We start from the raw sequence: 65,688 nt of genomic DNA, 5'->3' as shown, positions 1-65,688 counted from the left end.
ATAGTTCTACATGTAGTATGAAATAACACATCATTCTTCCCTGCTGGTTAATAATTTTGTCTGCACTCAGTTGTTGATCAGTGTTCATGTCTGTGGTATTTTGGCAGTGTGCACTTGAGCACAGTGTGACCATGAGTCCCAGCAGTAAAGGTCTGATGTGGACACACACACACACACACACCACACACACACACACACACAGACATTTCCTTCCCCAACCAAAGCCATGGATAAATCAAATTTCTAGTCACAATGATACTACTGATCATGAGTAACTTATTCTCTCTGAGCTGACTCACTTCTACAGTAACTCGGTCTAAAGAAATGAAAGTTTAAAAAATATATCTAATCTGGTTAAAATATTAATGCATTTTTGTTTTATCACTTTTATCACATTAGAATTTACACTCACACACTGCATTGGATACTTTATATGATTTAACACCAAATGTAGGAGTTAAATCTTACATTTTACGGTCAGGACGTGTCTGCTCATAACGCATGAAATGACCAGCAGTACACAAGGTGTGAAAGGTGTTTAAGCCAATGGATAACCACTTGCCAAATAAAAGCCTTTCCAATAGGACACTTTTCATTCAGACTGAAGTGTATGTCCATTCAGTTAAAATGATGATTGAGGTTCAGATGAATAAAGGTTAAGGTATTAGATCACTCACTCACTCATTTTCTACCGCTTATCCGAACTACCTCGGGTCACGGGGAGCCTGTGCCTATCTCAGGCGTCATCGGGCATCAAGGCAGGATACACCCTGGACAGAGTGCCAACCCATCGCAGGGCACACACACACACTCTCATAATCACACACTACGGACAATTTTCCAGAGATGCCAATCAACCTACCATGCATGTCTTTGGACCGGGGGAGGAAACCCCCGAGGCAAGGGGAGAACATGCAAACTCCACACACAAGGCAGAGGCGAGATTCGAACCCCCAACCCTGGAGGTGTGAGGCGAACGTGCTAACCACTAAGCCACCGTGCTCCTGGTATTAGATCAGTGTATATTTATCAGAATGGGAAAAAGTCTGATCTCATTGACTTGGAGTTTTGATGCCAGCTGATTTGAGTGTTTCACAGATGGTCTCCTGGGATTTTCACACACTACTGTCGCTAGATTGTACCAAATTGTGTGAATAATGAACAACATTAAGAATTCATTGCTGTTGAACAAAGTATAGGAGAATACTCCTGAATTCCTTTAGTTTTTTTTTTTAGAATAGTTTTGAGTTGAAATGAAGGCTACAGTCCCACCATCTCTCAGGGAAAGAGGGAGGTATACATCAAGACTCTTTTCTGTTCTGACACCTAGATAATTGAACAGCTGAGTTACTGACTATTTTTCATTGACAGGTGAAGACCTACCTCTTCCTGAAACTCTTAAACTAGTGCTTAGTTTTCTTGTTTGTTTTTATGTATCAATGTATTCATTGATGGAGACTTCAAAGCACCACTGTACATCGTAGCGGATAAAGGCGTCTGCCGAATGCTGTGAATGAACATGTAAATGTACAGTAACACAAATAAACACTGTTTACAATGATGATAAGCAGAAAAGAAGCTCAACGTATAAAAGCTTGAGGTGAATGGACTACAAGAGCAGACGACCACATCAACTTTTGCTCCTGTCAGCCAAGAACAAGAATCTGAGGCTACATTGGACTCATGTATCATTGGAGATTGTAATAAGTCCAGGCAATGTTTTTTTTTTTTTTTGTGTTGTTGTTGTTGTAGATTTTATTTCATTAGTATTCAAGTTAGGTGAAACAGGACAAAGCAGCAAGCTGGTTGAATCCAGCCACTATAAATCTGTCCTCCTTCACAATGGGATTTCACCAAACAAAATATTTTTAAACCAACCATTAGGGTTTAATCAAGCAAAAGCTGATAAACAGGAAGCCAGGAATAAAAATAGTCAACTCATGTAACAGGTAGAGTTATACAAGACTCTTATCCCATAAACACCACACCAACACAGCGCAGTCTCAAATCAGTCAAATCCTGAAACATTGAACTAAAAATATTCAAAGTGAGATTATGTAAGTATTCACCTACGTATATAATGTGAAAGCTCTAAATTAGTTTTGGAGAAATCTGTTGCCAGGAAAAGTCACATAATTAGAATGGAGTGTGAAGCGTCCACTTTAGTATGCAAACAGTGTCACATGATCATGATCTCACTGTTAATCTCCCTGTCTCCAAAAGGCCTTGGAGAAACTAACAAACAGGGCAGGGAAAAATGTTCTATAAATAATATTCCACAAGTACAATTCTGCGCAGAGGAGCCTGTCCACAAAAAATGGTGAGTGTTTGTCAGAGTAGCAACTCTGAACATGATGCTACCATCACCATGCTTCACTCTTATGATAGTCTTGTCCAAGTGATGAACACTGTTTAAACGGTGTGGATACATCTGGAACACATGGTATTGTTTTATCATTTACTTGTATTTTTATCTACTCAAAAACTATTGCTTAATAAGACAGTCAACAAGCTTAATCACCTCTGTCTTGTCGAGGCATTCCCTGAATCTGACAAAACTCTTTTTCTATATTATGTATATGGAAGAAGCCAATTAATGAAAATGGGGCATAGAAGTCTTTATTATAACGACGTTTACATTACAACACAGTGGAATTCTTTTCTTAGCATATCCCAACTGAAGAGGTTGGGGTAGGAGTGCTGGGGCAGCTATGATACAGTGCCCCTGGTGCAGGGAGGGTTAAGCTTGGCATGAACTCTAACCTTCCGGTCAACAACCCAGAGCCTTCACCACTTGAGCCACCATGTTAAGAAGCCAGTCTTCTCTGAATATTAAACGTTATAGCAGTTACCAGAAAAGCCAGAAATAATATAATTCCCCCTGGATATGTGCACAGAGTCATTAGCAATTTCCTGATTATCCATAGCATTGTGTTGTCCAGCTCCATTGGTTTATGCAAATAATATGTTAATGTGTCTGTCACGGCACATCCAAAAGCATGCACGTTTATGTTTGTGGTAATGCTTATGTTTATGCTCATGAGTTCATGGTTCCAGGATTTGATCTTTATTTAACACATTCCCTGTTTCATGCAGACATACTGTACATGGTAATAGATTTATAATAGGATCTTTGTTTACATGAGAACCTTGTATTTAAACGCTGTAAATGTTTCCCTGTGTTGCAGGTGCAATAAAATTACGTATGTTTTATGCCATGACAAGAATGTAAATATGTGTTCTGGGTTAGACATTAGACATAAACATAAGTGCATCTAATTACATCTAATTTACTCTCCATTAATTTACCAATTTACTGTTTAGTATTTCCTGTCCATTCTGGTTCCTCTCAAGATTTCTTCCTCATATCATCTCAGGCAGTTTTTCCTCACCACCGTCACCTCAGTCTTGCTCATTGGAAAATGTAAACTTTACATGTTTTATATATTTGTTTCTATGTGTCTATGAAACTGCTTTGGGAAAATTTCAATTGTTAAAAGTGATAAAAACAGTTTTAGAGCATTTGATGGATAAATGTATTTTGCCTGAAGCTTGCTGCTGGTGGATTTTCAATGTGGCTTAGTCTTTGTCTTGTGCTGATGGCTGCTGCTGTCAGAGGACAACCCTGCTGTGTGTGAAGGTTAGATGGTCATCACTGTGTGTGTGTGTGTGTGTGTGTGTGTGTGTGTATATATTATTGTCAATCTGAAGGCCTGGAAACACAAAAATGGCCTTGTATCAAGACAATCTGCTCACCCTTAGCAAGAACGTGTCAAGAACTGGAAAGCAATAAAGCTCTCAGCGCCATCACACACACATGCACATGTGCGCGCACACACACACACACACACACACACACACACACACACAAACATCCCCACCATCCCAAGCTGAGCACCCAGTCAGCAATTCTGTGGCAGCAGTGTAGTGAAAAATCAATAGTGTAATAAATAGTGTGTGTAGATGTGAGTGTATGTGCATTTCATCTCGCTGCCTTTGAGTTAAAGGCAGCATCTCTTTTGAGAGCTGATTCTGGGCTGGTAAATAATTCAGGAAAATACACCTGATAAAATGTCTCACTGTCATAGTTCATATACTTCATCCTTGTTATATTACTTCCCTTGACATTATCATGTTATTTATTTATACCTCTTTGCTGTTTAATTCTTCATTCTGATTGGTCCAAATGCCTTGATTCTCTCTTATGTTTATCGACAGCAATAGTTCTATGTAATGTTATCAATCTAGAGTAACAATGTCTGTGACTTGTATGCTAGATGCTTGACATAAATCTGAAAACATTAAAAATAAATGCCAATGAGATGTTGTTTAATAAACATGTATGTAAGGAGTCTCCACAGTCAGATGGAAAGCAATAATTTTTAGTGTCTTCAGGCCGAGTACTTTCTTAGAACCATATTACATGATAAATTTGAAGTGAGAGAGGCTGGTGAGGGAATGACTGTTAGTAGCAGTTCTAAGTGAAAATAAATTAACATGCTTTATGGATGTTCCACAATGTTTACAAAATAAATAAATAAATAAATAAATAAATAAATAAATAAATAACAATAATAAAAATTAATTATTATTATTATTATTGTTATTTATTTATTTATTTATTTATTTATTTATTCTTCTTCTTCTTGTTATTATTTTTTCAAATTGCTTAGTATTGGTGGAATAAACAAAGGTGCTTAAAAACATCCACATATAGTGTTATATAGAGTACATAGAGTGTTGCATTTTGCCACATCACACCACTCAGTCACTGATTTTTTCCCCAATACCATCATCTCAATTTTCACAGCATGTGTTTTATTCCTAAATAGAACCAATTTATGTTTTCTATAATGACTAAAAACAATGACATTTAACAACTTAAGAGCAGCCTGAGACAAAAAAGAAGGGAAGAATTGAAACAAAATAAAATGCCATAATGACAGATATGCTGATGCCGTATGAATGAAAGCTGAATTAATCTTTTGGACATTCAATACAAACCTTAGTCCCAGGCTGCTTGAGTCAGAATGTTTTAAACAGCTTATGCTGAAGTAAAGCAATTACAGCAGAAGGGTTCCTCTGGGACAGGAGGCCGACTTGATCGATAGCCAATAACATCACTGTGATGCCCCATGCAATATCTACTAAGATATCACAGGGTATTTGCAGCAGTGGCAGCAAATTTAGAATAAAAACAAAAAGCTGCTATTGGCAGGGAGATTCCCCAAGGCTGCTATGTAACACAAACACTGCAGTAATGGACTGGTGTAAAAACATTCTCAGCTAAGCTTTAAAATTCCAAATAAAAAGGAAAATTACTGGATATGTTATGATATTCTCAGCTTCTATAAGTTCTACCTTCACTCAGAAGTGCCATGCTATGGCAAGGATGCCTTCAGGACTAAAAAAAAATAACCCTAATTATACTACCTTGGAGTCTATTAGTCTATTAGTTCTTATTATTATTTAACATACAAATGAAACACGGTACAAAGATTTCTCATTTGTTTTGGAATACGGATGTACGGAAGTTGGATGTACTGCTTGATGGTATCGTTGTATATCGTTGTGACTTTTGATCCTGAACCCACGTTACTGTGGTTTAAGTTCAACATGTTCATCATGTGTCCATCTTTGTTTCCTTATAGCTCTCCAGTTTTATCCAATTTTCAAAAAACATGGCTATACGTGGATTAGAATCCTACTATATTATATCATAACCCTCATATCCTCCCCTTCCCACCTGTTCTTTTTCAGAAATCCATTAAAATGTTTTAAGTAACAGTTCTAGATTTATGTTATTTGTTAGATTTTTGTGTAAGCTTTCCCCCCCAGAAACCTCCTTTAGGTAAAGACATTGATTTGTCCTCTGCACTACATCACACATCTGGTAAGAAGCTTTTGAATAATTCACACTAACACTTTCTCTGGGCTCAGAAGAACCAGGTCTGCATTCAAGCAAGCTTCAGCATGCCATTATCACACTTCACTGAGCTAAAAGCACCTCAATTTACTCCAGTCTACATAGCCACCCTCCATTTTCTTTCTCTAAGAGAGATAGAGAGAGAGAGAGAGGTTCAAAAATACAAAGATTAAGATACCACAAGATCTAGCTACATCCTGTCTAATAACCCAATCTTTAGATGTGTAGTGGTATCTATCTATCTATCTATCTATCTATCTATCTATCTATCTATCTGTCTATCTGTCTATCTATATGATTTATTGTCATGTTATCTTTAATATGGGATGAAAGGTTGAAACAAAATTCATCATCTGAAGTCATTGAGATCCACACAAAATAATCTCATCAATCTGTATAAGGAATACAGCAACCTTTCAAAAAAGCTACACTGTGGCATCAGTCTGTGAACAAAAATAATAAAAAAAAAAATTTCCAGGATCATATCAAGAGCAAAGCATACAACTCTACATAGTCATATCCTATAGTTGCTGTACATACAATTAAACCTTAAGGCTAATGAACGCAATTGTAAAATTTTCTAAAGCTACTAATGCTACTAGGAAAGTTTGAGCAAGTTGATGGCTGAATGACATATGATATGTGGAAGGTGTTATATATATGCAAACAGATACAGTAGGAGACAAAAATTGTGACTGAATGATGCTTCAAGAGTCATAATGTAAATGTAACTAGTAGCCATAGCGACAGGAGATCAATAGCAAAATGATGGCAGCAGAATGTAAGTAATTAAGTATAGAGCTGTCGTAGTATTGCACTAGTTCTGTATCATTAACCTGTAACTGTTCCTAAAAATAAAGAAGTACTGTATATGTAGCCTAAAGGTATACTGTAATAAGGTGCCACTTCGCAGGGTTCAACACCGGGTCTGCTTTAACAATTCTTCTAGAAGTTTCTATTGTTTTATTGCTTTTCTTTCCTTCATTGAACATTGTTTGTAATGTTCTTCCTCAGTGTTTTGCTTTCTGTGAGCCACACATTATTAATAATTGAGTTTTGCTACAGATTTTGGACTGAGCTGCATTTTTATACCTAATGAAGTTTTTTTTAAAAAAAAAAAAAAAGACTACAGAGTGCAAGATGTTTTCAGAAAATCTCCCAAATATTTGATTGTATCAGTATACAAGCTGCGTAATGAAATCATTCATCGAAAGGATTAAACTTGTATAATAAAAGCTACAGCTTTAATGTTTTTGTGTTAATGTGATGAACGTCTACACTGGCTGAACTTCTCAAACATAATGCGCTTGCAACATGATGCAGTGAGGAAGAAGAGTGTGAGTCATTAATAAGGTAGGATTTATGGATGCATGGCTAAAATTGGCTCATCGTTCACCCGTTTTAATTTTAAAATGTAGGCTCAAAGTTTATGCTCATGTAAGCTGTCTTTTTAAATGTTTATTTATAGTAAAAAAATAAAAATGTAATCAGATTTAAAATACTCATTTCCCATGTGTTAGGTCAAAGATATGATTGCATTTGATGAGCTAATAAAAATCAATAAAATCAGCTCATACATTTATAATATCTTTCAGACCTGCTTTTTGCCCTTCTTTATTATTTAATGTCTGTCATCGCATCCCTTTGTTGATCTATACATTTATTTTAATTGATAGATGGATTAATTGTTCAGGTGAGTTTTTGCAGTTAGAATCTGAGCCTCAAGCAAAACAACAATTATGCAGTGTGTCGGTTCTGTCGGAGGAAATCCCTTGTCAATGAGAGAGGAAAAAGAAGAATGGTCAGACTGGTTCCAGCTGACAGGAAGACCACGGTAGGTCATATAAACACTCTACAACCGTGGTGAGCAGAAAAGCATCATAGAATGCCTGACATTTTGAGACAGATCCAACCCTGAGATAGATGGGCTACAGAAACAGAAAACCTTCTTCTCTTGTCAAAGAGTTTACTCTATTCCTCCTCTGAAGTACAGGTCTATCTTTCTTTGTCAATTGCCAACACACTCTGCTCTGTTAATCCCTGCCACCTTTACAATTTATTCGCAAATGAGAGATTTCATTTGATCCACTTTGTGGTAATTAAGTCAAGACAAGCCACGAAGCTTTAATTGTAATTTCAATCATATATAGCTGACGCAGTGCATGGTTTCTCCAGGACCATGGTGTTACATAGAACAAAGAGAGAGCTACATGGAACATAGACAGAGCTAAGGACTTAAGTAAGTTAGTCCTAGCCACATAAAGTGCATCTGTGCAAGACAAAAGACATTGCAAACAAACAAGACATTACAGAAAAGACAATACACGAAAGCACCGCCGACCAGTGTACATACTGTGTATTTTATAGTACATGTGCAAAAATACCGGAACAAACACTTAATGTAATAGCAGCAGTTGTATGAGGTATTGTAATGAACTGTGCAGGCAACATGGATGTGCATCATGCCGTATAAAACATGTTGTATATATCACTGAAGATAAGCTATGTAATAACTACTCGAAGGAGGAATACCTATGGCAATTATGCAAGACATAATATAACATAAAAAATATTATATACTGTATTATATACTGTATTTAATACAAACAGTATTAAAAGCATAAAGGTGTCAAAGGTTTGGTACAGACATGGAGAGCAGTAACGACTCGAATTCATTCACAGCCTGTGCTTGTGATGAAGATGAAGCTGTGTGAATTAATCAGGCTCTGCTGAAAATAACACACCCAAGAAAAAGGGGATGAGAAGAGGAGAGAGGAGAATAAAGCAGATCACAGCTGTACGGAAGAGCCAACACCCACCTTGCATCAACACACTGCAGTACAGTTAAACACTCATAAAGATACCCTGAGGGTGTAAAAAGTCTCACAATGACGGTCTTATGGACTGGCTTCAAGTCTTCGCTTCAACTGAAGACTTGAAGACTTAATATCTCCAGCTGCATGCTATTGTGTCAGTGGCTACACAAAGGCATTCATTTTTCATGCCTGACAATTAAATGTGCTGTCCTGGAATAAAAGAAATGTAAGTTTAGTTTATTTGAAATAAGAAGGTTACATATCATTAATGAACAAGACCTTTCTGATTCTGATTCTGATTGAGGTTGGGGACGCAAGGATTTTGGACCTTTTAAAATAATATCAAAATAGAATGTAATGATGAGTCAGGGACATTAATATCCATATGCAGGATCTAGTTTGGAAACGCAGTCCATGGTCAATACCACAGCAAGACAAGATGTTACATGATATTATATTTTGATTCTGTTTCTATACTTACATAAAGCTGCTTCGAGACAAAGTGTATCGTTAAAAAGGCTATACAAATAAATTGAATTGAATTAAATTGAATTGAAAAGTATGCATTTGCCTGAACACTTACGAAGGACCCTGTATGTGTTCCTTTCCCAAAACATTATTGTATAGCAGGTCTTTATATTCTGTAGAAATGTAATTTCTCTAAATTTCTGATTTATGATAAAGTGTTCAAATGTTACAACAGTCCTTATTTATAAATCTTTAAATTCTAAAGTTTAGTGATCTCTGTACTAGCCATGCCCTAGATGTTATTCTCTTGAAACTTGAAAGCTTTTTAAAGTAGAGGATATACTAAAACACAGCGGAAGCACTTCGAATGTCAAATGATTTGGATGTTGGAATGGTTTGTGGAAAAGATCACGCTATATGAGTTGTAATTGTGAGTATGGTTATGTATATCATATTAGTATAGTCTTACATTAATGCTAAAACTATTTAAACACCTACATTAAACCTTGTAATAAGGTTGAATTCCAGAAGATGACACAAACATCTTTGGAAAGGCTTTTTTTCTTTGGGAATTATGAAGAGGAACATTTTGAATTTCTTTATCTTTTAAATAAATTGCATTATACAGATCATTTGTTAGTTTGTTATAAAGCAGCATCCATCTGTCATATTCTGAACTATGAATATTCTAATCTCTCTCTCTCTGTCTCTCTCTCTCTCTCTCTCTCTCTCTCTCTCTCTCTCTCTCTCTCTCTCTCTCTCTCGAATTACAGGCATCAGGTTTAATTTTACACCTTCTCTTTTGTTAAAGAAATAAAGAAATGAATCCCAGACAATGTGTCAAACTTTAGTTTTATGATTATTTGTTTAATGATCATGACCAGTATCCTGTTACAATTTTTCTAATTCAAAATAACAAAGAAAAAAAACATATTCGTACAATAAAACACGTGACCAATAATGTTTTAGAATATTCCCTATAGAGCAATGTTTTGTTAAGGGACGAGCAATGAGTGCCATCTACAGGTCCGAAATTGTATTACAGCATTTCAGATGGAATTTAAACAGCAAAAGATGCAAAGAATTAGTAAAGGAGTAAAGAGGAAGAAAAGAAGAAGTTCAACCTTAGTTTATGGTGAGAGGTACAAAGGGACAAGAAAATATACGAGTAATATTTAATCTTGCTCATTTCTGACAGATTTAGCATGGCAGACTTTTGTGATGTTTAACAGACCTCTATTACACCAGATATTTATCTAAAATCTAAGAAAATCTTGGTTTAAATGGATTAATCTAAAAACTACTGCCATTATTTTTTTAGCATTACGTGTCTGTGTGTGTATATATATATAGATTAATGGAAACCATCTACATTATTTAAATAAGATGTACGATAGAATTGTAAAACTGTTGCAAAGAATGTTTCGCTTGTTCATTTCTAACAGTAAAAAGCAACAAAGCCGCCACGAGAATGCTGCAAGGTAAATTGTGTTCATAAACGATACATGAATTCTGATATATTGAGCACAGAGCAAAACCAATCTCGTAAATGTACTCAGTGCTTCAGGGACGATCAAGTCCTCAAACATTGGCAGGAATCTTTGCTTTTATGTTAACCTTGTCCACCTGAGAGGAAAAAGAAAACATCTCTTTTACTTTTCTGTTATGCAAGAAAACTGTTTGCAAAAAAAAAAAGTACAATATAAGTGTAATACAAAACTCAACATTAGACAGTCTGGCATGTTCTTAATGTGGAATGTTACACAACATCATATAAAAATGACTTACGTCAATGATCGAGAAGTTGTTCATGAAGACATCTGCATTGATCTCAATGAAATTCACATTCTCTACTGGCATACGGTGGGCGAATGTAGAGAATGGCAAGCCATTGATAATTATCTGAAGAAACAAAATGTAAACTTTATTAATCCATTTCTATAAAGTCTTAAGTTTAGTTATTTTTCCACATAATATCTCACCTCATATCCTGTTGAATTAATGAAGAACAAGATATCAAAGGCTGATCCTTTGACAAATGGGCTTCCTTTAATTTGTATTGCGTTTTCCCAATTCCCACTCCTGCAGCTGTTATAGATCATTCCGATCGATTGAGCTAGGAATTGAAAAGCAATGTCGCTCCCCACCAGGAAATTTATTGCAAAGCTGAAAGAAATTTTTTTTTTTTTTTATTGGTCGGTTACTCTGATGTCCATAAACATACCGATACAGTCTCAAGTATACAATAAAAAACAATTAAAAATGGACGATGAGGTGAAAAAGATAGCACATTCAGGCAAATAACAGGAAGAAATTGTTTAAATATGTAAATGACTGCACCAGATATGACTGAGACATTTTAAACTTATCTATTTCATATTGGTTTTCATTCAAAGTGTCATGAAGTGGACATAGATTCGCATACCATTTGAAATCTGAAGGAACAACCCCTTGGAAGAAGAAAACCAGACCAGGCTTCACAGCTACTGGGAGTTTGCCATTATAGTTTTTTTGCTGTTGGAATAATAAACATTGGTTTGTTCCATGATAAATCTCTGTTATTACATATTTCATATGAAACTTTCTTTAATTATAAGTTACTCACAGGGTTGCTGACTGGATACTGCACATCAGACTGGATGTTAGAAAGCACTGTGCGTGAAATGCCAGGAGCTAGCTCCTTACCAAAAGTAGAATTGCCCCAGTTCTGAAGACAGCAAACACAACAAATAGTGTTATTTTTGCTTATTGTATGAATGAAAGTTTCATTATGAAACTTATAAAAGTGAAAATGAAAATGAAAATGAAAATGAAACTTATAAAAGGTCACACACAGTGAAGAGCTTTAGAATACTGTTTAACTTACTGAAACAGTACCCATGGTGTTCATGACGATGTCTCCAAAAATGCCTAGTGTAGTCGCTTTTTCCACTGGCAGGCGATGCTTGAACAGATAAACTTTCTGCCCATTTATATTTACCTGGAAAATACAGATGTGTGGTTCTTATACACAGAATCAAATTATTCTTTATATTGTGTGGATTCGCTTATGATTTTAATCTGCATACCTCCCAGCCTTCTTGTTTGACCACAAAAAACATATCAAAAGCTGATCCTTTGGTAATGGGACATGATGATACGTTTTCTGATGCTTCCCAATTCGGACCCCTTCGGGTGTTGAAGGCCATTGACTCACCCAATTTAAAATATGCGAAAAAAGTGTAATCGCCGCTTGACCATGACCCGGCTCTAACATTCATTTCAAAGCTGTGTGAAGATTTAATTTTTTTTATTGAATTACAAACTGAAATCATTACTGAAAACTGAAAATTCTGTGGTCAATAAGATGAGCACATACGATGTTCCTGTTTTAAGAGCAGTGCCTTGGAAATACAAGGCTGTTCCGATTTTCATGCCTCCAGGAATTTCACCATCGTAAGAAAGGTTCTGTTAGTATAAGCACATAACATACATCAAATGGTGATATAATGTTTCAGTTCAAATAAAAAATTCATATTTAAAATTTGCAGTCCACCTGGTCCACTTTTAGCATACACGTGCAATTATTTACTGATAACCTTTTTATTCAGTATGTTTAGGGAGATTTGAAGATTTAATTTTGAACTGTTGCTACTCACAGGATTGTTGATAATATTTGAAACCTCTGACTTGATAGTAGAGGAAGACCATCGAGAGAAGCCCATATTGGTCATTATTTTAGTCCTTATATGATTAATCAGAGAAGGCATGGAGAGGTTCTGTGGGGAAAAATAATCATGTACTTTTTCATGTACATTTAAAATAAATGAAAATTAAATAGAAAATATAGATTTACATATTGCTGACATGCAACATTATAGAACATTTGATTGATTCTTATTTCTTTAAAGAAATTTAGGTGAAAATAAACATTCTATTAATTTACCGGTACAGGCTACTTTTTCCCCAAATTCATTGTACAGTAATAATTAGAAATGTATTATAATCTTTACTGACCCATTGGCTCATTGTGAAATCGAGCATCCCAGAAAAACTGAATTGAAGATAGTCACTGGGTTCACTCACTCCCAAAGTGCCAACAGCTCTGTATCGGACCCAGTATTGTTGTAATGGGTTAAGATCACTAAATGCAAAGCTGGTATTTGCATCTGGAGTCATGATGACTTTCCACATGGCGAGATCACTTGCTGAATCAGTTGGCTGAGTATTCCTGTACTCAATTATGAACTGTCGAGTCTCTCCGGTTGGAGATTTTGAAAGCGTTACAAGGGGTTTCCCATCACTGGTCCCCACCACAGGTGCAGCAGGCTTGGATACAGGCTGGAACTTAGGATCTTTCAAAGTGCTGCTCTGATAAAGTCGGATGGAGGTTCCTGGATTGCTGGGGTCAGATATGGAAGCAACGACAAACTTGATTCTGCTATTATTTATATTGGTCTTGAAAAAACTTGTAAAGAGAGTAAGATTCTGCCTCATCCTTGATGAAATATCAAGAGATGTGAACCAAGGCTGTGTTGTTGGGTATGAGAAAGCTTTAGTAATTGGTTGTCCAAAATTGGCCAATGCATCAGAGTATACAAAGCTTCGTACACCCACAAGATAGGGGTCCTCACTCTTTAGAGATGTAAATGTCAAGCTAACCACTGAATCAACATTAGGATCATAGAGAATGGAATTAAATAATCTTTCAGATGACACAAATGTGACATCCTTCAGTGCACTGGTATACGAAGTCAGCACATTTAATTGAGTTGTAATGTCATCTAACCATTTGTTCATGTTGGTAGCAGTGAAGGGCGTCATGCCATGGTTGGTCAGGATATCTCCCAGTGCCTTGTTCTCCAGTGCTCCACTCCGAATATTTGGCAAAATGCTGACCAGTGACTTTTGTAATGCAATCTTATAAAAACTGTGTAATTCCCTAAACTGTTCCAAGCTTTTGTTTAGCTCAGGGAAACTGGCTGTAATTGGGTTTCTGAGTAAATCATTGCATTTTCTTTCTGCGTCAGCGAGATCCTCCAACACACTTTCTGTTTTAGACACCAGGCTCAAACTGATTTCTCTCACCAGCTTAGCAGCCCTAGAATCCAAAAGTGTGAGAGGATACAGCCACACAGTCACTGGTACACCTTTACTGTTTCTATCCTTCAACAGACCGGGCAACTTCTTGCATGCTCTCAGAGCCTCTGTGTAGGTGGTGGGGTTTTCATCAAGCTCATAGTCACCATAAAATGTGACGTTTATATTTTCAGCTAGTTTCTTTTCTTCGGAGGACAACTTCAGAGATGCTTGCCCCTCAATTGAAATAGTAGGGATCTTCTTGACCACTGCTTGAAGGCTTCCTTCAATTTCCTGCTTGTTCTCACTTTCTGAACTTGAATAATCAAACAGCATGAAAGCAGAAGCTCCATACAGTACAGCTGTAACTACATGAGTGGCTGTTTTCTGTTCAAATACTTTTGGATAGGCGATATTACCGAGCTCCTTCATAGTGAGCTGTTCAAATTTTGTTGTCTGGCTGTACTGCATAGTAACTCTGCACTGACGTGCTGAGGATTTGGTATCTTGCAGGTACTTAGCAGATCCTCCAACCTCCACCAATCCACCTAAGAAACTAGCTTTTAGGGAAGCGCTCACATTTAAAAGGTTGGCCTTATCGCTGACACTGTCAGAGGCAGCAAGCTTGACAAATGTTTTAGTCTGATCAAGCACGTCAATATCATCACGCAATGCATTCTTGTCCCATAAAGTGATACCTGAACAAAAGAGCAATGAAAAATGACAGTAGTATCACAAATAATATTACAATTCATTGTCAAAAATCCCACTTACCAAAATATATATGAAATAAAGACAAATTATTGGTAGGTTCATGCCTCTTGACCCATCAGTGACCCTTCTGCAGAATTTCAAATGTTACCTCAGAGACAAAGAATGTCATATATGTGTTTTATGGATTAAATATATCAACATTACTTCAAAGCCCTGGAAAGATAACTAATAGGTCAATCTATTCTTAGTGTTAGATGTCATGTTATTATATAATGTCACTATGCATCATACTTCAAATGTCAAATAGATCAATAAGTATTGTTTATGTATATTTATTTATCTACACTAGCTCAATATGCACATTGTATCTATGTGTCTAGGTCTCAACGGAGAGCCAATGCAATTCACATGTATGCTAACAGTAGCACAGTTCTCAAATATCTTCTCGATCTCATTCTCTGCATCTACACAAAAGTAGGATATTTAAACAGGAAATTCTATCTTAGTTCATACTTCCCTAAAATGTTGATAATGAAAAAGGGTTTCATTTATTATCAGTCTTTTTCCCAATTCACCAATAATGACAACTATACATTTTTGTTATTTTAACTTAATTCACATAGCCAACTTCTATTAACAATATGTAATAAATACACTTGAAAATGATATTGAGTAGAACTCTAACAAGAATTCACTTTCAGTTTTACCTGATTGGTTGACATTAATCTAGGAACAAAATTATTCGATGTGCAGCTTAATATAATGGATCTATTGTCAATATGACAGATGCAAAAACGTCGCCAATGTCCAATGGCTAAATTAATGTTCTGCACTCACTGAAAATATTATACATCTAGATTATGGCACTAATATGCAGAAATCTTATAATATTATGAAACGCAAGAAGCTTCTCGCTTAAGCCTTTTTACGTGTATCTACTTCTAATTTGAAATAGAGCACACTCATCATAAACCCTCACACATTTCAGACACACTTTCACAGTTTAAATGTAGATTGAAAACTCATCTCTTTAGTCAGGCGTACACATAATACATCCCATAAATATTGTGCACTATCACACTAGACTTGCACATTCTTATGAACAGCAGATATGTTAATCCCTATGCACTGCTCTTCTCTTCTCTTTTTCTACCCATGCTGAGACACCCATGCTAAGATCGTCTTCCGTGCATTGAAATTTCTGGACCTCCACTGAGACAAGGCTGACTCTGTGAGAACCCTGAGACATCTACAGATCTACCGGCTCCAGTTGGACTCTGTGATACTTGTATATATGTAACCACACCATCTAGTGTCACCCATATGAGGATGGGTTCCCCTTGAGTCTGGTTCCTCTCAAGGTTTCTTCCTTTACCAATCTAAGGGAGTTTTTCCTTGCCACTGTTGCCTGAGCCCTCAGACTTGCTCATTGGGGACAAATACACATACACACATACATACATACATACACACTGTGAACTGTATATATCTTGAATTTTTATTATATTAATTCTTTATACTTCTCCTTATGTTTATCTTTTGTTTTATGTTTATGTTCTGTAAAGCTGCTTTGTGACCATGTCCATTGTAAAAAGCGCTATACAAATAAACTTGAATTGAATTGAATTGAACATTTATAGAAAAGGCACGAATGGGAGTAAAATCGGTCTTGTGTTAACATGGACAATGAACATTGCAATAGATTATAAATAATATTATAAATGAAAGCTTTACCTGGAATAAAAGAGTCATTGCGGCAGTCGTACAGCATGCCAGGATACAGGGCCCTTCCCAGGGCTGCCATCTCAATGATTTTGGTATCCATGGCTGTCAAGATAAACACAGTATTATTAATAAATATTTCTGAATAATCTATGATGATTGCCTTCCAGATATATTTATATACATATCATTTCTCACAATTTATATACATAAAACATAAACTGTATATATACCACTACTTACTTAAATATATGTGGGTATATGAGACCTGTTGTTCCCAGTTGTGTTCTTCTCTGCTTCTAATCTGAACCAGGTTCCTCTGAAATTTATTTTGGTTTCAGAGATATTTATAGTCCCAGTTTAAAGTCCTAGATCAAGTTGAGGCAAATAATCTGGGCATGTGATCAAAAAGATATCTTTTTTGGCAGCTTTTGTGTGATCCACCGTGTGTTTGCAAATGGGCTGGTGTTGCTTGTCAGGAAGCTTCAGGGGAAAACAGCAAAGCTCACACAGTATGCATAAGTATTGCCAAACATGGAATGCAAAAGAACCTAAATGATGTTTGTTGAAATGCTACTGTATTTCCATGTAGCCTCAAGCCCACTTCATACACAGACACCAGGAACATATGTGCTTGGAACATAAGATTATTTTCTGTTCTTTGTTAAACTCACTTTCAACCAAAATTAAAACTTTTGGAGCATTTTTAGCTTAATAAAATTTAACCTAATGCTCCAATTTAATGATCTATGCTCTATAGTCAAAAACTGGAGGCAATGATGTAGAACTCTTTAGATACCCTGCTGAAAAATCCAGCATATACCAGCATGAATTCCATGCTGGTCAAGGCTGGGTTTTACTGGATCATGCTGGTATAGTGCTGGTATAATGCTGGTCAGTGCTGGTATAGCTGGGTGGCCAGCATAGTCATGGTGTTTTCAAGCAAAACGGGGCTGGTGTAGCTGGTTAAAAAGTATGATCTTGCTGGAAAGAGCTTTATGGGAACAACCTTTATTTTTGCTTGTGTATGTTTCTATGTAACACATTAATATAAGATTAAAACACAATATATTGGAATATATTTAATTATAAGTGTGTTATTTCTTTTGCTCCCTCTTTGGAATAAAGAACCGAAATAAAAGCTTTGAATAACAAACAATAAAAACATTTAAAAATCGTTCTTTAGGGATTAAAGTGTCTCCACAAATTATATATAGTAATACCAACAAATGCTGACTTACCGGGCTCCATGAGGGAAGCAGCATATAAATCATACAGGATGATGGTTTTTGAATGATATATAGATATAATCCATTTGTCTCAATTAAGAAGTAGTAAAGTTGTTTGTCTGTTTTTTTAGTAAAGCGGTAATGTGAAGAGATATTACCCAACATCAGTATTGCTATGCAACCTTTAAAGCAACTATGTTCACGAAGGTAAATGTAGTTCCTGCACTTTCCTAAAATAAATCTCGCAATGTTTTCGACTACATTATATACCTTACAGCAGTGGTCCCCAACCCCCGGGCCGCGGACCGGTACCGGTCCGTAGACCAAATGGTACCGGGCCGCCCAAGGAACATTAAATTATTTCCATTTTATTTACTGTGGTGTATTTCTCTCGGGTTTGTGCGACTTTCCATGGACGAGAGGTTAACCCGGGAGCTGAGAGACGTCACCTAAAGCCGCACCAATACCGCGCATGTGCAAAATATCGTGATATCGGGTCGGGTTTAGGTGACGTCTGGAGCTGAGCGGCTGCAAGCGGCAGTGGCGTTGTATCTTTGGTGGGGAGAAGGTTCGCTCTTCTCTCTGTTCACCGGTACTTTCTCATGTTTAACAGTGCTTGTACGTGTATATTGTGTTTGCTCAAATTTAACCCACAAATTAGCAAAAATGAGTACGAAACAGAAGTCGTTAGAAAGTTAGAAACTCTGCCGGTGTTCTGGATTAAAGTCATGGCGGAATACCCTGAGATTGCCACCACAGCACTTAAATCCCTATTGCCATTTCCGACATGCTATCTGTGTGAAGCGGGGTTTTCTGCAGTGACAGCAACCAAAACAAAACAACGGAATAAACTGGACATAAGCAACACACATTTCGGGTGTCATTGTCTCCTATTACCCCAGATGTAACTGTCTCATTGCAAAGAAACAAACTCAGGGTTCTCGTTGATTTAGCATTGTAGTGAGTTAAAAAGGCATGTTTAAATACAATTAAATTAAAATTATTCATTTTAATTTAATTGTATAGCCGCCACCCCCCACCCCCAGCGGGCCGCGGTAAAATGATCAAACATTGACCGTTCCGCAGAGAAAAAAAGGTTGGGGACCACTGCCTTACAGTGTTTATCGAAATTAGTATAAGTGCACGTGTTCCAGATCATCATGTTTTTGCCACCGTAATTAGGATTTTGTTTTGGGGTAAATAAAAAGCTTCAGCTTCTACACGACGAATCTGCTGATCACTGGGAATCAGAATGTTTGCATACATGAGGTACCTGGATGACGGCTGCACGGCAGTTGTTTCAACTAGCGAAATTAAGGACTTCAACTACAGTATGACATGTTTGTCCAAACTCAGGTTTATTGGGTACGATGGAAGCAAGACTTCTTCAGGGCACAAATACTGATGCTTAAAGGTATGTAACTTAAGCAGTAGCTGTTTTATCATAATTCGTTCACTGCACAATATAAACAAATGAGTGATATATAGTTTTGTTTCTTATTTTGTTTCTATAATTTTTCAGAGAATAAAGAAGGCATAAAGCAGAAGTTGTCTACAGGCAAACAACTCCAGGTAGCACCTCTTAAAAAAACATGGTCATCGCCACCACATACTACTTGTTACTCGCTAAAAGAGAGAGCGGAAGCTAAGGCCAAAAATGTGTGTTGTAAAGTTTATATTGTGTAACGTTATTTGTGCACGTGTGTATTTTACAGTGTGATGGCAAATGTCATTGTTCAATAAATCCATTGAATACATTTCAAGAAAGCCATGTACTGTAAATGATAGGAATATCCAGAATGTTTTTCTTTATTAAAAAGTGAATTGCAATTCTCTAGAAAATTGTCTTGGTCTTTATTTAACTATGAATATGCACTAAGAAATGTGATATGTAACAAATGGGTTTTGTTGTGGTCTTGCTGGGATTATACTAGCATCCAAAAGACAACATATGTTGACCAGCACACCAGCATCCCAGGCTGGTCGGCCAGCACACCAGCATCCCAGGCTGGTCGGCCAGCACACCAGCATCCCATGCTGGTCGGCCAGCACACTAGCACCTAATGCTGGACCAGCATACCACCATCCCAAGCTGATCGGCCAGCACACCAGCATCCCAGGCTGGTCGGCCAGCACACCAGCAACCAGCACCTAATGCTGGACCAGCATACCACCATCCCAAGCTGGTCCCAGCATGCAAAACATACCTTATGCTGGACCAGCAATGCTGTTTTTTTTAGCAGGGTAATACCATTCAAAATGGATTGTTGTTTGAGGAATAATTTGCACTGTGCCTGTCACTCAAGGTGTGCCCCAAGGCTCAGTTTTGGGCATAGATCTTGACATATAATCAAACGATAATATTTTTATCTTAGAAACTTTGTATGATCCACCTCGTGTTTGCAAATGGGCTGATATTTCTTGTCAGGAAGCTTTAGGGTAAAATAAACATAAGTATTGCAGGTACACATAAGTATTGCAGAACATGGAATGTAACGGAACCTAATTGGTGATTGTGAACCTGCGCTGCTGTCCACATACCCATATAGCTTTACCTGCAAACCTAGGTACATATGTGCTGGGAACATCACATTATCTTCTGTTTTTTGTAGAAACTCAACGTAAGGCAGGTCCTTTATGCAAAACCAATGTTGTGGGAACTACTTTAAAATTAGCCTGTGTCATTTTTAATTATTTAAAAATAATTAAACAAATTGACAAATTATGCTTAACAAATTGAAACTAATGCTCCAATTTAATTATATATTCACTATAGTCAAAAACTGTACTGCAGGCAGTGACCTGGAATGACTTAGATCATACCATTCCAACAGAACTTGTTGCCAGAGGGTTACTTTGCCACTGTGCCTGTCACTCACGGTGTGCCCAAAGGCTCAGTTTTTGGGCATATCCACCAATCAGGTATAGCATTATGGAACAAGGTAACCTGTTCTGGTGAACAACATTTATTTTTACATAACATGGATGGCTGGGTGCTTGTGCATTGCTCACCTGGGGAACACATGGCACCCAGATGCACTATGAGAAGAGGCAGTGTGATTCTTTGGGCAATGTTCTGCTGGAAAACCTTGGGTACTGCCATCCATGAGGATGTTATTTTGACCACCTACCTATGCATTGTTGCAAACCATGTACTGTACACCCTGATGGCTGTGGCTTCTTTATGCAGGATAATGCACCCTGCCACAAGGCAAAAATTGTTCAGGAATGGTTTGAGGAGCACAAAAATGAGTTTGAGGTGTTGACTTTGTCCTCCAAATTACCCAGATATCATGTGCTAAAGAAACAAGTCTGATCCATGGAGGCCCCACCTTGCAACTTACAGGACTTACAAGATCTGCTGCTAACATCTTGGTGCCAGATAACACAGAACACCTTCGGGTAGGCCCCTCTAATGTAGGCCTTGAAATATCAGGGCTGTTTTCGCAGCAAATGGGGGACCAATACAATTTTAGGAAGGTGGTCATAATGTTATGCCTGATCAGTGAACATACAGGTGTGTGGGAACTTAGAGCCCGTCTCCAAGTCGGCACATATCAGGGTGAATTATACTGATATACTTTATAATGCTTTTATACTATATAATTGTTACTAAAACTTAATTTACTGATAGCACTACCATTAATACGAATTAAAACAATGGGAAAACTCCTCAGACCTGGATGAGAATGAGCAAACTTCTTTATTGTGGTCAATCAGCTAACAATTCTCTAAGAGAAATTGCCAATTTGAAAGTAACAAAAGAAATCCCAAAAAACCCAAAAAGAAAAAAGCATCTTCATGAAGAGCATCGGCATGCAAAAACAAAAACCCTCCGGACGGACCTGCAGAGTTACAGGATTTTTTACGCATACACATTTGGCCCCAAAAATTCTCCTCTATATATACGCTTCCATGCGCCTCCTTATCGGTCCCCCCCTCACAGACCGGTTTTCATATCACCTTTTCATTATGTCATCTTATTTACCGGAATCATCTCATATGTTTTTGTAACGTCCTGTTCCTTGCAGTCCCCTTGTTTTTTCCTTCACCTTTTGCCCATATGCCCATTTATGGATTTTCCTCCCCTTAGTTCCCCGGGACCCAGGCCCGGGAGCCCAGGCCTGTGACCCTGGGTCTTCTTCATTCGCCATAACAATTATGCCTAAACAACAATTTTTGTTATTAAAAAGTGTGCTCAAAAAAGAGCTTCACTCCCTGGTCAAAGTTACATTTGCCTCTCAGTTTTTTCCGTGCCAGACGTCCGGAAGATTTAATCCTTCATTCAACTACAATGGGTAAGTTTCTCCTTTGCTATTTTCTACTATACATGATTTTTAATAATTATAAGTCACTCTATGAGTCTGATTTATGTCAAAAGTTATTATGTTAAAAGAAAGCTCTTATCTAAATTATTTCTCATACAAGAAAGCTCTTATCTATTTGTCATCTTATATTGTCACTATTGCTAAACTCCTGCTAAACTCTTACTGCTATACTGTTGTCATTATTATTAAGCTATTGCTACTATAATGTTACTTGTGTACAAAAACAATGGAGTTCTTTGCTGACTCCTCTAATCTGTTAACTGCTTGAATTTTGATATGATCTCATACTATGATCTCATGCTATGATCTCAGCCTGTCCTTGCTCAGGCTGGGCTTGTTTACACTTATCTCAAGCTTCCGTTCCTCTATCTCCTCTAACTCCTCTTATCTCCCTTCAGATCCCTTCGCATCAGCCAGCTCATCCTGGTTGCCCCATCATGTCCTCACCTCACCATCCTCGTCCGTCTCCCTACCCAAGGCCAATGGCCGCTGATGTCATGGAAAGCTATCGCCGCTTCCAGCTACTTCATATCACCCATGAGCTCGTTACGTGTCTGGAACAGCTCTGTTCTCCTGACCTCCCCGAGCATCCTCATCTGCTGTTCCATATTGTGAGAGGGCCTCTTACTAGCACGTCCTCGACTCAAACCCCTCTGCCTAACCTCGTGGATCAGAGAACCCAAACTGATGGCTGTCCTCATGTTGAGCTTTGCAACCCTGAGCTCGGGACTCCCGCTTCTCCTCCTCCTCCAGTGCCTCATGCCTATATCCGTCCTCTCAGTCCTGCCTTGGCATCTCCTCCCTCTGATTCCGGCCCTGGAACCCCAGATTACATTCCTTCTTCTCCCTCTGATTATGGCCCTGGATCCCCAGACTATTCCCCTACTTCGCCCTCCGATTACTGAGAATGTTTATAATAACCAATAAACCTATAACCATTCCCTCTGACTCCAATGTGGTTCTTATTTATATATATATATATATATATCTATATATATTAATAATAATAATAATTTTATATATATATATGTAATAATAATTATAATAATATTATAATGTAATGTGTATTCTCCTAAGGTTCAAGGATTTTTCACAACATCTTCCCCCTCTGAGACTGCAAAGTCTCATCAAAACCCAAGTACCTAACCACGACGACCCTAACACAAACGAAAACAGAACATACATAAAACTAAAACAAAAACATACATAAAACACACAACATCTCTCCCCCCAACAAAAACAACATGCACAGTAGACCACAACACACACGTGCCCTTCTCAAAAAGGTGAGCCAGGAGTGAGCGAAAAACCCTCTGGATGCCCACTAGAGGGAAAATTCTCACTCTGCCCGCAAATATAGCACGACAGTGAAATCAGTGTCACCAGGGTCACCGAAACATACAGCAGTTTCATAAACACATGAAAATCAAACAGTTCTCCCATGGCATAGGAGTCCTCCTCATGACCACCACCAATAATGATTGCGATGCATGGTTCGAATCCACCGTGGCAAGGGGGCCCAAATGTGACGGCCTGCGCGTAGGGAACCCCAAATGTTTCTGTTGCGATAAGCGTGATAGTCTCGAGTTACAGGAACAACCGCATCCGAATCACCTCCTGTCCATGAGTGCATGAACATGGGTGGTTCTTGCATATCCTGTAGTCCTTGTTGCACATCTTTGGTATGAGACGTCCAAAGTTTATACCCACAAAAGAATAGAGTACAGTACTGTCGCATGGCGGCTTGCCGTATATGGCGAGAAATAATATACGCATGTTTACGTCCATGTCCATACGTTGAGGCCACACAAAAGGAACGATGTATCTCATATGTGTGCACCTGCAAAAGCAGTCCTCTGTCAAGAATATAGTCATTCTTGTAGCATGAATGAACCCACAGTCCTTCAGGGAGGACTAGATCTGCGTGTGCAAGGATAAGTGACACGGGGCGTGTGTCCTCCAGCAACGTGAACCAGGTGTCAGCCGTCGGCGGGGACGGGTATGTCAGCCAGGTACGATGCGGCGCGGCACCCAGGTCGAAGTCCCTCCAGACGAAGTCAGACTGGTCCACCTCGATGTCCAGTTGGATGCATGTGTAGCAGTAGCCAGGAGCGTCGTCGAGGCGACAAGCGACACCCCGCGGGCTTGCCTCCAACCGTGCACAGGTGAGGGGTCGCTGGACTCGTCGCCGGCCTCTCCGTGGGCGCGACATGGCCTGCACACAATGCTCTACAAACAACACAGAAACAAGCATAGAGACGGCAAAACGAATAGACACAAATACCAACACCCATTACTCAAGAATATGTACAAAAAGTCTATGTATAGTCGGCCTGGATTCAGTCACAATTACGGCCACCACCAGTAATGGTTGTAGTGCCTTGCGTATATCCAACGTGGCAATGGTGCCTTAATTCGCCGTTTGTTTTCCAGTGAGAACCAGACATGGGGAAATTCCGAGTGAAATATGTACCAGGCAAAATAGCGACTACTTCTGAGTCCCTGCCTTGCTGCAGGCTTCGGAATACCCACTCGGGTGAGGTTGGCAGACTGACCAGGGCTGTAACTAGTCCCTTAGTGTATGTGGTCCACAGCTGGTAGCCACAAAAGAAAAGTGAGTAGTACTGTCGGGTGGAGCTCTGTTGAATGTTCCGTGAAATAAGATGTTTTCGGGCCATAAAAGGACGCGATCGTAATGCAGCGTCGAAGTTCATGGGTATGTACACGCAGGACAAGTTTGTCTGTAAGCTGGTAGTCTATATCTGGCTGCCACGCAGCTACCCATGACCCCCCCTCAAGCATAATATCAGCGTGTGAAAGTATCAGTGGAATAGGGCGCGAGTTTTCCAGCAGGGTGACCCATCGATACTGTGTTATGCAGGGAGGAAAAGATCGCCAGGACCGTTGTGGTTCCCTATCGAGCTTGTGGTATATCCACTCGTAAGCAGAAAGATCTACCTCCAGGGCTAACTTTCTGCACGAGAAGCAACACTCTAGGTACGGGTTATTATTCTTTCTATAAAAGAGGTATGCCAGGCCTTCAGAGTCAGGGTCACGGTAGGCACACGTCTGATGTCGTCGCGCTCGCCGGCGCTGGGAACGCCGGAATGGGAGACCATAATCTGTACACAACACGAACAAGACATACACACACAGGGGACACAAACAAACAGGGACTCACACTAATATATATATATATATATTACAGTCCTGTATATGCGCCACTAGTTCCTGTCCGAATCATTCTTGTTCTCATCCAGCAGTGAGAACGAGTCTGGGTCCAATTCCATCAACTGCGTTTGCATGTATTGTCCAAAAAGGGAGTGGATTGTTTTGTCGATTAGGGCACGTAGCAGAGGAATCCCACAGCATATGATAAAGCCAATGGCCAGCAGGACCACTAGAAAAATCATGCCAATGCGCATTAATCCTGCCATCCCGTCTCCTGAGAGCAACCATTTATACCAAGTCGGATCTGGGGCCCCTGAGTTCCGGACCATCTGGTCTCGGGCTTCTTTCATACGTTTGAGTATCGTATTTAGCGGTCCTATTGGGCCTGTGTGAAGTGGGATGACGGCACAGCAGTCAGTGCCGATCAGCTCGCACACTCCCTGATCTGGTCCGCGCATTTGATCTATAGCAAAGCGGTTTTCTACGGCCATCAATGTTGTGGCATGTAACTGTTCTGTTATGAGTCCCAAGGCCGCAATTGTGTGATTAATGAAACGCTGTTGGTTATACCATATATAGTTTAGCCACCTTATGTTTCTGCGTACTTGCACATGCGGTAGCAGGATTGCCCACGCTGTTGAGGTCGCATCGGATAAGGCTCTGTGCTCCTCTGGAACACCCACCGGCTCACCTTTCCAGTCAATGTAAATATCAGGGTCTGCTGACCAGGCAGGAAGCACGGAGGCGTTACTGGGCTGTAGGTATCGTGAGACATCACGTCTGGATCGTGAGGCACGGGTAAGTACTGGGGTCAAAAGGAGGTCTAAGAGGGAGTCATTTAAGGCCATCACTGTGAGATATCCCTCCAGCACAACTGGAGCACACAGTCCATGCCACAGCCGGGGAAGTGTCTGAAGCGCTGTGCTCTCTCCACAATACCAAAAAATGTCTGCCAGTGGCAATGTGCCAAACCTTAGACTAGGGGCGGTCATTTGTCCTGGAATGGATTTCTCACATCCATATTCTGTCGTATTACAACGTGGGAGCACATTCACTACAGGGTGATGAGCATCTAATATATCTTTGCAGGCTGCTTTAGAAAGAAATCCGACATACACTGCTCCTCTTGCCTTTATACATAATGGGAACTTCTGGTTAGGCCGTACCTGGACTGTCATATCTGTGGGGATTGGCGAGGCTACCGGCCGATACGCACAAGATATACTTATGTTGCCCATCCAGTTCGGCCCATGTGTTCTGGCTGCTGATCCCAACAGGCAAAGAGCCGGACATAAATGTGTATCATTATATGGGGATTTGTCACACTCGTCCATGCCTCTAGTAGGCATTACATAGGGGATTTGATTAGACCGGTCATGGCATATTACACAGGTGCTATCTGTCGTGACCTGACGGGCGGATTCCGTCAGCCACTGGCGATAGAGGTTTCCCTCAGTACCTTCGGCTATATTAAATTGTTTAATACTGATCATTTTGATGTACTTCTGAAGCGCCCCATATTCCCCCTGCACCTTGGAGTGACGGGTCACGCACCCGCTACTGCCTGAACCGCCACATTCAGCCCAAAAATCTATGCTCGCTTGGCGAAATTGGAAACCTGGACTCCAGGCAGGGACGTAGACACGGGCTTCATATGGTTCAAAGAATGACGTTTTCTGCAGTGTGGACGGGTAAACCGAGTTCATGTGAAGACTATAATACCAGAAGGCATGGATTAATTTACACTGCACGCCCTTGTCATCACTGGCAGGTTGTCCCTTAACAATAATGCTGGTTGCTGAATCTTGGGTTACATCCCCTGGTCGCTTAATTCGAATCTCTAGGGTCAGTGTGTAGTGAGAAGATGACTGGTTTTTAGCCCACTGTATTGGGTCTGAACCTACCGCCGGAAAGGGGCCAGCGTAGTCAATGGAATACATCACAAAATACAACGTGCCATTTAGTACTTTCTTTTGCTGGCTAGCATGGGCAAATAATCCTAAAGCACACTTTATGTGATTTTGAATAGCCGTCTTTGCTGATGTTTTGTCAACTCCCACTATTATGGGATAGGAGCTTTTCCCCTGAAAAACTGTGCGTCCTCCTATAGTGGCAGAACCTGTGCCTGTACTACGTCTGAGCCGTGAGCCTGATTTGGGAGTATTAACGGACATTGAGTCATTATGCGTGGAGCCTGGTTGTGAGATATGGGCATAACTTTTTACTGTAAGAACTCCTACTATGATTGCCAGATTTAAGATTACCCCTACCACACATGCCATATAAAATATTCGTACAGTTAATCTATCCTTATTTTGTTTATCAGTTCCATCGGGTTCATCTAATGGTTTATCATCAGTGCCCCTCTTCTGGGGTGCGGCTAGCTGCGCCATGATTTACAGACGTTTAGCTATAATTTTAAATAAACGTTACAAGGAGTCGAGTACCCCAAAGTCTACAGTTTTGAACTAACCAGGTAGTGGACCTGGTTGATCCGTGCTTGGACCCGTTGCTGATTCTAAGGTGTATCGTCTAGCGTGGTTAGTGAGATCTGTGAAACATCTAGTTCCTCCACTGAGCCTGTGTGAACACTTGGGCTAACATCAACAATATCATCTACAGGGGCTAGGATGTCTCGACATTCCTTGGCAGGTTTGACAATAACCGGTCCTTGCTGTGTGCGTGCTCTAGCTCTGGCTCGTGTTCCAGCGGCCGGGCCTGTTACTAAGTCTGGACCATAGGGATCATTATCATCCTTGTCGTCAGAATACGGAGTCGTGTATTGTTTTACTTTCGGCAATGTCTCCCAGTCCTTTCCTTTCCTTTCTGCGGCGGGTGACTGCCCCGCCAACTGCTGTCCTTCCTTAGACGTGGAGGGTTGTTCCTTGGTTCCTTGTTCCATGGCAAGTGGCTGCTTGTGTACCCCTGCCTTTGAGGTTGAGGGCTCTTCCCCAGTGTCTACTGCAGCTGTCGCACGATAACAGTGGTTAAGGTGATACCAGTATTCCTTACCTTCGATCTTAACTGCAGTGGGGGTAGCTAACACCACTTTAAAAGGTCCTTCTCTTCTTGGTTGTCTCCAATGTTTCCTCTTGAACGTTCTGATGTACACGTAATCACCTGGTTCTACCTGGTTACGTGGTTCCTTTTCCTCTACTGCTGTGCCATGTGTGGCCGGGCCCACCTGAGAACACAAGAGTCTGTGGATATGGGTTAAATGCTTCACATAGCTTGACATTTCGCCTTCCATCTGTTCAAGCAATGGGCCCTTATAGGGTCCTCGTATAAAAGCCACGGGCATTGGCCTGCCTGTCACCATTTCATGAGGTGTCAAGTGCGTTGTACGATTCGTCTGTGAACGCATTTTCATCAGAGCCAAAGGCAAAGCCTGTACCCAATTCAGACTGGTACTAGCGCATATTTTTGCAATTTTCTCCTTCAACACGCCGTTGGCTCTTTCTACTCTTCCTTGTGAACTTGGGTGGTAGACACATCCCATCTTATGGTTAATGCACAATGCTTGCGCAAGGGACTCAATTACTTTATTTACAAAATGAGGTCCATTATCTGAACTCAACTGATCTGGAATACCAAACCTCGGGATTACTTCCCTACACAAGAATTTTGCCACTGTTTTGGCATCATTCCTGGCACTGGCCACTGCTTCAACCCATCTACTGAACATGTCAATCACTACCAACATGTAACGCTTCCCTTCTGCTTTTTCTGCCATATCCACAAAATCCATCATTAAGTGTCGAAACGGCCCTCGAGGTTCTGGAATGTGTCCTATTGGGGCTGTGAAATGCTTCCTGACATTTCTTTTAGCACATAACTCACATGTTCTCAGTGTTTTTTCTACGAAACTGGCTAGATACGGAGACCACCAATTTTTCCGGATAATGTCTATTATCACCCTCTTGTTGCAGTGGTCTATCCCGTGGGCTTCCTTTATCAACATTGGTAATAGGGCTGTGGGTGCTACCCACAACCCCTCTCCGCCTCTCCATACTCCTGACTCTTTGTCCTGAAAAGCACCTCGCTTTTTCCACTGTTCTACTTCTTCCGGATTGGCTATGTTTTGTGCATCCCTGACATCTTCTATCGACATCTCTCCTGGACCTGCATCTGGCTCTTCTCCCTGCATAACTGCCATTATGCATCTATCCCCTAATGCTGCCTTTTTGGCTGCTTCATCTGCTGCAGCGTTTCCTTTAGTTATTGTTGTTCCATCTGTTTTGTGAGCTTTACACTTCACAATAGCTAATTTCTCAGGTAGCTGTATAGCTGTTAACAGTTCAAATATGGCTGGTCCATGGGTTATAGCAGAACCATCAGCCCTCTGGTAACCTCTTTGTGCCCAGATTGGTCCAAAAACATGACATACCCCATATGCATAAGCTGAGTCAGTGTAAATTGTACACGCTTCTCCTGCTCCTAGCTTACACGCTGCTGTCAATGCTTTTATCTCTGCCAATTGAGCTGAACATGGTTGTGGGACAGTCCCCTCGCTAATTGTTTGATATACATTCTCAATAAGGTCGTATTCAATTACTGCATAACCTGCTTTGTTTCCCTCACTGGTGCGATAACAGGATCCATCCACAAAGAAGATTCGTTGTGCCCCTAAAAGAGGTTGGGACTCTAAATCTGGTCGCGCTTTCAGGAACTTTTCAGATTCCTCTGTACAATTGTGTGGAGTCCCTTCACTCGGCAGCACCATTCTTTCGGCTGGGTTTACTGTGTTGCACCTTTCGATTGTCAACTCTGGTGCCGACAGTATTACATCATATCCTGTGTGCCTTGCATTGGTTATTACAAATGTTCGATTTGTCAATAATGCATGCAGTGCATGTGCTGTGTACAGGGTCACGGGGTGACCCATCGTAATTGTAGAAGCTTTTTGATATGCAAATGCTGCTGCTGATATGGCACGATAACATGGCGGTATACCCTTCTCTACATTATCTAACGCTGTGCTGAAATAAGCAATGGGCTGCTTTCCTACCCCTTGCTGTTGCTGCATTAGTACTGCCGATACAAAACCTTGTCTTTCTGACACGTATAGGTGAAATGGTTTGCTGTAATCTGGACTAGCCAGCGCTGGGGCTGAGGCTAGTATGCACTTCAACATCTTGAATGCTGCTAGTGCTTCTGGTGTCCATGTCAGCTGTGCATTGGGTTTAGCCTGATCTGTAGCCTTTATTAGGTCTCTAAGTGGTTGTACTTTTAAGGCAAAGTCACATATCCATGGTCTACTAAACCCTGCCATGCCCAGGAATGACAACATCTGGCGCACGGTTTGAGGTCGTGGTGCATCACGTATAGCTTGTACATGAGCCGGTAATATTTTTCGTGTTGTTCCTTCTAGAACTCGTCCTAAATATTCCACCTTTCTCTGGCAGAATTGTAGCTTCTCTTTACTAACCTTGTGCCCATTGTTTGCTAGGACCTTTAATACTGTTATTGAATCCTGTACGCATTGCTCCTTAGATTGGCTACAAATCAATAAATCGTCGACGTACATAATCATAAGGCTTTTCAGTTGTAAATTTATCAGATCTCTGGTCAGTACTTGGTTGAATATTGATGGGCTTTCGCAATACCCTTGGGGCAGCCTAGTATAAGTATACTGTTGCCCACGATAAGTGAATGCAAACAAGTGCTGAGAGTCAGGGTGCAATGGAACACTGAAAAAGGCCGAACATAGATCAATTACTGTGTACCATTTCGTTCCCACTGGAATATTTGATAACAAAGTGTGTGGATCGGGGACTACTGGAGTCTCGGCCACCACTATCTGATTGACTGGTCTCAAATCGTGGACCAATCTCCATTTGTCTGAGTTGGGCTTTCTGACCGGAAAAATTGGAGTGTTGCACTGACTCCTAGTGGGGATTAAAACCCCTACTTCTAGTAACCCTTTAATAGTTGGCCCTATCCCCTCTTCCGCTTGTTTGGATAGCTGATATTGTCTTTGATAGGGTAGTGGAGCATTGGGTCTGATTTGTATTTTTGCTAGCCCTGCTGATTTGACTAGTCCTACATCTGTTGCGTGCTTAGTCCATAGTTGTTCCGGAACTTCATCTAATGCTTTAACTACATCGTTTTCTGTCAACTCTTCCTCATCTGCTATTTGTGGCATCTGTACCTCTACTCCTACTCTTACTTGTATCTTTGTTTGCTGACTTACTAACATAGTAGTAGCTACTACCTGCTCTGTCCCTTTATACTCTATCTTTAGAAACGTTTTGTCTTCTGACATATATACCCTAGAATTTCTCGTCGTGTTCCATTTCTCTACCCTTCTTGCTTCTCTCATCATAGGCCCTAAATCTTTTGATTCAAAACCTTGCCCAATCATCAGGGAGATGTGGGAGACTGCGTCTCCAACTTGATACCATTCGTGAATCTGTTCTGGCAGTACGGCATATGCAGCTACTCCTTGCCGACCAAGTATTATGCTGTCCGTGCTGATGACATATTTTCTTCCTTCTAGTCGTTCTTCCCATAACGATGCGTACTCTTCATCTTTTCCCCCTTCATCATATTTCAGGGTACAATGCCATGGTCCTCTAGCCTCCCGGCAATCTGGGCGTATGTAGTTTAACCATGGTTTCCATTCCGAATATTCTTTCCATATTTGTGATGTATTTTTGTCTTTGACTTCCATCCAATACACTTTGTCTAGCTCTGTCGTTTCCTCTTCTTGGCTTACTACTAGGTATTGTCGAGCTAACATTTCTGGAAGTGTTATCCACACTCCTGTTGGCTGACAGTGTATTTTGGCTCCTAGTTTACAGAGCACATCTCTTCCAAGAAGATTAGCTGGAGTGTCTGGGGAATAAAGTAGAGGTGCAATCCATTGTGGCTCAGTAAATCGTAGAGTCTGAGTTTTTCCTGAGAAGCCCACTGTCTTTATTGCTCTACGTGTGAGGGGAAGCTTTGCACCTTCTTTTCCAATGCTTGTAAATGTTGCTCCTGTATCAATCAGGAATGGGGCCTGTACTTCATTTCCAATTCCCACCATAATTGTTGGTTCTTGTGCAGGGTGCAGTGAGGTGGTACACTGCACCAGCTCCCCCTCTGGCTTCTCTAGGCCTCTTCACATTCCTCCTGGAGCTGAACCCAATGGGCTCCCTCCAGGTGGTACTGGGGCTTGTCCTTGAAACCCTGGGCCCATCCATTGGCCTGCCCAATTTCCAGCTCCTAGTGGTGTTGCTGCAGGTGCTTGTTGCATCCCTGACTGCCCTGCTCCTTGTTGAAACATTGGAGCAGGCATCTGTGCCGGCATCGGTTGTCTTCCTGGGTTTCCCATGACCCCTCCTGGTGCTCCATACTGTAAGTAGGGACACTCATATCTTAGGTGACCTAGGTTATTGCAATTCCAGCAGGTTTTTTCCTGTCCTCCTGCTCCCCAGGCCGGTCTCTGTGGAGGCTGTCTTCCTTGTCCTCCTCTTCCCCGACCTCTGGTTGGTCCCCATCCACGTCGTAGAGGTGCATACTGAGAATTCACTGGATAACTTGTTGGGTATCCCATAGGATACTGCATCATAGTTGGGGGCACCGGCTGTGTCTGTGTCACCACCTGTGGCACTCCTCCCTCTTGGGGTGGTGCTACCTGAACTACAGCTGGGGCAACCATGACTGCCGCCTGTTTAGTGTATTCTTTGTCCTCCTTCTTTTTCTTATCGTGGCTTTCTTGTTTGTTTCTCGTCAGTTCCCCCAGTTGTGCCTTGTGCAGTTGCACTAGCAAGTTCTCTTCAGCCTTCTTTGCCTCCCTTTTCCTTTTCCTGTGAAGTTCTGTATGGTGTATCACATTTGCCTCGAAGGTGGCCCATGGCATAGTGTTCAAACCCACTACCGTCTCCAGCTGGTCTTGAACTTCTGCTGGAAGAGCCCTTTTTAACATGAGCTTGAACAGAGTCATACTTGCGGGCGTTTCATCCCACGAGGCTCCCATTTCATCCCTCCAAGACTCCTGGAGTTTCAATACAAACTGGGCAACTCCCTCTTCTTCCTCCAGCTTTAGTTTCTCCACTTTGCCCGGATCGGCTTTAGTTGGGTATGCTTCCCTTAGCTGGTCCCACAGACGGTTTCTGAATGGGCCAAAGGTTATTCCATCTGCTCTTGAGTCATTCGCTTCTTTTCCTAGTCCAGCGAGGCCAAACATTTCCATCATTTTTGCCTTCCCAACTGTCTGGCACAGGATTACCTTCAGGTCACCCAAGGCCAGACTCGGTCCCATTGTCTGTTCCTCAAACTTTGTGATCCATTTTTGTGCCCCTTCACACACACTTGGCAGTCTTTTTACTAGTCCAGTCACATCCATGAAGGTCCATGGCACATAATGTATTTGCTGTCCTTTGACTATTAGAGGATACTGTGCTGCCATCTTTGGCATTGTGTATTTGTCCGGCTCGGCTGCGGCTGCTCCACGCGACTCAGGCTCATCTATCTCCCCCTCTTCGTCACTGGAGGTTTCAGTTTCTTCTTTGTCCACCTCCCTTTTTTGGCTTTGAGCCTGTGACCGTGTGATCACACATCTTCGGCCCTGTAGTAGTTTCCACTTCGCTTCATCTCTTTTGTCTCTCATGGTGGGCTTGGCCCTCTTTCCTCGTTTTACTCTTTCGGTTGCTTTTGCTATCTTTTCTTCTTGTTCTTGCAACCTTTTCTCCAAGCCTTTGCATATTGCAGCTGTGGTTTCTTCTTTTTCATATTGTAGGCCTCTTATCCTTTGCTCGGCACGCTTCTGTTCTTCCTTTAGGTCTCCTCTCAACTCCTCCACTCGCATTTCCAGGTGAGATGTGTGTTCTTTCAGTTCCTGCATTATCTCATCTGCCATACAACTTTGTTTCAGAACTGTTTTAATTGCTTCACCTTGTTCTTTGTCTGGCCATAGGTTTACCTGCTCTAGTGAGGTTAATTGCACTTCTCCATCTATCCTCACTTTCATGCTTCTGTTATCCGGCTGAGATTTCTCGTCTTCTGGGCCCATCCCTTGGGATACTTCCTCCTCGTTTTCTGTAGCCAGGGAGGTCGGTGACTGCTGTCCAGCAGATCTTTTCACCCTTTCGTCCACCGTTTCTGCTCCTTCTTTTTCTTCCTTCTCTTGGCGGGGCTCTCCTTGTCCTCCCGCTATGAGGGCCCTTTTGGCGTGAATTTCCAGCTTATCTAGAGATTCGTGCAGTCTATCCATCAGTGCACTCTGTTCTTCCCACTGTATGTCCTGCATTCGCCTTCTACTTGCCCAGTAGGCCTCGTCCATCCTCCTCATCCGATATTCTCTTGAGGCTGGTGTGCTATGTGCTCGCATATATTGAGATTGGGGATGTCCTGCCAGCCATTCCGTGTTTATAGCTTCTGTCTGCTGGTGAGATAGGTGAGGATGTTCTTTCCCCCACTGGGTATTAATATCTTCTATCTGATCATCCCAGTGCAACTGGTATCCACCGCCTTCGTCCCTTTCCTGTTGATTTTCCTTTCCTTCTTCTTTTGTAGTCCCTCTTGGGTGTTCTGAACCCCCCTTTTGCTCATCTTTGTGTCTTAGAATCTCATTCTCCTCCCTCTGGCTCCCTTCTTCTGAGGAAGGATGATAGGACCCTTCATACTTGTTCTTAATATCTCCTTTTTCTGCTGACATTTGTCGGATTACTCCTTTGACTTGTCCACCCGTGATTTCCAGTTCTATTTCTTGTGCTTCACCTTCTTGTCCCGTATTTATTACAGGGTATATTCCCTGATAATCGGGCTTCTTTTGTTCGATGTATGGCGGGGGTTTGAGCTGCTCCACCCATTCACCTGATGGTGGGGCTGTAGCCTTCTCTTTCTCCTGTTCTTTGCTCTGTGACATTTTTAGCTTCTCTTCCCTTCTTCTCTTTCCTTCCTGTTCAAACCACTCCACTATTTCCCATTTCTTCATAGTTTTATCTATACTCTCTTTTTTCGCTTCCCCCCAGCATTCTATTCTTTCCTTCATCTTTTTACATTTCCCCTCATCAAATGTCCCACTTTCAGGCCACTGCAACTCTCCCTTTGTCCGGTCTTGCCACTTTTTCATGTATTTTCTAATTTCTTTTTCAGCATCCTTGTGCCTCATTATTATAATTGCAGCTGGAGTATTCAGACCTCTTCCCTTCTCCATCATGCACCCCTATCTCGCCCTTGTGGCACTGTCACGTGGTACTAGATTTCTGTGTACTGTTGACTACTTCAGCTGAATGTTTATTCTCTCTCTGGTAAACGTGGTTGTGCAGGAGTCCTTCTAGTATGGCTCTCAAAAGAAACAAGGCAAATATTAGGATCTCAAAGTATACATACAAAAAAAAAAATACAACTTTTAATTCAATAGTTATACTTAAAAATGGATTAAAATCAACCAGCTACATAATCAACCAAGTATTGACCCATCCTATAATTTAATTCACTAATCAATCAGATAAATACCAGTTATTCAATTAATTAATTAATCCAATCCAGATTAAAGTTAAATTGTTTCAGTCACTCGGTAATTTCTCCCAACTGGTTTATTATTCCTCCTCTAACGCCTCATTTATAACATCATATAATAGTGTGTCCTCTAGTCAGTTAGAGAATGCCCCAGATTGGAAAGAAAACAATCTCTTGTTTTGGTTACACGTATCAGGGCGATTCAAGGCCTTACTGGCACAGAGTTACAGAGGCTAGAATGGAGGTTTCATTTCCACCAAAATAATTTTGCTGTAAAAATACTACAAGATACTACGGTAAACACATGTCAAGAGTTTATGAAGAACTCGAGATTATAACCATACGTCTTAGCTTCCAAAAACTAAAAGAGACCCAAGAGACCCAAGAGTGGATTTTATATGAATATTTTACACTAAGCAGTAGTATTTGCTCAAAAACACAGGAAAGCTATTCTGTGTGTGTGTTCTAGGATTGCGCAATACACCTTAAGAATTGTTATCACTGGCAGCCCCCCCCGCCAGTTGGCCCTTATCGCACCTCCACTACCACACACACACAACTGCCAACAAACGGAAGGTGTTCTGAATACAGTGGAAAACCGTCATTGGCCTTCAAACTGTCTATCTCTACTCTACGGGCACCTATTGGCTCTTGTGGGGCCTTGTTTGATTCCTAGGAGTCTGGACTACAAATCTGACACCGAATTGTAGTTTTCTGATCCTCCAATGAGAAGTGAGAAATAAACTTACGGTTTTCGGTCAGAACAGTGATGATTGTGAGGCGAGCAAAGTGATGTGAATAATACGGCTGAGATTTTCCAACTCCCATGGATTCTTGGGAATCTAAGAATATGAACATCTATAATATTTGTTATGAAAGAAATCACTCCAGTGAGGAAAAAAAGGAAGAGCTTAACGGCAAGTAACCCTTCTTATCATTTACTCAGTGTACCACTCTGTGTCTCACACAGTCCCTTGTCATAAATAGATGCTCTACTTGTTGTGTGTTACGTTACTTACCTCTTTGTACAGTCAATGCCGTTCCCAGATCCCGTTTAACTTGTCCAATCAGTGTACCTACAAAGAGTAATTCATCCTCCATACGAATTATGGGATTAATTTTTCTACATCACACATCAACCTGAATCGTCATTAGGTTCAACAATGCACATGAGTTATTCAAACACAGTTTATACATTACCGTGCACTCATTACGTACTCTTTATCACGTGTGTGCTTATTTGTTCGTTTGTGCTTGTGTGTTCACGTACACTTATCACGTGTGTACTTATTTGTTTATTTGTGCTTGTGGGTTCATGTACACTTATCACGTGTGTACTTATTTGTTCATTTGTGCTTGTGGGTTCATGTACACTTATCACGTGTGTACTTATTTGTTCATTTGTGCTTGTGGGTTCATGTACACTTATCACGTGTGTACTTATTTGTTCATTTGTGCTTGTGGGTTCATGTACACTTATCACGTGTGTACTTATTTGTTCATTTGTGCTTGTGGGTTCATGTACACTTATCACGTGTGTACTTATTTGTGTACTTATATTGTGTACTTATATTGTGTACTTATCTCTGTACACACGTACACTTATCACGTACACTTATTATTCACTTATTATCATACACAGATTCTCATACACAGATTATCATATACAGATTATCATATACTGATTATCATATACAGATTATCATATACAGATTATCATATACAGATTATCATATACAGATTATCATACACTTAATACCGGGGGCCCCCCTTTTTTTTCTTTTTTTTTTTTTTTTTCCACCGTCCCTACCAAGCAGACCTGTCTCAACCAACAGCGGTATCTAGGGACTAACGCGTTTTCATCACCTGCCGTCCTGCCCCGGTCCGTGAGTTTAATAGCACTCACACCGGAGGATACGCTCCAGGAATTTTACCATGCGCTTTACCACCTGCCGTCCTGCCCCGGTCCGTGAGTTTAATAGCACTCACACCGGAGGATACGCTCCAGGAATTTTATCGTGCACTTTACCACCTGCCGTCCTGCCCCGGTCCGTGAGTTTAATAGCACTCACACCGGAGGATACGCTCCAGGAATTTTATCCAGGCCTAACCACAACATAATACACTCATGAGATTTTTCACACACACACACACACACACACAGTCACATATCAAAACCTTATCTAGTTATGGGGCTTTCCCTTTGCTTTTTCTCATCCAGCTCTTTATCTCACCCTTAGGAGTTCTTATCTCGAGGGCGGCTGTCCGCTCTCCTTCCCGGGGCCACCCCCCTGTTCAGGCCACAGATTCACTATACACAGACATTTGAGTTTAACAGGCGTCTGCTCACCTTGTTATTTATGGCCGGCCTCTGTAGCCCGTCAGAGAGAGCGGTCCCGGTTCCGGAGGCAGTTCACGCCGTCCCTACAGAGGTCGCTTCGTGGTCGCCATTAAATATGTGGGAACTTAGAGCCCGTCTCCAAGTCGGCACATATCAGGGTGAATTATACTGATATACTTTATAATGCTTTTATACTATATAATTGTTACTAAAACTTAATTTACTGATAGCACTACCATTAATACGAATTAAAACAATGGGAAAACTCCTCAGACCTGGATGAGAATGAGCAAACTTCTTTATTGTGGTCAATCAGCTAACAATTCTCTAAGAGAAATTGCCAATTTGAAAGTAACAAAAGAAATCCCAAAAAACCCAAAAAGAAAAAAGCATCTTCATGAAGAGCATCGGCATGCAAAAACAAAAACCCTCCGGACGGACCTGCAGAGTTACAGGATTTTTTACGCATACACATTTGGCCCCAAAAATTCTCCTCTATATATACGCTTCCATGCGCCTCCTTATCGGTCCCCCCCTCACAGACCGGTTTTCATATCACCTTTTCATTATGTCATCTTATTTACCGGAATCATCTCATATGTTTTTGTAACGTCCTGTTCCTTGCAGTCCCCTTGTTTTTTCCTTCACCTTTTGCCCATATGCCCATTTATGGATTTTCCTCCCCTTAGTTCCCCGGGACCCAGGCCCGGGAGCCCAGGCCTGTGACCCTGGGTCTTCTTCATTCGCCATAACAATTATGCCTAAACAACAATTTTTGTTATTAAAAAGTGTGCTCAAAAAAGAGCTTCACTCCCTGGTCAAAGTTACATTTGCCTCTCAGTTTTTTCCGTGCCAGACGTCCGGAAGATTTAATCCTTCATTCAACTACAATGGGTAAGTTTCTCCTTTGCTATTTTCTACTATACATGATTTTTAATAATTATGTCACTCTATGAGTCTGATTTATGTCAAAAGTTATTATGTTAAAAGAAAGCTCTTATCTAAATTATTTCTCATACAAGAAAGCTCTTATCTATTTGTCATCTTATATTGTCACTATTGCTAAACTCCTGCTAAACTCTTACTGCTATACTGTTGTCATTATTATTAAGCTATTGCTACTATAATGTTACTTGTGTACAAAAACAATGGAGTTCTTTGCTGACTCCTCTAATCTGTTAACTGCTTGAATTTTGATATGATCTCATACTATGATCTCATGCTATGATCTCAGCCTGTCCTTGCTCAGGCTGGGCTTGTTTACACTTATCTCAAGCTTCCGTTCCTCTATCTCCTCTAACTCCTCTTATCTCCCTTCAGATCCCTTCGCATCAGCCAGCTCATCCTGGTTGCCCCATCATGTCCTCACCTCACCATCCTCGTCCGTCTCCCTACCCAAGGCCAATGGCCGCTGATGTCATGGAAAGCTATCGCCGCTTCCAGCTACTTCATATCACCCATGAGCTCGTTACGTGTCTGGAACAGCTCTGTTCTCCTGACCTCCCCGAGCATCCTCATCTGCTGTTCCATATTGTGAGAGGGCCTCTTACTAGCACGTCCTCGACTCAAACCCCTCTGCCTAACCTCGTGGATCAGAGAACCCAAACTGATGGCTGTCCTCATGTTGAGCTTTGCAACCCTGAGCTCGGGACTCCCGCTTCTCCTCCTCCTCCAGTGCCTCATGCCTATATCCGTCCTCTCAGTCCTGCCTTGGCATCTCCTCCCTCTGATTCCGGCCCTGGAACCCCAGATTACATTCCTTCTTCTCCCTCTGATTATGGCCCTGGATCCCCAGACTATTCCCCTACTTCGCCCTCCGATTACTGAGAATGTTTATAATAACCAATAAACCTATAACCATTCCCTCTGACTCCAATGTGGTTCTTATTTATATATATATATATATATCTATATATATTAATAATAATAATAATTATATATATATATGTAATAATAATAATTATAATAATATTATAATGTAATGTGTATTCTCCTAAGGTTCAAGGATTTTTCACAACATCTCAATAAATTAAAATGTCATGGAAAAGTAATTCAGTAATTTAACTCAAATTGTGAAACTTGTGTATTATATAAATTTAGTATACACAGACTGAAGAAGTTTATGTATTTGGTTCTTTTAATTGTGATGATTTTGGCTCACATTTAACAAAAAATTACCAATTCACTATTTCAAAAAATTATAATACTTTATAAGACCAATTAATAAAACATTTCTAGTGAATTGTTGGCCTTCTGGAAAGTGTGTTCATTTACTGTATATGTACTCAGTACTTGGTTGGAGCTCCTTTTCCTTTAATTACTGCCTCAATTCGGCGTGACATGTAGGTGATCAGTCTGTGGGACTGCTGAGGTGGTATGAAAGCCCAGGTTTCTTTGACAGTGACCTTCAGCTCATCTGCATTTTTTGGTCTCTTTTTTCTCATTTTCCTCTTGACAATACCAGATTCTCTATGGGGTTCAGGCCTGGTGAGTTTGCTGGCCAGTCAAGCACACCAACACCATGGTCATTTAACCAACTTTTGGAGCTTTTGGCAGTGTGGGCAGGTGCCAAATCCCACTGGAAAATGAAATCAGCACCTTTAAAAAGCTGGTCTGCAGAAGAAAGCATGAATTGCTAACAAATTTCTTGGTAAACAGGTGTAGTGACTTTGGTTTTCAAAAAATACACTAGACCAACAACAGCAGATGACATTGTAACCCAAATCACCACAGACTGTGGAAACCTAACACTGGACTTTAAGCAATTTGGGCTATGGGCTTCTCCACCCTTCCTCCAGACTCTAGGACCTTGGTATCCTAATGAAATACAAAACCTGCTCTCATCTGAAAAGAGGACTTTGGACCACTGGGAAACAGTCCAGTTCTTCTTCGCCCAGGTAAGACGCCTCTGACATTTTCTGTGGTTCCAGAGTGGCTTAACAAGTTCCCTGTGTGTGGTGGCTCTTGATATAGATATATATAACAACCCTAAATCCGTACTTGATGCACATTGCTCTCCTCTCATGCTCTGCATTGATTGTTACACCACCCCTCAGCTAGTCCTTTATCTTCATCAGTAACAGTTTGCCAAAAAAAGACAGAAGTCAGGATAAAATACATTAACTTTTACAGCATTTGGCAGATTACCATATAGAGCACCTTACAGAAACCTGTGGTGGATTCAGACTTTTGGTTTCCAGAATGGGTGTTCTGCAACTTCTAGCCAGTGTCGCTATTCTTTAAGGGCTGTTTTTATATTGCCTTTAAGGGCTGTTTTTATATTTATATAGAACGTATCCCTCCAGTTATTTCTGCTGAATGGCTCCAAATCCATTTTCAGAGGAATCTACAGTGTATGGCCAGTGAAGACAAGGTTTGCCAAGGCTGTAAAAATTTGAGCCGAGGGCCTTGCGGAGAGCCCTGATAATAACATATTGTGCTCAAAAGGGGGTCATTTTAAGTTCTTTTTTCTAGAGGGGTCCCTGCCTAAAAATGATTCAGTACCTCTGCTTGAGATAACACAATAGCAAATCAATTGCTTGCTGTGTTCAAATGTTACAACAGTCCTAATATGTCAAATCACTCCATTTGGAGTCCTTAGCCCAAAAGGTTTGGGGAGCTACATATAACCCAAAACCAAGATTGTGATATTTACTTAAAACTTACCTAGATGCGGTGGTTTAGGTAGGTTAGACTCTAAAACTTTTCAAATGTTTGACTGAATAACCATGATATAACACACAATCTTCTGCTTTTTCAAAAACATTTATGTTTTACACAGGAAAACTTAGTTTGCCAATGGATTTTCTGATAATACAGTGCCTTATACAAATTGCGAGGATCCCATGGAATTTTCATAGCACATGTAATCCCCCCAAGCCAATGTTGACATTTGAAATCACCAAAACAAACATGCCCCTAACCCAAATGGGCGTCACCCCTGTTTTTATAGCTCCACCTTACACATACATACGCAACACAGGCAACTATTATGGTGAAACCTGCTGGGACAGCTGGCCGAGGGTATATTTTTATCAATAAAATTAAAACACAGGTCCTGCTTCTTGCCTTGTTGTAAGCCTTTTTTGGCTTTTCATTTTTATCCGCCATATCAATGTTTTAGTCGCTTTCTGCTAATGTCAGACATGCGCACTGAACACTCTCCCTGCCACATATTGAGAAGCAGAGATGGGGGACTCGAGTCATATGACTTGACTCGAGTCGGACTTAAGTCGCAAGTTTGAGACTTGAGACTTGCTTGACAAATATTAAAAAAAGACTCGACTTGACTTTGACTTGACATTCATGACTTGAGACTTGACTCGGACTTGAGTTAAATGACTCGAAATAACTTGTTTTTTGTTTTTGTTTTATCTTTTTTGTCTATTTTGTTTTTAAATCTGTTTTTAAACGCACGCAAGAGCGTAATCTAACCACGTGACGCAGCAGGCAAGCAGAGGGAGCGCGCGCACTAACTAATAAACCTTAACAGTCGTGACGAAACATGGAAGGCGCTACACCAAAATAATTAAGTTCGGGTACTGGGATTTTGTGCAAGATGAGAAGAGAAGAACAGCAGTATGCGACCACATCGCTCACATTTGAATGACAAATTTCTATCAAATTAATTTTTTTGTAAGCGCCATGTAGTGTAAATGGTTGGTCACTGTTTATGTGGAAATGTCAGCTTTTTTGCAGTAGCACTTATAATTGGTCTTCAGTGTTAGGCTTTGAGTGAAAAGCGTATGGATCGTTTATGGGGATGCACATTATATATTCATTCATTCATTCATTCATCTTCTACCGCTTATCCGAACTACCTCGGGTCACGGGGAGCCTGTGCCTATCTCAGGCGTCATTGGGCATCAAGGCAGGATACACCCTGGACGGAGTGCCAACCCATCACAGGGCACACACACACACACTCTCATTCACTCACGCAATCACACACTAGGGACAATTTTCCAGAGATGCCAATCAACCTACCATGCATGTCTTTGGACCGGGGGAGGAAACCGGAGTACCCGGAGGAAACCCCCGAGGCACGGGGAGAACATGCAAACTCCACACACACAAGGTGGAGGCGGGAATCGAACCCCGACCCTGGAGGTGTGAGGCGAACCTGCTAACCACTAAGCCACCGTGCATAGAAACCATTGTACTTTTATATATCTACTTTTCCATGGTCTTCTGCCATGTTTGAGGCATATTGAAACTTTTCATGCTTTTATGTTGGCCTTATTTCAGTTACATTTACATCTTATTCTTTGTAGTTTTGATTTTTATTCATTTTTAGATTTTTATTGTATTTGCAACTCACCTGTATGTGGACACCTTTTAAAAATAAATGCATATAATCATTTTTGTTGCAAATAAAACTGTCATAGTTCATAAATACTGTAGATTTAACTTTGTTTAATATATACATTTAGTTAAATCATCAAACATCTGTATGACTTGCCAGTGACTTGCTTGACTCAAGCTACGACTTGACTTGACTTGCTTGACATAAAGCAGTGACTTGACTTGACTTGACTTGACTTGACTCTCACAAAAAATGACTCGGACTTGCTTGAGACTTGAAGGTTAAGACTTGAGACTTACTTGTGACTTGTGTGACTTACTCCCACCTCTGTTGAGAAGACACGCCCCTTTCTACTTATTGGCTACACGTTTGTTTTGTTTGTTGGCCCAACTCAGTTTTCTGAAGCAGTTTTCAAACATCGTGCACACCACCTTTAAGTAATGTGTATATGCCCCACAGCTTAGCCTTGGGGCACACCATGAGTGAAAGGCACAAGGCAAAATATCCTTCAAGCAACAAGTTCGAATGGTATGATCTATAGCATTCCAGGTCATTGCCTGTAGTACTTATTTTAAATGAATGTAAACGACACAGTTGCTCACACAGAATTGATCTTGCATACAAAAATATCTGGCTTAAACAGAAACCAAAGAACAGAAGATTATGTGATGTACATGGTCTCTGTATATGAAGCAGGTTTGAGGATATATGAGTATGTGGAGGCTATGTGGTTAAATGGAAATAGCATGTCAGCAAAAACCATTTAGGATCATTTGCATTCCATGTTTGGCAATACTTATTTATACTGTGTGAACTTAATTTTGCCCTGAAGCTCCCTGACAAGCAACACCAGCTCATTTGCAAACACATGGTGGATTACACAAAGGCTGCCAAAGAAAGATATCTTTTTGATCACATGCCCAGATTATTTGCCTCAAATTAATGTAGGACTTTAACCTAGGACTATAAATATCTCTGAAACCAAGATAAATTTCAGAGGAACCTGGTTCAGATTAGAAGCAGAGAAGAACACAACTGGGAACAACAGGTCTCATATACCCACATATATTTAAGTAAGTGCTAGCTATCTATTAATCTTTATAGTTATATATGTACAGTATATGTTTTATATGTCTGTAAATTGTGAGAAAGATGTATTCCTTTTATCTGGAGAACAACAATCATAGATTATTTAGAAATAATTATTAACAATATTGTGTTTTTCTTGACAGCCATGGAGCCTAAAATCATTCAGATGGCAGCCCTGGGAAGGGCCTTGTATCCTGGCATGCTGTATGACTGCCGCAGTGACTCTTTTATTCCAGGTAAAGCTTTCATTTATAGTATAATTATGTGGATTGTGGTGTTTATTGTCCATGCTAACACAAAACTGATTTTACTTTCATTCATGCCTTTTCTATAAAAGTGTAGTAAAAAGAAAAGTGTATTTAAAGCGGTTTATGATGAGAGTGCTCTATGTTCAAATTAGAAGTAGTACGTGTAGATAAAAAGATTAAGAAAAGATGGAAAATATTTTATTCTGGTTGCTTTTTATTCTGTTGGTTTAAAAGCGAAATGCATAAGCATAAGGATACTGACTTGAGAGCTTGTCACTTGAATGGCTTCATAATTCCAATAAAAGCTTTGTGCCTATGAGTGGCATAATCATAGTTGAATGATAGTTTCGGTGACTGCATTTACCTTTATCCATTGAGCATTGGAGAAGGCTTTTGCATCTGTCTTATTGGCAACAGATCCATTGTAGCGATTTTGGCTCGCGAAGCAAGATAAATATTTATAAGTAATTATAACGTGTTATAGTGACTCCTAAATATTTTAACCTAAGTTGAAATTGACGGTAATGGAATTAACGTTACACTTATTTGGTCTGTTCGTCCGCCGAACAGACCGTGTAATCTTTATTAATTCTATGAAGGAAGTATCTTCCCCGGCCGAGAAAGACGCAATTCCCTTTTACTTTATACCGTAATTTAAATGAAATTAACTTAATAGAGCATGTAGTTCAGACCAGGTGTTGCAGATACCTTAAGTTTGTGAGCGATACTCAGAGACAATCACTTGTGGCACAAAAATATGGCGTTTAATGAATGAGACAAACACAACATAAAGCTAACTACACAAACAAACAAAAGAAATAGAGAAAACAAAGATGAAAATAAAATAAATAAAAGAAATTGAAATTGAGAAAAGGGAGGAAGAGACTGGTAAAGAAGAAATTAGAAAGGAAGGAAAGGAATGGCAAGTTTAGACTTTAAAATTAATCACACCCTAACTGGGAAATCGTCACTGGAAACTTAAATACTCAATACAAGGTTCATACTTAAAATACGCATCTAAATTGGTTGGTAAAGGAAACGGTTACTTGCATTGGCTTGCTGCACAAGAGTCCTGATGCAACAGAGAAATCTCTGAAGAGTCAGTTATTGTGGGGTCAGATGTTCTTCCAAGTTCTCCTGAAGATCAGAGCAGTTGTTGTTATTGGAAGTGAAGCTTGCTGGAAGTTCCTTGAAAGAAGATGGAGTCGTCTCCAAGCTGTTCCGAAAGTCTGACCACGGATTGGTGGTGTTTGTAACAGTTTAAAGGTCGCGAACTCCACCCATCTTTGGGGAGATGGCCAATACTACGGCCTGAGATTTCAGAGGGAAAAACTCCCTTTGTTTCAGGTGTCTGTGGGCGTGGTTTAGCTATAAAACTTTTAGATGACTTTAAAGTTTTATCCAAGGTGTATTAAGATGGTATGGTGCCTTTCGTGCTCAAGTAAAATACGCCATTGTTTGAAAAATGAGTAATCGATAATTTTGTGGTCATTTGGATACTAAACATGAAGGGGAATGATGGTATAAAAGCAGCGGTACATTATATACACAGATCAGTAATCAAAGTGTAACTGATGTTACTACGATATTGTGTTATGATAAAGGAAAAGAAACAAAAATGAAACACAAAACAAAATGCATTTTCATTAGGGAAGTGAAAAACAGATAATTTGGTATACATTCTGACATCAGACCTTAAAAGCATTAGAACAGGTATACATTAACATGCCAGGGTTGGTAATTAAAGTATAACTGATGTTAATACAGTGTTGTGTTCTGATTCCTAAATAAAATACACCCTTGTCAGGAAAGTAAGGAGCAAATAATTTTAAGTCAGGCAAGCCTTAACAGAAGAAACACATTACAAAAGGTTACAAGAATAAGAATCTTAGAGTATCATTATAATTGGGGAGGAGATACATACGAGTATGGGTTAATGCCATGGGATGTGGGGCATTTTATTTACTCGTTTTATTAGTAAAAGGAATGTCCCATTGTGTTGTGTGTGTGTGTGTGTGTGTGTGTGTGTGTGCTTGCAGGTGATTGCGTGTGTGTTCTGGTTGAGGGCTTCTATGACTTCAATCAGAGAAGCGACATGGGGTTATCTGGTCTTTGTGTAGGATCCAGACCTTCTGGAGCCAGTTGTGTGTGTGTGACACTGTGGAATGTGACCCTCAGTAAATTGTAAACTGGAAATCTAAATGACCTGTACCAGACGCTACACCATTTTATTAAGTTGCACCTTCAATAATTGTGCTCATTCCTAGATAAATGTTAATCAATCAAGTCAAGTTGATCCAAAGAGAAAACATTTTTTTAATGTATTGTTAATATAAGTTGCCTGTATGAAAGTTTCAACAAATAAAGTGTAGTAGTTTATTTTTGTTGTATTGGCTAATGCTGTTAGAAAGATAACAGTCATAAGCAACATTTATGGAAACTTCGTGGAGTCTTTTGGATGTTGCCGTTTTTTTTTTTTTTTTGGTAGCTCTTTCAGTCATACTTTGCATCAGCATTATACTAATACATTAACATGTACACCACATTGTTTCTATATGGCTTTTGCTTAAGTTTAACCTGGACAAGATTGTTCCAGTAAAGTATTTAATGTTGTACAGGTTTCTCACCAGAGAATTTGGCTTCTGATGCTTTCTTGATGTTTTCTCAGAGTATAACATTATCTACTATTAACAGTTGTGTGATCTGTAAAGAGGGTCTCACAGCCCAAACTTGACTTGAAATTCTTGATAAGTCAAATGTTGGTTTCATGGCTTATATAATAGTTACATGCTGACAGAAGACAGCAGTAATACAGCAGTTATTATCGTTTTGTACAAAGAGAGTGATCTTTGGATAAGCACACCTGATATTAATACAAATGAATTGCTTTGACCTAATATTATAAGCACTTGTTGTAGCATGTGTGGTCAGATAGGTCACATGTGATACAGCTGTCATATCTCCTCACTTTTGTTTCAGGTGTTACTTTATGGGACAAGAAAGCATTGCGTAATGATATTGATGTTCATGACCAGACTAGAACATTTGTCAAGCTTGCTGCCTCTGACAGCCTCAGTTCAAAGGCCAACCTCCTAGATGTGAGCGCTTCCCTAAAAGCTAGTTTCTTTTGTGGATTGGTGGAGGTTGGAGGATCTGCCAAGTACCTACAGGATTCCAAATCCTCAACACGTCAGTCCAGAGTTACTATGCAGTACAGCCAGACAACAAAATTTGAACAGCTCACTATGAAGGAGCTTGGTAACATCACCTACCCACAAGTATTTGACCAGAAATCAGCCACTCATGTAGTTACAGCTGTACTGTATGGAGCTACTGCTTTCATGGTGTTTGATTATACAAGTTCAGAAAGTGAGAACAAGCAGGAAATTGAAGGAAACCTTCAAGCAGTGGTCAAGAAGATCCCTACTATTTCAATTGAGGGGCAAGCATCCCTAACTATGAATCAACAAGAGAAGAAATTATCTGAGAATTTGAATGTAACATTTTATGGTGACTATGAGCTTGATGAAAACCCCACCACATACGCTGAGGCTCTCAAGGCTTGCAATACGTTGCCTGGTCTGCTGAGGAAAAAAAGCAGTAAAGGTGTTCCATTGACTGTGTGGCTGTATCCTCTCATACTTTTGGATGCTAGAGCTGCTAAGCTACTAAGAGAAATCAGTTTGAGCCTGGTGGCTAAAACAGAAAAATTGTTGGAGGAGCTTGCTGAAGTACAGAGAAGATGCTATGATTTGATCAAAATGCCAGTTACAAATGATTTCCCTGATATAAAGGAAAGATTGAAAAGCTTTCAGGAACTACTCGGTTATTATAATGTAGCATTACAGAAGGCACTGGTCAGTGTTTTGCCAAATATTCGGAGTGGGGCCGTGTATGACAGTGCACTGGGTCTCATCCTGGAGAACCATTACAAGTCACCATTTACAGCTGCCAACATGATCAAGTGGTTAGATGACAACTTAGGTGAATTAAATATACTGACGTCCTATACCAGTGGGCTGAAAGACCTGCCAGTTGTAACATCCTCAGGGTCATTTAATTCCATCCTCTTTGATGCTGATATTGATGTGGTGGTTTCGTTTACATTTACATCTTTAATGAATGAAGACTCCTTCATAAATGCTATAGAAGACTTTGTGAACTCTGAAGGGTTTAGTAACTTGGACCAAAACAGTGCAAATGCTTTTACATTCCAAGCAATAAAGCCTTGGTTCCTGTCTCCTAATATTTCAGCAAAAATGAGGCAGAATCTTTCTCTCTTTACAAGTTTTTACAAGGCCAATAAAAATGTAAAGAGAGTCAAATTCATTGTTGCCTCCATATCTGACCCCAGCAATCCAGGATCCTCCATCCGACTTTATCAGAACGGCACTTTGACTAATGCTAACTTCCAGCCTGTATCCAAGCCTGCTGCACCTGTGGTGGACACCAGTGATGGGAAAGTCACCCTGAACCTTTCAAAATCCAGAACCGGAGAAACTCTACAGTTCAAAATTGAGTACAGAAATACCCAGCCAACTGATTCTGCAAGTGATGCTACCGCATGGAAAGTCATCACAACTCCAGATGCAAAGGCCAGCTTTAACTTGACTGGAATAAAGCAAGACGAGCAACAATGGGTCCGATACTCAGCTATTGGTAAAGTGGGAGTGAGTGAAGCCAGCGATTATGTCCCCTTCGTAATAGCAGGGAAGATCGATTACTCAATAAGTCAATGGGTCAGTAAAGATTATACTTCTAATTATTCCTGTTCATGCTTACATCTGTTTTCATTCAGATTTTTTAAAAATGTAACCAGTGGTAAATTAAGATATCTGTGAACATTTGGGGATGTGGTAGCCTAGTGGTTAAGGCGTTGGACTACCAATCGGAAGGTTGTGAGTTTGAGTCCCATGTCCACTAGGCTGCCACTGCAGGGCCCCTGAGCAAGGCCCTTAACCCTCAGTTGCTCAGTTGTATAAGAAATTAGATAAAAAGGTAAGTCATCTGCTAAATGCTGCAAATGTATAAATAAGAATCAGTCAAATGATTAAAAGTTACTTGTATCAGTAATATGTACATATACATTTATATGTTGCACATAATTACTTTTCCCACAGGGCACCTCCATGCCAGTCCTCATTGATAAAATAAGGAACAAAATTATGACCAATACAGGCATGTCACGGTGGTCAAACTCTATTATCAATTCAGAAATTCAAAATGCTGTCAACAGTCCTGTAAGTAGTGAATTTCAATCAAAGTTCACTCTTTCTTTCTTTCTTTCTTTCTTTCTTTCTTTCTTTCTTTCTTTCTTTCAATAAAATCAATAAATAATTCAGATTTCATGTGCACTGTATGCCAAAGCTGGACCAGTAAATGCTGCAAATTTATTTTATTAAATATGGAAAGCAGAAGTTGTAGAAATGTTGTTGCTTCAGTTAAATCAGTGTTGTCTGGTTTAAATAAAAAAATAAAATAAAAAAATTATATCACCAATTTATGTATGCTTTGTGCTTCGACTAACCACAGACTATTGCTTACACTGGTCCAATTACTGGAGGCCTGAAAACCGGAATGGCCATGTATTTCCAAGGCACTGCTCTTGCAACAGGAAAATCGTACGTTTTCATGTTAAGCGTTTACACTGACTTTTGCCATAATTTTGACATTATATTGTTATGTATTTTGTATGGATTTTTGTAGATTATTTTTTTTTTGTTTTTATTTTTTTTTCTATTCTACACACAGCTTTGAAATAGATATTATAGCTGGGACATGGGCAACCGGCGATTATACTTTTCACATGTTTATTACTTTTGATGAGTCACTGACCTTCAACACCCGAAGGGGTCAGACTTGGGAGAGCATTGAACGTATAACATCGTATACTGTTGCCAAAGGATCAGCCTTTGATTTATTTTTTGTGGTCAAACAAGAAGGCTGGGAGGTACGCAGATAAAAATCATAAGCGGATCCACACAATATAAAGAATAATTCAAATCTGTGTATAAGAACCACACATCTGTACTTCCAGGTATATTTAAATGGGCAGAAAGTTTATCTGTTCAAGCATCGCCTGCCAGTGGAGAAAGTGACTACACTTCACATTTATGGAGACACCGTCATTAACGTCATGGGTACTATTCCAGTAAGTTATACACTCTTCTCAATCTCTTCACTGTATGCTTTTGTGTGTATGTGCTTTTAAAAGCATTCATAAGCAGAATTTTTAGAAGCATTTAGAACATGTTTGCTCTCTTCAGAACTGGAGCAATTCTACTTTTGGTAAGGAACTAGCCTCTGGAACGTCACGCTCAAAGACTTCTAACATCCAGACTGATGTGCCAAACCCAGTCAGCAACCCTGTGAGTAACTGAGAATTAAACAATGTTTCATGTGATGTTAAAAATGTCTAGAAATTTCACCTAATACAAGTGCAATAATGGAGATTTATCATGGAATAAACCAACAATGTTTATGATCACAACAGAAAAAAAACTATGCTGGCAATATCCTAGCAGAAATGAGGCCTGGTGTGGCTTTGTTCTTCAAAGGGGTTGTTCCTACAGATTTCGAAAAGTATGCGTAATCCCTTTTCACTTCATGACACTTTGAATAAAAACCAATATGGAATAGATATGATTAAAATGTCTCACTCGAATCAGGTGCTGTCATTTACACTTTTCATTTTCTTTCAGCTTTGCAGTAAATTTGCTGTCCTCCCAGACGAACGACTTTGGTCTCCACTTTAAACTCATGCCAAACCTGGTGGTATTTAACACCTGCAAGAGTGGTTTATGGGAAGAGCATATTGAAATTAAGGGAAGTCCATTTGTCAAAGGAGGAGCCTTTGATTTCTTCCTGCTTGCTTCTACAAAAGGCTTTGAGGTGAGATAATATGGAAAAAAAAAGAAATTCAGAACTTATTTTTCAAGAAAAAACGGATTCATGAAGTTTACATTTTGTTTTTTCAGGTGATCGTAAACGGCATGCCATGCTACACGTTCACTTACCGCATGCCAATAGAAAAGATTAATTCTATTCAGGTCACTGGAGATGTCTTTATGAACACATTTGCAACTTTTGAAGTAAGCCATTTTCATATAATGTTGGCAAACAAGCAATATTAAAAAAAATGCATGAATCATGCTCTGTATGATATAAGCATTCATTATCCACTAAAAATTGTTGTTCTTGTGTCTTGTGTAATGAGTCAGAATGTTTAATATTGAGTTCCTTACTTAGCCGTATACAATAAGCTTTTTTTGTTTAAAGACTTTACTCTCATACCTAACAGGAAAGTAAAGAGATTTTGTTTTTGTTTTTCTTCCAGGTTGGTAATGTTAACATGAAAGCCCTGGTTCCTGCCAATATTTGAGAATTCCAAATCACCAATGAAGAACAGTAAAACTGTCTCATTTTACTGTTACAAATAAACACACTATTCATTTTTTGCTACCGTATATTGTATTTAAAAGATATAGATGATTTGCATTAGTCTATAAATACACAGACAACTTTGCAGCAGAAATGGTACAAGTCGTCTTTAGATTTCAACGTTAAAAGGTTTTAGATAAAGATTCAGTGTAATAGAGGTACGATTTTGACTACTTTTGACCATCATTTAGGAAAATAAAATCACAAAAGTCAATGTGTGATTCTGGCTTTGAAATGAACAAAACTCCACGCTTACACTTTTGCTTGTTCCTTCATACCTCACACAAGAACATGAGGTTGAACTTATTTGCTTTCTTTATTTACATATTTAGCATCTTTTCTGTTTCACAAGTACCTTAATTGGTTTGAAATGCTATTTTGGACCTCTAGAAAGTGCTCACTTCTAAAAAAAAAAAAAAAAAAAAAATGCTGTGGGTGAAATATTATTGAACATTACTTAGACAAATGTATTATGATGTGATTTATATGATTCAGTTTTTTAGTTATAATGAATTAGAAAAATATCAACTTCTTGCTTAAAGCATTGCAACATCATACTGGTCATAATCGTTGAATAAACATTCATAAAACAATGGTTTTGTTGTCTGTGCTTTATTTCCTTGAATAAAAGGAAGGTATAATGTGTGTATGACTTCTGTAAGGTTTCTGAGAGAGAGAGAGAGATCTGTGTGGTGATTGACTCGGAGTGTTGTAAACTAACTTTAATCTTTCTGTGCATGTCGGCTACACAAGCAAATATCACTTAGCACATAAAACTGTGATTTAATTTGTTTTTAGGTGCAACATGTGACTAAATTACAATAATGTTGTATTATTTAATTAGTTTTTTGTACAAATGAAATTTACCAGTTGTTTATAGACATAATAAAGTACCCATAAAGAATCTTCTTCTTCTTCTTTCGGCTTTTCCCTTCAGGGGTCGCCACAGCGAATCATCTCTCTCCACTTAACCCTATCTTCTGCATCCTCAACACTTGCACCCACTAGCTTCAAATCCTCATTAATTACATCCATATACCTCCTCTTTGGCCTTCCTCTTTGCCTCCTGCCTGGCAGCTCCATGTCCAACATTCTCCTACCAATATACTCACTCTCCCTCCTCTGAACATGTCCAAACCATCTTAATCTCGCCTCCCTAACTTTGTCCCCCAAACGTCCAACATGGGCTGTCCCTCTGATGTACTCGTTCCTAATCCTGTCCAATCTTGTCACACCCAAAGAGAACCTCAACATCTTCAGTTCGGCTACCTCAAGCTCTGACTCCTGTCTCTTCTTCAGTGACACTGTCTCTAAACCATACAGCACGGCCGGTCTCACCACTGTCCTGTACACCTTCCCCTTGATTCTTGCTGATATTTTCCTATCACACAGAACTCCTGACACCTTTCTCCACCCACTCCAACCTGCCTGCACTCGCTTCTTTACTTCTTTCCCACTCTCTCCATTACTCTGGACTGTTGACCCCAAGTACTTAAACTCCTGTACCTTCTTCACCTCTTCACCCTGTAACCTTACTGTTCCACTTCCCTCCCTTTCATTCACACACATGTACTCAGTCTTACTACGACTGACTTTCATTCCTCTTCTCTCCAGCGCAAACCTCCACCTCTCCAGGTTTTCCTCCACCTGCTCCCTGCTCTCACTGCAGATCACAATGTCATCTGCAAACATCATCGTCCAAGGAGACTCCTGTCTGACCTCCTCTGACAACTGGTCCATCACTATAGCAAACAGGAAGGGGCTCAGAGCCGATCCCTGATGCAGTCCCACCTCCACTGTGAACTCCTCTGTCTGACCTACAGCACACCTCACCACTGTTCTGCTCCTCTCATACATGTCCAGCACCACTCTGACATCCCTCTGACCATCCCTATACTTCTCCATCAACATTCTCAGAGCAAAAATTGCATCTGTTGTGCTCTTTCTGGGCATGAAGCCATACTGCTGCTCACAAATTTCCACCACCTTCCTTAACCTAGCTTCCACTACTCTTTCCCACAACTTCATTGTATGGCTCATCAACTTTATCCCCCTATAGTTGCTGCAACTCTGCACGTCACCCTTATTCTTAAAGATCGGCACCAACACACTCCTTCTCCATTCCTCAGGCATCCTCTCACTTTCTAATACCCTGTTGAACAAACTAGTTAAAAATTCCACTGCTGCCTCTCCTAGACACTTCCAGACCTCTACCGGGATGTCGTCAGGACCAACTGCCTTTCCACTTTTCATCCTCTTCAAAGCCTTCCTGACTTCATCCTTTCTAATCTTATCTACTTCCTGTTCCACAGAGTTCACCCCTTCTACTCTTTTTTCCCTCTGATTTTCCTCATTCATCAGCTCCTCAAAGTATTCCTTCCATCTCCTCTGTACACTCTCCTCACTTGTGAGCACCCTTCCATCTCTATCCTTAATAATTCTATCTTGCTGCACATCCTTCCCATCTCGGTCCCTCTGTCTAGCTAACCTGTACAAGTCCTTCTCTCCTTCTCTAGTGTCTAACCTAGTGTACAACTCGTCATATGCCTTCTGCTTGGCCTTAGACACCTCCCTCTTCACTCTGCGCTGTAACTCCTTGTATTCCTGTCTATTCTCTTCAGTCCTGTCCATATCCCACTTCTTCTTGGCTAATCTCTTCCTCTGGATACTATCCTGAACTTCCTCATTCCACCACCAAGTCTCCTTATCTTCTTTCCTCCTTCCAGATGACACACCCAGCACCTTTCTCCCTGTCTCCCTGATCACTTCTGCTGTAGTTTCCCAGTCATCTGGCAGCACTACCTGACCACCCAGAGCCTGCCTCAACTTCTGTCTAAATTCCTCACAACATTCCTCCTTTTTCAGCTTCCACCACTTAGTTTTCTTCTCTATCTTTGACCTCTTCCTCACAGACCATCAGAGTCATCCTACACACCACCATCCTATGCTGTCTGGCTACACTCTCTCCCACTACCACTTTACAGTCACTAATCTCTTTCAGATTGCCTCTTCTACAAAGGATGTAGTCTACCTGTGTTCTCCTACCTCCACTCTTGTAAGTCACTCTATGTTCCTCCCTCTTCTGAAAATAAGTGTTAACCACAGCCATGTCCATCCTCTTAGCAAAGTCTACTACCATCTGTCCTTCAAGGTTCCTTTCCTTAACTCCAAACTTGCCCATCACCTCCTCATCACCTGTGTTCCCCTCACCAACATGTCCATTAAAATCCGCTCCTATCACCACTCTCTCACCCTTGGGAATACTCTCAATCACCTCATCGAATTCACACCAGAATCTCTCTTTCTCCTCTAACTCACAACCTACCTGCGGGGCATAACCACTAACAACATTCAACATCACCCCTTCGATCTCTAACTTCAGACTCATCACCCTGTCTGACACTCTCTTCACCTCCAGAACATTCCTCACAAACTCCTCCTTCAGGACCACACCTACCCCATTTCTCTTACTATCCACACCATAATAAAACAGCTTGAATCCTGCTCCTATACTACGAGCCTTGCTACCCTTCCACTTGGTCTCCTGTACACACAGTATATCCACCTTCCTTCTCTCCATCATATCAGCCAGCTCTCTACCTTTCCCTGTCATAGTACCAACATTCAGAGTCCCTATTCTCAGTCCTACACTCTTACTTTTCCTCTTCTCTCTCTGTCTGTGCACTCCCCTCCCTCCTCTACTTCTTCGACCAATAATAGCCCAATTTCCACCGGCGCCCTGTAGGTCAACGGCGCCGATGGCGGTCGTTGTTAACCCGGGCCTCGACCGATCCGGTATGAAATTCTTACTGACAATTCGCATGGTTAGATTTGGCAATGTTTTATGCCGGATGCCCTTCCTGACGCAACCCTCTCTATTTATCCGGGCTTGGGACCGGCACAGAAGTCACTGGACTGTGACTCCCATGGCTAGATTACCCATAAAGAATATTATCGTTATCATGAAGCTTGAGTGAATTAATTTACAGTAATTAACAGTTTATTTGTAATTCATAAGTAATTTTAAGGCAAAATTTATAATTCTTTACTATGTTATCATGATATTTAAAGAGTTGAGTGGGTGAATTTATAGTATTAATTTAAAGTCTACATATACAGTATATGAGAGAGATAAAATGAGTTACATTTGTATTATTAACTACATTTTACATTTAAATTATATATTTAGGGATCCCGACTTCTATACAGTCTGGCAATAATGTACTGATATAATATATCAGTGTTACTCATTGCGCAGCTCGCGAGCCTCCTGCGGCTCGCCAAGCTTTAATATGCAGCTCGCATGGCAGTAAATAATACGATGATATGATCATGTGGTTAAAATTTATTTTTCATTTAAATAACATTAAAACAATCAGGGAAGCATAGAAAAACAAATGTGCTCTATTACAAATAATAATATATATTTATATATATTATTTGACTCGTCACTGACTCACTGCGTTCTGAGCAATAGCCAGTTTTTGGCGGCCTGCCAGAAGCTAGTTTGTGTTTCATGCTAGTTAACAACTTGTGTTTACTGTACACACGGACTAAAAAATCTATTTCTTATCAAACAATCCCATGCACAAAATGAACAGCAACAAAGCAATGTGACAGTGACAAAAGAGGTAACTGATGGGGAGCATGCATCATCCGCAACTCGAGAGGAAGATGGAGACGGAGGTTGTGGAGAGTCCGCGCCTGCTAAAAAAAGAAAGGTGCGAGTCATACAAGATGAGCATAGAAAATTTCAAGAAAAGTGGACAGATGGATTTTTATTTGTCCTTCACGGATTGAACCCTTGACAGGTGCATAATAAAGAATGATTTTTAAGTAATTATTGTATTGCAATATTGTACATTGTATTTAAGCAGATAAGCAATTTAAGACTAGAATAACTTGGCATACTTTGCGGTGAAAGTGGCTCTCCTATTGACGTTGTCCTATCAGTGTGGCTCACATGAAAAAATATTGAAGACCACTGTATTATATGATAATGAAATACTTATATAATTATGTTCATCCTGTCATTACCTGAAATATGGACATTAATTTGATATAATAACATCTGATAACCACTTTAATCGTAAAGTATAATTTTTTCTGTAAAATGTCTTTGAAAAGATATGTATGAAAAGTGCTATACAAATAAACATTAACTGAATTAATAACTAGAATTTATAAAGACCACATACTGAGAATGAAACCTGATCAGGATGCAAAATAAACCATCATATCAGGCAAAGACAAAGCCTTCATTGAGGGAGGAGAAACTGACACATTTAAAGGTAAGTTGTGCATCATAAATAGTGCTTTGACATTCACATATCTTACCTCGATGTTGAAGAGTCAAACATTAAAATAAGTCAAAATAATTTTTCATATATAATGTATAGTTTACAGAGAATAGTATAACCAAAACCATAGTGGTGAATGCTTGACTGTTTCTCAATTCCCTGTTTTTTTTCTCTCAGTATCTGCACCTCACATAACCATCCACGCTTTTACAGGATTTAACTCTTTGAACAAATAAGTTGGTTAATTGCATAACACATAGGTAAACTTGTTTTTTATGGCATTGTTAGGGAAGGGTGTGTTTGCTCTTGAACATATTGAACAATCCATTTTTGTAGTTGAATACCATGGGATTCTCTCTCAAAGTAAACATGTTGAAGATTTCCAAAGCAACTTTTTGTTTGACTTTACATGGAATGGAACGTCTTATTGGTAAGTTGGCTGGTTTTTGGTTTCTTTTTTAATTTTTCCTATTTAAAATATTTTTAGTTGCATGTTATTCTAATAAAAACAGCAACAATAATGGTTTTTATTATTATTATTATTATTATTATTATTATTATTATTATTATTATTTATAATTATAATAGTTCTCCCCGTGCCTCGGGGGTTTCCTCCGGGTACTCCGGTTTCCTCCCCCGGTCCAAAGACATGCATGGTAGGTTGATTGGCATCCCTGGAAAATTGTCCCTAGTGTGTGATTGCGTGAGTGAATGAGTGTGTGTGTGTGTGCCCTGCGATGGGTTGGCACTCCGTCCAGGGTGTATCCTGCCTTGATGCCCAATGACGCCTGAGATAGGCACAGGCTCCCCGTGACCCGAGGTAGTTCGGATAAGCGGTAGAAGATGAATGAATGAATAATTATAATAGTTATTGTAATATACTAATTAATGACATGGTTGCTAACAGGGTAATTCCTAGGGGGGTATTAATTTTTTTGACCTTGAGTGGATCATCCTGCCTTTTGAATTTACTTAAAAAACTAATTGGCTGAAAGGAAATTAACTGTTAAATCTATTTGACAGTAGATTAAATAAGCCAAGGTTAACCCCCAAAACAAGTTAGTACCTTATTTTTCAGTCAGCAATATTTTTTATGTTTTATGTTTTATGTTTTTCAATATGTTTTTTTTTCTTTTCTTTTTTTTAAATCTTTTGTTCGCTGAACAATTTTTTCTCACAGCATCGATGCTTCAAAAGAGGATGGAACACATGGATGACTGGTGAATGATGATCACAGAAATCCAAACTGTAAAGTAATGTCAATAATTGGAAATGGAAGGACATACCTGTGCCTTTTTAGTATTATATATACAGTATTTGCAGGTGAGGAGGTGACTTACAACTATGGAAATTACTCTTGGCCATGGCGTTCTAGGGTGAGTATATGCCCTCTAACGTAACTTTTTTATTTAAATAAAACATGTTGTAGTGCGGGGGCACGGTGACTTAGTGGTTAGCACGATTGCCTCACACCTCCAGGGTTGGGGGTTCGCTTCCTGCGTCCGCCATGTGTGTGTGGAGTTTGCATGTCCTCCGGTTTCCTCCCCCGGTCCAAAGACATGCATGGTAGGTTGATTGGCATCTCTGGAAAATTGTCCGTAGTGTGTGATTGCGTGAGTGAATGAGAGAGTGTGTGCCCTGCGATAGGTTGGCACTCCCTCCAGGGTGTATCCTGAGATAGGCACAGGCTCCCCGTGACCCGAGGTAGTTCGGATAAGCGGTAGAAAATGAATGAATGAATGAATGTTGTAGTGCATTATGCATGTCATGGTTTTTGATGAGCAGATAACTCCATGTATGCACTGTGAAAAGTGACAGTAGATATTTACATTTTTGGTTATTATTGTATATGCTAAAATTAGTTATTAGTTCACTGTTGTACCTCTCTTTCTCACATTTACAGGAATTATGCAGTGTGAAAACAAAAATAAAAAGGGACGTAACACCCCCATACACAAGAATAAACATCTTTTCATAATGTTTATGAAAACATTCTTGACAGAGAATCAGAAATAACATTATCTTTGCTCTTTTTATACATAATGTCCAGATTAAAGTCTTGACAGATTACAGCCCAATGCACAAGTCTTTGATTTTTGTTACAGAACTTGCGAAAATACTAGAGGGTTGTGATCAGTAAAAACTTCAACAGGTTGTGAACTTGAACCAACATAAACTTCAAATTGCTGCACAGCTAACAAGAGGGCCAGGACTTCTTTCTCAATGGTTCTGTAGTTACATTGATGGCGGTTGTATTTTTTTTAAAAGAAACACAAGGAGTGGTCGATTAGATTTTCATCTTACTGCAGAAGTACAGCACCTGCACCAGTACCACTAGCGTCAACCTTGAGTTTAAATGCTTTTGAAAAGTCAGGAGTAGCTAAAATTGGTGCACTACATAACATATTCTTTAAAGAATCAAAAGCAACCTGACATGGAGGAGACCAAACAAAAGGAACAGCTTTTCATAGGTTGTCATTTAGGGGTTTCACCACATCAGAAAAATGACACCACATCGAGGAGGAGTTGAAAAGGGGTTCATCCGGCCCTCCGTGTCCCCAGCATCCTCTGGGTTTTTCTTAATTAAAAAGAAGGACGGGGGTCTCTGGCCATGCGTCGACTACCGAGCCTCAAACGATATCACGGTGAAGTTTCGATACCCCCTTCCACTCGTGCCGTCAGCCCTGGAACAACTCCGCCGGGTGCGGTATTTCACCAAACTAGATCTCCGCTGCGCCTATAATCTTATTTGCATCAGAGAGGGAGACGAATGTAAGACCGCTTTCTCGACCCAGTCCGGCCACTAAGAATATTTGGTCATGCCGTTCGGCCTTTCTAACAGTCCGGCGGTATTTCAGTCCTTCATCAACGATGTATTCCGTGACATGTTAAACCGATGGGTGATCGTCTATATCGACGGCATCCTCATCTACTCCGAAAACCTGAAGGAGCACATCTAGCACATGAGGGCAGTGTTGGAACGCCTGTTTCAGCACCGTCTATACGCCAAGGCAGAAAAATGCGAGTTTTATCAGACCTCGACAGCCTTCTTGGGCTACATCATCTCGCCGACGGGGTCGCCATGGATGATGCAAAAGTGCAGGCAGTGCTACAGTGGCCGCGGCCGCAAACCGTCAAAGAGCTGCAACACTTTCTACGATTGACCAACTTTTACCGTCGCTTCATCCATGGATTCAGCACAATCGCAGCGCCCCTCACATCCATGACTAAGAAAGCACCAGCCCATGTCACTTGGTCACCGGAGGCGGACACCGCATTCCGACGCCTGAAGGAGAGCTTCACCTTGGCACCCATCCTTCCCTGACCCGAACCGGCCATTCATAGTTGAAGTGGATGCCTCCAGCACGGGAGTCGGAGCCGTCCTGTCTCAAGGCCAGGGGCCGGCCAATAAGATGTTCCCATGCGCATATTTTTCCTGTAAATTGTCACCCATGGAGCGCGACCATGATGTGGGGGACCGCGAGCTGTTAGCCATAAAGGCGGCATTTGAGAAATGGTGGCACTGGCTGGAGGGCGCTCAGCACCCGTACATCTTTCTCACCGACCACAGAAACCTTGAGTACCTTGAGCGCGGAACCCACTCCAGGCACGGTGGGCCATGTTCTTCACCCGCTTTCAATTTACAGTGACTTATAGACCAGGAAGCAAGAACACCAAAGCCGATGCAGTCACGTGTACACCAAGAGGCTGACCAGAACGCGCCAGCAGAACCCATCATCCATGAGACTCACATTCTCACTCTCATTCAGTGGGACATCTTGACCGAAATCTCCCAGGTCAAGGCGCAAACGCCACCGCCAGCTGAATGCCCCCAACCAAAACCTACGTGCCCGAGAACCTCCACGGTGTGCAACACCTCAAAAGCCTCTCACCAACTCCCTGCAGGTTTGTTACAGTTCTCGAGGAAGACCCCGGCATCGCACGCGCCTTTGCGTCGGGAGCCGCTCGCGGGGGGGGCTCTGTCAGGGTCAGCACACCGCACGCACTTCCTGAACACCAGCACAGAGTAGCATCTCCAGAATATTAAAGCTCTTCCAGACTACACTCCTAGGAATCCATCACTGGCACTGATTGCACCGCCAGCTGTTCCTCATCAGCCACTTCCTATAAAAGCTGAACTTGAACTCTACGCCGGTGCAAAGTCTCGATCTGTTTCGGCAATCTTTCTGAGTGTTCTTGTGTATTTCCTAGTCCGGTTTCGACCGGTTTCCAAGGCCTGCCCCGACCTTCTGCCTGTCTTACCATTTTTCCGATTTTTGCCTGCTCTTCGTCATTGTGTTTGCCTGCCTTGACCCTGCCTGTTTGATCACGAGTGTGAGTTTATTTAAAAAGATGCAAATGGATCCTCAGCCATACGACTCCTCATTACACATAGCATGACAAAACTCGCATTTGGTGAGGTTTAGAGTCAAATTGGCTTCCTTAAATCTAGAGAACACCTTTTCTAATGTTTTCAAATGACTTTCCCAGGTCTCTGAATAACACACATCATCATCAAGATAAGCTTCACAATTGTTCATATTGGACAGATCTTTACACATCAAACGTTGAAATGTTGCTGGAGCATTCCAAAGACCAAAAGCTAACACCTTATATTGTATCTGGAGTAGTGAATGCAGAAATTTTGGAGGCACATTCTGTGAGTGACACTTGCCAATAACCCTTCAGTAAGTTTAATTTGGTTACAACCTGAGATCTTCCAATTCCGTCAAACACAATCTTCTGTTCGTGGGAGTGGATAGGAATCTGCTTTGGTGACCTGGTTAACCTTTCTTTAGTCTGTGCAGAAACATGAGGAGCCATCAGGTTTGGGAACCAACAAGCATGGTGAGCACCAGGGACTAGTGACAAACAATCTACATGTACGTCACTGATCTGAAAAGCAAAGCAAAAGACTGAGTTTGGTGATCTGCACGATTCATTAATTTGTGATAGGATTGTATTTGGCATAAGAGAGGATCAACTAAAAGGCAAAATTCTAAGGGAAATGGATCTCACAGTGGAAACAGATCCCAGGTCCACCAGGCTGCCATTGCTGGGCCCCTGAGCAAGGCTCTTAATCCTCAATTGCTCAGTTGTATAAATTGAAACAAAATGTAAGTCACTCTGGATAAGGGTGTCTGCTAAATACCGGAAATGTAAATGTAATGTAAATGAAAAGGCCATAGACATTTGCAGGGCCAGCGAGATCACGTGGAGTCAGATGAAAGCACTCAATGATGAAGTAAATGTACACAAAGTTGAATCTATAAAGGGAGCATAATGGGATGGCTTTGGGAAAACTAGTTGCAGAGCACATCATAGTCAACAAATACATATTTCCTGACTTAGTCTTGGGCAAAGGTCTTACACAGTCTATCACAAGGAGATGGCTTTAAAGGTGCTGGAGGTACAATCTGATTAGGCTTTCCTTCAATTTGACATGAATGGCACGAATGGCAATACTGTGACACAGAGGATTTCATTCCTGGCGAGAAGAAATGATTCAAGAGGTTATGATAGGTTTTCCGAACACCCAGGTGTCCTGAAAGTTTGTGGTCATGAGCTAGACTTAATACATACCCACGGTAAGGTTGTGGAATGACCATTTAAAATACAGAACTCCAATCATGTTTTATTTTCTCTGGACTCTGGACACTTTCGCATGAGTACACCATCATCTAGAAAATATGCAATTGCGTATGGAGGCAAATCAGACTTATCTATTACAGAGGATTGACACGTCAGTGTTTCATCAGCATTTTGAGCACTAACTAATTGTTGCTTACTGAAAGGAAAATCAAAGCTACGCTGAACAATTACACCTGAAGAACATTAATTTTCTACTTCAGCCTTCGTATCAGACATTTCTGAACCCATAAATGAGTTAGAAATATCAATCTCATCCTCAAACTTGTGCATGAGTGACAACACGACTGGAAAACATTGGGAAATTCCTGCACTAACACATCAACTTCACTAGATGCACACGGTACATCAGCAACCTCGGGTAATGCAGTAACTTTACTTCCAGCTAGATCATTTCCAAGAATAAGGGAAATCCCTTTTACCGGCAATTTAGAACATAGCGACTTTGACTAGGCCCGTCACAATGTTAGACCGCAAATAAATGCTGTGTAAAGGAACTCTCACTATCCCCAACTCGATACCTTGAATCAACACATTAGACCCGCAACTGGACTGAGAAGAAAACGTTAACGTACTTGCTAAAATGAACATCTGTGCAGCATCCGTATCTCGCAAGATACGCACAGGTATAAACTCAGAATCAGAATTAGACAAAGCAACAGCTCCATCACAAACATACAAATGGTTCAAATGTCAGGTCAACAGAGTTTAGTTCAAGCTCAGAAGAAGGGACACGAACGAAAGCTACACTCTTAGATGTGTTCTGAGCTTTCCGGTGGTTCTTACGTTGCAGTGATGGACAAACGGCAATCACATGTCCCTTTTCATGACAATAAAAACATTCACAAGCTGCCAAAGTAGTGTCAAGTGATTGTTCATCTTTTTGTGCACGCCTAAAATTATGAGTACAATCTACTGAAGTGCGTGATAAAGAACGTGGTGATGAAAAAGCTACTTTGTGGGTGAGCACAAACTCATCTCCAAAGACAGCAGCATCAGCAAAAGATGAAACTTTCTGTTCATTCAAATAGACAACAATCTTTTCAGAAATATAATTTTTAAACTCCTCAACCAAGATTAACTCTTAACTGCTCAAAAGTTGTGACTTTACTAGCATTATACCATTTCTCAAACAAAGTAGTCTTCTCACTTCTGACTGGGGATTTTTACATGTTTTCTGAATCTCTCTAAATGATGGAACTAACGAGATTTATTTACTTATATCAAAATCAGAGGAACTTACCAGTGCCGTAGGCGATGCAGCAGGGAGGGGAGAGGATGGATTCACTGGCCCAGGAATTACATTCCCCTTTTCATCGGGAGAGGGACCCAGAAGCTGGCCAAACTTTAACTGGAGCTCTTTCAGACGCTCTTTCAGACGAACATCACACTGCGTCTCAAGCTCAAGTGCTCAGACCTGTAGCAGCTGACATTGATATTGTTGGCGAGAGAGTTCCAGGTCTAATTCCTTCAAACGGACAGCCATCAATGTCTTATCCGGTGAAGACGGGGGAATGGGATGTGTGCCAATGACTTGGTCAGATTTGAGCTCCTCCTCAGCAGCACCCAAACTTTTAGAGAGTTCAAGGTGACACCCGAAATCACACCCGCTTCCGGTAATACCTTTTGTTTTACAAGCTCAGCTCAGTTCAGTGCAACTTTATTTCATTTCCCGAACGCAATTTTGTTGCAGCATACAAGCATATCACAAAAAAAAGAAAAAACAGAACATAAAGAAACAACACATTCACCGATTCACAAAAGAATTAAAAAACTTTACCTCGTTTTTAAAAGTTTAACAGCTGATGGGACAAATGAATGTTTGAATAGTCAAACTCATTATACATAGGGTGGGAATCATCTTATAATATACTTTGGGCTTTCCCCAAAACCCCTAACTGGGCCATAGACATCTGCTTCCTCCCTGTTATTTTACTTCCCTGATTTACAATTTTCTCTAAACTTTAGAGAAACATTTAGAGAATTAGACCAACACACAAGTGGAAAAAGACAGCAATGACTCAACATAGTATCTGTAAAACATACTCATCAGTGTTTTGTCCACATTAAATGACCTTAATTTCCATAGACAATACAATCTTTGCTGCCCCCTCTTACACAAAACCTCAGTGTTTGGAGAAAAGGACAATTTATTGTCCAAAATATTACCCAAGTATTTATACTGTTCCACACTCTCAATACTCAGTCGATTTATACTAGTTTGTTGGAGTTGAATAGGTTTCCTCTTAGTACTAAAATCAATAATAATTTCATTGGTTTTGAGAGCATTTAGTTTTAAGAAAGCATTTTGACACCAGCTCAAAAAATCATCAACCACAGGACCCTGCATTGTGTCCTCCTCACTCAGAATCATCAGCAAATTTTAAAATGTGTCTATTTTTAAAGCTACTCCTACAGTCATTTGAGTATAAAAT

At 40.3% G+C, this 65,688-nt stretch overlaps 3 protein-coding genes across 3 annotated transcripts; 1 reads left to right on the top strand and 2 right to left on the bottom strand.

Annotated features, from left to right (window-relative positions):
* Positions 1 to 10,096: 10,096 nt before the first annotated feature.
* LOC132839841 (cytolytic toxin-alpha-like) lies at positions 10,097 to 17,000 on the bottom strand. The gene is made up of 12 exons (XM_060861036.1): positions 16,948 to 17,000; positions 16,717 to 16,809; positions 13,207 to 14,966; positions 12,849 to 12,968; positions 12,569 to 12,657; positions 12,279 to 12,477; positions 12,077 to 12,190; positions 11,816 to 11,917; positions 11,636 to 11,724; positions 11,193 to 11,376; positions 10,999 to 11,112; positions 10,097 to 10,836 (listed from the first exon to the last, which is right to left on the bottom strand). The coding sequence occupies exons 2-12, from the start codon at positions 16,805 to 16,807 to the stop codon at positions 10,792 to 10,794; spliced, it is 2,907 nt and encodes a 968-aa protein (XP_060717019.1). The 5' UTR covers positions 16,808 to 16,809; positions 16,948 to 17,000; the 3' UTR covers positions 10,097 to 10,791.
* Positions 17,001 to 23,720: 6,720 nt separating this feature from the next.
* LOC132839873 (uncharacterized) lies at positions 23,721 to 36,916 on the bottom strand. Its single transcript, XM_060861087.1, has 2 exons — positions 36,901 to 36,916; positions 23,721 to 24,490 (listed from the first exon to the last, which is right to left on the bottom strand). Exon 2 carries the CDS (start codon positions 24,471 to 24,473, stop codon positions 23,721 to 23,723), a length of 753 nt encoding a protein of 250 aa, XP_060717070.1. The 5' UTR covers positions 24,474 to 24,490; positions 36,901 to 36,916.
* Positions 36,917 to 44,489: 7,573 nt separating this feature from the next.
* On the top strand, positions 44,490 to 52,732 carry LOC132839402 (verrucotoxin subunit beta-like). Its single transcript, XM_060860351.1, has 12 exons — positions 44,490 to 44,600; positions 44,760 to 44,852; positions 47,844 to 49,603; positions 49,985 to 50,104; positions 50,397 to 50,485; positions 50,616 to 50,814; positions 50,902 to 51,015; positions 51,131 to 51,232; positions 51,358 to 51,446; positions 51,566 to 51,755; positions 51,842 to 51,955; positions 52,201 to 52,732. Exons 2-12 carry the CDS (start codon positions 44,762 to 44,764, stop codon positions 52,243 to 52,245), a joined length of 2,913 nt encoding a protein of 970 aa, XP_060716334.1. The 5' UTR covers positions 44,490 to 44,600; positions 44,760 to 44,761; the 3' UTR covers positions 52,246 to 52,732.
* The last annotated feature ends 12,956 nt before the right edge of the window (positions 52,733 to 65,688 follow it).

Source organism: Tachysurus vachellii, chromosome 24 (genome assembly GCF_030014155.1).
Source record: "Tachysurus vachellii isolate PV-2020 chromosome 24, HZAU_Pvac_v1, whole genome shotgun sequence".
NCBI lineage: Eukaryota > Metazoa > Chordata > Actinopteri > Siluriformes > Bagridae > Tachysurus > Tachysurus vachellii.
The sequence above is the reverse complement of the archived record's forward strand: the minus strand, read 5'-3'. Positions and strand labels throughout refer to the sequence as shown.

Excerpts from the sequence above, each read along its gene's own strand:
- LOC132839841 (XM_060861036.1), bottom strand. The coding sequence starts at position 16,807 with ATGGATACCAAAATCATTGAGATGGCAGCCCTGGGAAGGGCCCTGTAT. Across the intron at positions 14,967-16,716 it reads CAATGACTCTTTTATTCCAG|GTATCACTTTATGGGACAAG; the intron begins GTAAAGCTTTCA and ends TCTTTTGTTCAG. Across the intron at positions 12,658-12,848 it reads CAAATATTATCAACAATCCT|AACCTTTCTTACGATGGTGA; the intron begins GTGAGTAGCAAC and ends TTATACTAACAG.
- LOC132839873 (XM_060861087.1), bottom strand. The coding sequence starts at position 24,473 with ATGTCGCGCCCACGGAGAGGCCGGCGACGAGTCCAGCGACCCCTCACC.
- LOC132839402 (XM_060860351.1), top strand. The coding sequence starts at position 44,762 with ATGGAGCCTAAAATCATTCAGATGGCAGCCCTGGGAAGGGCCTTGTAT. Across the intron at positions 51,756-51,841 it reads CTTCTACAAAAGGCTTTGAG|GTGATCGTAAACGGCATGCC; the intron begins GTGAGATAATAT and ends TTGTTTTTTCAG. Across the intron at positions 51,956-52,200 it reads ACACATTTGCAACTTTTGAA|GTTGGTAATGTTAACATGAA; the intron begins GTAAGCCATTTT and ends TTTTTCTTCCAG.